Source organism: Mesoplodon bidens (genome assembly GCF_964165515.1).
Source record: "Mesoplodon bidens genome assembly, chromosome: 1".
NCBI classification, from domain to species: Eukaryota; Metazoa; Chordata; class Mammalia; order Artiodactyla; family Ziphiidae; genus Mesoplodon; species Mesoplodon bidens.
Genome location: NC_138176.1, coordinates 118,330,552 through 118,401,214, shown reverse-complemented (window position 1 = coordinate 118,401,214; position 70,663 = coordinate 118,330,552). Strand labels below are relative to the sequence as shown.

The 70,663-nt window shown below is 45.6% G+C and overlaps 3 protein-coding genes and 1 pseudogene across 12 annotated transcripts in view; 3 read left to right on the top strand and 1 right to left on the bottom strand.

Annotated features, from left to right (window-relative positions):
- Positions 1 to 5,462, top strand: part of LOC308627198 (myelin protein zero-like protein 2) — a 6,760-nt pseudogene extending 1,298 nt beyond the window's left edge. The window contains exon 3 of the transcript in view: positions 4,967 to 5,462. The product of the transcript in view is annotated as a myelin protein zero-like protein 2 (transcript). The remainder of the gene's footprint in view (positions 1 to 4,966) is intronic.
- A 9,847-nt stretch (positions 5,463 to 15,309) lies between these two features.
- Positions 15,310 to 16,759, top strand: LOC308620156 (phosphatidylethanolamine-binding protein 1-like; the record flags this gene model as incomplete). Its single annotated transcript, XM_081239502.1, has 2 exons — positions 15,310 to 15,330; positions 16,078 to 16,759. The coding sequence occupies 2 exons, from the start codon at positions 15,310 to 15,312 to the stop codon at positions 16,666 to 16,668; spliced, it is 612 nt and encodes a 203-aa protein (XP_081095628.1). The 3' UTR covers positions 16,669 to 16,759.
- Positions 16,760 to 23,054: 6,295 nt separating this feature from the next.
- HNRNPF (heterogeneous nuclear ribonucleoprotein F) lies at positions 23,055 to 44,205 on the top strand. Of its 9 annotated transcripts, none has more exons than XM_081233572.1 (4): positions 23,068 to 23,137; positions 23,462 to 23,529; positions 38,181 to 38,240; positions 42,284 to 44,205. In XM_081233572.1, exon 4 carries the CDS (start codon positions 42,335 to 42,337, stop codon positions 43,580 to 43,582), a length of 1,248 nt encoding a protein of 415 aa, XP_081089698.1. In that variant the 5' UTR covers positions 23,068 to 23,137; positions 23,462 to 23,529; positions 38,181 to 38,240; positions 42,284 to 42,334; the 3' UTR covers positions 43,583 to 44,205. The 9 variants fall into 9 exon arrangements, with proteins under 9 accessions (XP_081089699.1, XP_081089698.1, XP_081089703.1 ...); XM_081233570.1 differs by lacking the exons at positions 23,068 to 23,137; positions 23,462 to 23,529 and adding exons at positions 35,177 to 35,281; positions 36,107 to 36,244; XM_081233569.1 differs by lacking the exons at positions 23,068 to 23,137; positions 23,462 to 23,529 and adding exons at positions 35,177 to 35,281; positions 36,101 to 36,244.
- A 9,248-nt stretch (positions 44,206 to 53,453) lies between these two features.
- Positions 53,454 to 55,824, bottom strand: FXYD4 (FXYD domain containing ion transport regulator 4; the record flags this gene model as incomplete). Its single annotated transcript, XM_081235284.1, has 7 exons — positions 53,454 to 53,565; positions 53,755 to 53,792; positions 54,055 to 54,091; positions 54,198 to 54,272; positions 54,965 to 54,988; positions 55,111 to 55,143; positions 55,785 to 55,824. The coding sequence occupies 7 exons, from the start codon at positions 55,822 to 55,824 to the stop codon at positions 53,546 to 53,548; spliced, it is 267 nt and encodes an 88-aa protein (XP_081091410.1). The 3' UTR covers positions 53,454 to 53,545.
- Positions 55,825 to 70,663: the final 14,839 nt, after the last annotated feature.

Sequence of the window (70,663 nt, the reverse complement as noted above, 5' to 3'; positions counted from 1 at the left end):
ATACATAAACGATGTCATGGAATTTTGATGTCAGATGAGGTCTCTGACGAGATGGAAGGTGAAGAAAATAAGACTAATCGTGCCTAAACAGATGGACACTGCAACCACAAAAAGATGACCAAATATCCCTTCCCTAGCTAACATGAGTGACTATTGCTTCACTAATGATCCACTTTTCTTGCTTTCCAGATAAAAACTATTAAGCGAATCACTGAATTGCCCCGCTTTCTGACAGCACCAGAGCAGACCCCTGTTTCCTTGGGCCTGCCCCCAAACCACCTAACACAAGCCCAAGCACTATAATACGCCCTCTTTAACACCCCTTTCCTGAGATGCATGGTTGCCCATAGTGTCAGGTCTCCCTCACTATAGCAGTTAACCCTTCATTGTTTGACCATAACTATGTTTCGGTAGTCTTTGGTGGGCATCACCAGTATGAATAAACTTACATTTATGAATTATACATAACCATACAAAACTTTAGAGCCTATACTCTAACGAGAAATCAAAACAAACATTAATGTGAATGATAAAATGGGGCAAGGTCTTGGTATGTGAAAGGCTTGTATGCTAAATGCCATGTGGGATTGTGGTTTGGATTCTAGAACAGTAGAAGGACATAAACGGTAAAATCAGACTAAAGTCTATAGTTTAATTAAGAGTATTATACCAATGTGAATTTCTTAGTCTTGACAAATGTGCCATGGTTATATAGACATTAAATACAGGAAAAAAAGTAAAGGGTATACAGGAGCTCCCTGTACTATCTTGGCAACTTATCTGGAGGCTTAAAATTATTCCAAAACAAAAATTTTATTTAAAAAAAGCTTATGCCCAGGGACTTCCCTGGTGGTCCAGTGGTTAAGAATCTGCCTTCCAGGGCTTTCCTGGTGGCGCAGTGGTTGAGAGTCCGCCTGCCGATGCAGGGGACGCGGGTTCGTGCCCCGGTCCGGGGGGATCCCACATGCCGCAGAGCGGCTGGGTCCGTGAGCCATGGCCACTGAGCCTGCGCGTCCGGAGCCTGTGCTCCGCAACGGGAGAGGCCACAACAGTGAGAGGCCCGCGTACCGCAAAAAAAAAAAAAAAGAGAATCCGCCTTCCAATACAGGGGACACAGGTTTGATCCCTGGTTGGGGAACTAAGATCTCACAAGCTGTGAGGCAGCTAAGCCTGTGCGCTCTGGAGCCTTCACGCCACAAGAGCCCACGTGCCGCAACTAAGACCTGATGCAGCCAAATAAATTTTTAAAAAAACATTAAAAAAAAAAGCTTATGCCCAATTTACCCTTTAGGGAGAAGGCTTATTTTTGCTTTGAACTGGGGTGATGGTTATTGTATCTAGAGTGACCCCAGTATGAGCAACAGAAATGAGAAGAGGTGTAGTCAAGAGCAACAGCTCTAGTCACAACAGCTCTTCTGCCTCAATTCCAGCTTCTGGATCTTCCCTACCTGACATTTCAGGGTTCCTTCCTGGGGCCCTATAGCCCCCCCCTTCCCCTCCCCTCAATCCCTCTGGGATTGTAGCCACAGTCACTGAAAGTGACCACACCTAGTCTAGGTCCTGCTCCACTATCTTGTCATCACATAGACAAAAGTAAGATTCCTGACTGCTTTCAGAGTGGAAATAAGCTGTAAGTGGGTAAGAATCACAAAGATACAGGAGGAGAAGTGTCAAGGAAGCACTGTCAAGTCGAAGGAGAAGAAATTAAAATGCCTCTTTCGACTCTGCAAACACATGGACACATCTTCTGAGCTTTCTGTGGTGTGGTGTTGTCACACAGCCCCCAGCCATGACGCAGGCACAGGAGTTAATTGATACTGTAATGGAAGGCATCAGGCTATGATACACCAACAAAACAGAGAAAATAGGATACTCAAGCCTGGACCCCAGATAGTCACTGAGGGACTAAGTATAATAGCCCAGCTTTTCACAGTAACAGTGGATAGAAATTTTCATTCAGGTAATCCTCCTGTAGTAAAAGAAAGATGCATATAGATAACAAGGGCAGAAGAGAGGTTGAAAAGGGCTTGCTTGGGGACTTCCCTGGTGGCGCAGTGGTTAAGAATCCGCCTACCAATGCAGGGAACACAGGTTGGAACCCTGGTGCGGGCGGAGCAACTAAGCCTGTGCGACACGACTACTGAGCCTGCGCTCTAGAACCTGCAAGCCACAACTACTGAGCCCGTGTGCCACAACTACTGAAGCCCATGCACCACAAGAAGAGAAGCCACTGCAATGAGAAGCCGGCGCAGAGCAACAAAGAGTAGCCCCCACTCGCCGCAACTAAGGAAAGCCTGTGCGCAGCAACGAAAACCCAGCACAGCCATAAATAAATAAATAAATAAATAAATAAATAAATTTTTTTAAAAAAGAAAAAAAGGTCTTGCTTGACTTACAACAATTTGGACTGCAGAAGGAGCTTGTCTTCCAGAATCTGATGCCTTTTATTATGTGGTATGAGTGGTAGTAGCTACCTCTATAGCAGTGCTGTCCAATAGAAATATAATGTGAGCTGCAAATGTAATTTAAATTTTTTCTAGTAGCCACATTTACAAAAGTAAAAGCACAGGTAATATTAATTTTAATAGTATTATTTGGATCAACATATCCAAAATAACATCTCGTATGTAGTCAATATATAACATTATCAATAAGCCAGTTTATGTTCTTTTTTTCTTCTTTGAAGCCTGGTGTGTGTTTTCCACTTACAGCACATCTCCATATATTCTTTTAAGTCAGGAAGTTTAATTTTTATTAGGAATACTTAATGTATGTTTAGATTTCATAAAATTTACAGTTGAAAAAGCAGATTCCTATATCCATGTTGGTCCAAACATACTTAAAAGTTTTTCCATAACTGAATTATGAGTTTTAAATTTACATTAAGGCAAGGATGTGGAGAAATTGGAACTCTGTGTGCTGCTGATAGGAATGTAAAATGGTGCAGCTGCTGTGGAAAACAGTATGATAACTCCTCAAAAATTTAAAAAGAATTACCATATGATCCAGCAGTTCTGTTTTCTGGATATGTAACCGAAAGAATTGAAGACACGGTCTCTAGAGATACTTGTACACCAATGTTCATAGCAGCATTATTTACAATAGTCAAAAGTTGGAAGCAACCCAAGTGTCCATTGCCAGATGAATGAATAAACAAAATGTGGTGTAGACAGACAAGGGAACATTATTCAGCCTTTTTACAAAGGGAGGAAATTCTGGAACATGAATTTGAGGACCTTATGCTACGTGAAATAAGCCAGTCACAAAAAGAAAAGTATTGTATGATTCCACTTACATGAAGTATCAAAAGTAGTCAGATTCATAGAGCCAGAAATTAGAATGGTGATGCTGCCAGACACGGGGGAGGCAGGAAATGGGAAGTTGTTAATAAGCAGAGAGTTTCAGGTTTTCAAGATAAAAATGAACTATGGAGATTGGTTGCACAATACCGAATGTACTTACTACTGAACTTAGAAATGGTTAAGATGGTAAATGTTATGTTGTGTACTTGACAAAGTAAAAAGTCAGGTCCTCAGTCATACTAGCCACATTTCCAGTGTTCAACAAGCCTAAGTGGCTAAATGGCCCCCTTATCACACAGTGCAGCTTTAGATGAAGGGAAAAGAGAACCAGAAATCCTACTATCTTCAGCTACCACTCTGAAAGGGCTGCCCTGGGGCTCTGTCTCTGCTCTAAGCCACTGCCTTTCTTCACTCCACCTGGAGGGTTAGAACCTGTTATTTAAGTCTTAGGTGTGGTACTCAACACTAATCATTTCAGAAAAAGAGCTTCCGTTTCCTTGAGGCAGTTTCACTTGTATACCAAAGGAAGTGTAGCCTTCTGAGGTGCTAGCCATCCACTGTAACTCTGTGGGTGTAGTATTTCTCAGAAGGAAGGCACCAGAGACATCCTTAACTCCATTTGTCACCCCTGTGAATTTTTATCCCACAGTGGATTATTTCACACTGAATTTACTGTGATCCAATGTCTGAAATTTAAAAGCAGCTTTTATAAAGTCTCATTTGTGAAGAGCACAGACATTCAAAGTCTTAGGGTGAAGGAGTAACAGGAAGCATTATCAAGGTTTGCTCATGACTTTCCCTCTAGGGCCTAAGTGTACTGTGGTTTTCAGTACAATTTAGGGCTGCTCACAGGTGCTTGATAATATACTTTAGGCAAGGATTGACTGGAACTGTATTGTTTTTGTAGTAATCTTTGTACTTGATTACTATGTGATTTAATCAAATTTTCTATTCTCAGAGTCTTTAATTACATGTGACTCCTGAGAATTTTTATTCGTTTTTTTTTTCCTTGGCTGCGCCACACAGCTTGTGGGATCTTAGTTCCCAGACCAGGGATTGAACCCGGGCCCTCGGCAGTGAAAGCATGGAGTCCTAACCACTGGACTGCCAGGGAACTCCCGAGAATTTTTATTCTTAAGAATAAAAATCCCTGGGCTTCCCTGGTGGCGCAGTAGTTGAGAGTCCGCCTGCCGATGCAGGGGACAGGGGTTTGTGCCCTGGTCCGGGAGGATCTCACATGCCGCGGAGAGGCTGGGCCCGTGAGCCATGGCCACTGAGCCTGCGCGTCTGGAGCCTGTGCTCCGCAACGGGAGAGGCCACAACAGTGAGAGGCCCGCGTACCGCAAAAAAAAAAAAAAAAAAGAATAAAAATCCCCGAGCTTGGGCTTCCCTGGTGGCGCAGTGGTTGAGAGTCTGCCTACCGATGCAGGGGGACACGGGTTCATGCCCCGGTCCGGGAAGATCCCACATGCCGCGGAGCGGCTGGGCCCGTGAGCCATGGCCGCTGAGCCTGTGCTCCGCAACGGGAGAGACCACGACGGTGAGAGGCCCGTGTGCCGCAAAAAAAAAAAAAAAAAAAAAAAAAAAAAAAATCCCAGAGCTTTATGGTACACTCTCTAAACGCAAGAACAGAACAATTTAATTCTCTTTAACTTCTGTGCACTTTCTCCAGCTTTGCCCCTATGGTTGATGCACTAACAGTGACCTGGAGGTGGGGATGTCTGAGCAGTTTGTTTTCGACTACCATGTGGATCCCTTCAAACCCATGAGTGGGCGTTTCAAGGACCAGGTGGTCTGGGATGGGAACCCCGAGCCGGTATGATGTCTCCGTCATCCTCTGGAAGCTGCAGTTTGATGACAGTGGGACATAAACCTGCCGGGTGAAGAACCCATCTGATGTTGATGTGCTGATAGGGGAGATCTGGCTCAGCATCGTGCACACTGTACGTGTCTCTGAGATCCACTTCCTTGCTCTGGCCATCGGCTCAGCTTGTGCACTGATGGTCAGAATAGTAATTGTGATGGTCCTCTTCCAGCATTTCTGGAAAAAGTGGTGGGCTGAAAGAGCTTGTAGAGTGGTGGAGATAAAATCAAAAGAAAAAGAAAAGCTCAACCAAGAAAAATAGTCTCCTTTTGGAAGACACAGACCAACATTCTTAGATGGAAGCTGAAGAGTTCCAAGAGCCAGAACCCTAAAATAAGATGAAGTTAATGGAAGCTTTTCTTTGGCTTTTCCAGTTGTAACCTGTCTTCCAACCAGCTCTGCAGTATAAAAACACCTAGACAAGCAATGTTCCTCTGGCGCCAGCATAGGGCCCTTCTTGAGCAGATATCACCAGACTCACACACAGCCCTGTTACTAAGGTTTTATTTAATTTCCAAGTGCAAATATTTTTCAAATGCTCATTAGCTTTTGTATACTAAGAAGCTGCCTTTTTGCCCTTAAACACTCCTTGTGGATTATGACTTGTATACACATATATTGGCATCAAATGGGATAAAAGCCAACTTGTCTTTCATAATCCTTAGAGCAGCATTCTTGCCGCTAAAGTTAACATGTTTACTCTTTCCTTCTCACACTCTCATTTAAAAGGTGAGCTAATTCTCCCCACACCAAAAAAAAAAAGTGTATTGGGAAATTAAAACAATACGAAAAATGATATTTATTTTGTATTCTATAGCTTATAAGAAAACTTGAGCATTAACGTGGGGTTTTTTGTTAACATCTTTATTGGAGTATAATTGCTTTACAATGGTGTGTTACTTTCTGCTGTATAACAAAGTGAATCAGCTATACATATACATACATCCCCATATCCCCTCCCTCTTGCGTCTCCCTCCCATCCTCCCTATCCCACCCCTCTAGGTGGTCACAAAGCACCGAGCTGATCTCCCTGTGCTATGCAGCTGCTTCCCACTAGCTAACTATTTTACATTTGGTAGTGTATATATGTCAATGCTACTCTCTCACTTGGTCCCAGTTGACCCTTCCCCCTCCCCATGTCCTCAAGTCCATTCTCTACGTCTGCGTTAAAGTGGGGTTTTTTTAAACTTTTTTTTTGGGGGGTGGCACTCCATGTGGCATGCGGGATCTTAATTCCCTGACCCGGAATTGAACCATGCCCCCTGCAGTGGAAGCTCGGGGTCCTAACCACTGGACCGCCAGGGAACTCCCTAAAGTGTTTTATTTGTAAAAACTTCCCAAGAGTAGTCTGAAGAATGCTTGCTTCTTCTTTTCATTGTGTAATTTACAATAATAGAGCAAGCATCTTTTCAATGCCTTGGTGAACTGTCATACTCCTTTATAAATTTGGATCAGCTTGCAACATTGTATCCTTTCCACTTTTTAAAATATTTATTTATTTATTATTTTTGTCTATGTTGGGTCTTTGTTGCTGTTCACAACAACAATTCGTTGCGGTGCGCGGGCTCCTCATTGCGGTGGCTTCTCTTATTGCAGAGCACGGGGTCTAAGTGAGCAGGCTCAGTAGTTGTGGCTCGTGGGCTCTAGAGCGCAGGCTCAGTAGTTGCGGTGCATGGGCTTAGTTGCTCCGAGGCATGTGGGATCTTCCTGGACCAGGGCTCGAACCCCTGTCCCCTGCATTGGCAGGCAGATTCTTAGCCTCTGTGCCACCAGGGAAGCCCGGGGATTTTTATTCTTACGAATAAAAATTCTCGGGAGTTCCCTGGCAGTCCAGTGGTTAGGACTCCATGCTTTCACTGCCGAGGGCCTGGGTTCAATCCCTGGGCTTCCTTTCCACTTTTTAAAAAATTTATTTTATTCAAGTACATTTGATTTACAATGTTGTGTATCCTTTCCACTTTTTATGTCATGAAATATCTCCAAGAATCCCTTAATGTGAAGTTTTTTTGCCAGCATCACAACCTCTAGGACACCTTCATCCTTTTCATTACACTTTCCTCATTTCTGTTGATCAGTTCCCCTTCAACAAGTTCTTCTGGCTGCAGATCTAGTCTCCTGAACAGCGGCAGTGTCAACATTCCCCCATTTAGCTAGTTCTTCTGTAACTCCATTTATACTCTATTCCAGTTTCACTCCCAGCATTATCACTTTTCATTTATTTGCTGCATTCTCATCTTTGTTGGTCAGGTCTCTCTCTTTTTTAAAAATTATACTATTCTCTTTATTTTTCTGTATTTTTGAAATTTTCCATAATAAAACAAGTTTTTTTAAATGAGTTTTGTTTTGATATTATTGTATTATAAAACATCAAAAATATCCTTTTTTAAAATCAATTTATTTTATTTATTTATTTTTGGCTGTGTTGGGTCTTCGTTGCTGTGCACAGACTTTCTCTAGTTGCAGTGAGCAGGGGCTACTCTTCGTTGTGGTGCGCGGGCTTCTCATTGTTGTGGCTTCTCGTTGCAGAGCACGGGCTCTAGATGTGTGGGCTTCAGTAGTTGTGGCATGTGGGCTCAGTAGTTGTGGCTTATGGACTCTAGAGCGCAGAGGTCAGTAGTTGTGGCACACAGACTTAGTTGCTCCGCGGCATGTGGGATCTTCTCAGACCAGTGCTCGAACCCATGTCCCTTACACTGGCAGGCAGATTCTTAACCACTGCGCCACCAGGGAAGCCCCTTTCCTTTTTTAAAAATATTTATTTTGGGGGCTTCCCTGGTGGCGCAGTGGTTGAGAGTCTGCCTGCCGATGCAGGGGACGCGGGTTCGTGCCCCGGTCCGGGAGGATCCCATGTGTCGCGGAGCGGCTGGGCCCATGAGCCATGGCCACTGATCCTGTGCATCCAAAGCCTGTGCTCTGCAACAGGAGAGGTTACAACAGCGAGAGACCCGCGTACTGAAAAAATATTTATTTATTTATTTATTTTTGTTACGCTGGGTCTTAGTTGCAGCAGGCAGCCTCCTTAGTTGCGGCATGTGGGCTCCTTAGAATTGTGGCATGCAAACTCTTAGTTACAGCATGCATGTAGGATCTAGTTCCCTGACCAGGAATCGAACCTGGATCCCCTGCATTGGGAGTGCAGAGTCTTAACCACTGCACACCAGGGAAGTTCCCCCCCAAAAATCTCCTTTTTTTTAATGAAGACTTCCAGGCAGAAGAATATAATCTTCTGATAGACCATTAACTGGTACATTAAGTTAAATCTTACACAGTAACTTAGAAACTGATAAAAATATTTTTTTAATATTGTGCAAATTACTGAATATTTCTATATCAATAAAAGACCACTAAAAGTTGGGATTTGAAGCCAAAAGCAAATCAAAGGACCATGGATTGTCAGTGAAATTTGTTGTAGCCAATATGCTTGTTCCCTAATTTTATGTACAGGCATACCTCGTTTTACTGCACTTCACTTTATTGTGCTTTGTAGATATAGAGTTTTTTTGTTTTTTGTTTTTTTTTTTGCAAATTGAAGGTTTATGGCAACTCTGCATTGAGCAAGTCTATTGGCCCCATTTTTCTGACAGCATGTGCTCATTTTTTGTCTCTATGTCACATTTTGGTAATTCTCACAATGTTTCAAACCTTCCACCAGCAAAACGATTATGACTCACTGAAGGCTCAGATGACGGTTAACATTCTTTTACAATAAAGTGTTTTTTAATTAAGGTATGTACATTGGTTTTTAGACATAATGCTATTGTACACCGAACATACTACAGTAGTGTAAACATAACTTTTATATGCACTGGGAAATCAAAATTTATGTAACATGTTTTATTGCAATAGTCACATTCTTACGGTGGTCTAGAACCAAACCCAAAATATATCTAAGGTATGCCTATGGGGCTTCTACTTCTCCAGAAGAATTTATCCATGCACAGTAGGTGATGTTTGCGATCACACAAATGCTGGGTAATTAAGATTTAAGCGATTATCCAAAACTACTCTGGCCAATGAGTCAAGTAATTGTTGTTGGGCTGCTATTGCCTTATTGGTAGAATCATCAAGTTTTCCCAATTCCAGATAGACTTCTTTTTTCTTTCTTTCTTTCTTTCTTTCTTTTTTTTTTTTTTTTTTTGACTACGCTGTGTAGCATGTGGGATCTTAGTTCCCTTAACCACTGAACTGCCAGGGAAGTTCCTCCAGAGAGATTTCTAATCATTTGTTCATTGGCATGAATAAGTGCCCTTCCACTGAAAGCAAATCTAGAGTCATGTATACCTTCTGGGAATTCCCATTTAAGTTGGCAATGAAGGTTTAATGGAGAAGATGAATGACAGGACCAATGGGAGACTTCAGATTTATTATGAATGTCCAAGGGGACAGTTAGAAATACTAGTAACTAACATTGGCCTCCAATCTGCCAACTGTCTAAACATTCATAAGCCCATCAGGAAGCCCGTTGGTTACAAAGACAAGATCAGGTGGTGCGTGTAAGACTACTGCTAGGGTTTGATTATTAATAGTGCCATTAATTGGGATTATTCTATTGGCCCTTTCAGTGGGTCAGTGGTGTTTGGCGAACAATTAGGGAGAAACCATCATGTTCTGTGGACTTTGTTCTCAAAGGCCATACAGAAGGGAGTTGTTTTGCCATGGCAAGCAGACCTAACCTAGTGTTGAGAACTGTACAGGTGGAATAGGTATGGTTAGCTGCATTGAGAGTTATGACACGGAAGAAGTCAAAGCAAAATACAGGAAAATCTGGTTGTAGAAGTTCTGACTTGATGAAAAATATCCAAAGGGGTGTGGCTATAGTTAGCTGTCACAGTGGAGATGAAGACTAAAGGGTCATGGCTGTCATGGACAGATTGGGTTTTCTGATGACAGATCCAACGATCAGAAGGGTCCAGATTCCTTTGGACCATGACCATTTGAGGGCAGCATTTTTTTTTTTTTTGGCCATGCTGTGCAGCATTCAGGATCTTAGTTCCCTGACCAGGAATCGAACCCGAGCCCCCTGCATTGGAAGCTCAGAGCCTTAACCACTGAACCTCCAGGGAAGTCCCGAAAGGGCAGCTTTTTGTGTGTGGAAATATCAACAAGGTGATTTCCTTTAGCTTCTAAAGAGTCAAGCGTAGCATGCCTCAGAACCTTAATAATAGACAAAGCAGCAGGTAAGAATATGGTTTCTAATAATTCCTGAACATAAAGGCTGTTTTTAATTTGATCTCTGCTGGAAGTAAGGAAGCCATGCTGTTTCTATAACGTTCCCAAATCGTGAGCCACGCCAAAGGCGTAGCTACTGTCAGTGTAAATGTTGGCAGTTTTGCCCTTGACTAAGATACAGGCCCATGTGCGTGCACATAGTTTGGCTTATTGGGCCAAAGTAGTCAAAGGCAAAGGTGCCACTTCAGTTACTTAAAGAAGTGTTGACATTGCATATCCAGCACAATAGTGACCATGTTCATCTTTTAAATAAGAACCATCAGTGAACCATGAGAGGTCAACATTATCTAAGGGCATTTCCTATAAGCAGTCACAGGGTGTGTGTGTGTGTGTCATCTGTAAAAGAGGGGAGAAGAGTAGCAGGGTTAAGTTTATTAAAGTAGGAAAAGTGATTTAAAGGGCAGTTAACAGGAGAATTTCATAGGAAGTGAGATGGCTTACTGAAAAATGTTGATTATGATGAGGGTTAAGAGCTTCAACAGCATGTGGCACAAAGATGGTTAAAGAGGATCCCATGACTATTTCTTCAGTCTTTACAAAGAGGGCAGTAGCAGGTACAGCTCTGAGGTGGGGGTTAGGAGGTATCCCCAGGTTCCAGGTTCTAGTTGTTGGCTGTAATACCCTATGGGTCAGTGATGATCCCATACTTCTGGGTGAGTACCCCAAGGGCATTCCCTTCTTTTTTCATACACAAAAAGGAAGAGAAGAAGTTGATAATTGGGGTGTCCAAGGACAGGGGAAGGTATTAAATTTTCCTTTAAGATTTAGAAAGTCCTGTCACCTGAATCTTCCCAGGTGATAAGAGTCAGGTTTAGTAGTTTTTAACAAGGGATATAAAGGTTGGGCTGTAAGGGAAATTTGGGGGAATCCAGCTGAGAAAATACCCTGCCAATCCAAGAAAACATTGCAGTTTGCATTTGATTTGGGGCTTTGGGAAGTTCAAGATTCCATGAAGTCTGTCTGGATCTAGATGCAGTCCTTGTTCTGAGAATAGATGCCCTAAATATCAAACTTGAATTTGAACAAATTGTAATTTTTTCCTTAGAGAGTTTACGTCCCTTTTTGGCTAGGAGTTTCAGCAAACGGGTGTTTTCTTCTTGTGAGGAGGCTTAAGATGGGGGCAAAGAACTAAGTCATCCACACATTCTATTAAAGTGGAGCCTCCAGAGAACTTGATATCATCTAGATCAGCCTTTTTCTTGTTTTTTTGTTTGGCTGTGTTGGGTCTTCATTGCTGTGCTTGGGCTTTCTCTAGTTGCGATGAACGGGGGCTACTCTTCGTTGCGGTAGGCAGGCTTCTCCTTGCAGTGGCTTCTGTTGCTGTGGAACACAGGCTCTAGGTGTGGGGGTTTCAGCAGTTGTGGCTCACGGGCTCTAGAGCGCAGGCTCAGTAGTTGTGGCGCACGGGCTTAGTTGCTCTGTGGCATGCGGGATCTTCCCGGACCAGGGCTCGAACCCGCGTCCCCTGCATTGGCAGGCGGATTCTTAACCACTGCACCACCAGGGACGTCCCAGATCAGCCTTTAAATATTGTGAGGGGACTTCCCTGGTGGTCCAGTGGTTAGGACTCTGTGCTTCCAATGCAGGGGGCACGGGTTCCCTCCCTGGTGGGGGAACTAAGCTGCCTGGTGTGGCAAAAAATAAATAAATAAATGAAGTTTGTGAGAAATAAGAAGGGCTTTCAGTGAAAACCTGGGTCATTCCTATAAAGGTATATTGCTGGCCTTCCCAAGTAAAGACAGAAAGATACTATATTGACTTATCTACTGGGATACTTTAAAAAAGCACTGCAGAAATTAAACCACACCAAAAAATTTGCTCTCAGTAGGGATGGAGGCTAGTGAAGCATGGGGATTGGGGCAACAGGGTGTTGAGGGATGACAACACTGTTTATGGCTCGCAGGTCCTAGACAAGCCTCCGTCCACAACTATTTGGTTTCTTCACAGGTAAAATGCGAGTGTTGCACTGACTAGTGCGGGGGTAATGAGGCCCTGGGCCTTATGTTATTGGCTTAATGTCTTGAAGGGCCTCTTTATTTGGGGGTATTGATTAATCCTGTGGAGAAGTTTTGAGGGACCTATTTGGATCTTAATAGGAGGTGCATGTGGGTACTGCGAATATCAGTTGAGGATTTTGCCCATAAGGAGAGTGGTAGCTGACCGAATAGGGACAAATGATTAGTGTTCTTGGAATTAGCTCCAGTGTCAGAGATGGAGAAAAAAAAAAGCTGTTGAAGGGCCATTTGATTCACCTAATTGGCTATTTTGGTTGCTGCTCTCAAATTCTAGAATTGTTTCTCCCTTTTGGGAGAAAGAACTTCCAGCATATTATTTTTCTAAGACATCTTGGGTCAATAAATAGAGGTGGAGGAACAAAGGAAAAAACAGTGAGTACCTCTTAGAGGGCCTAAGCAAAAGGGGATAGTTTTAGAGATAAAAACCTATTGAGGTTTATTAGAGACCCCCACTATTTGAAGCATTTTAGTACTCTGAGGCAGGGGCTTTTTAATGGTAGTGGGGCTGAGCATCAAGAGTGTAGCTCTGATGCAAAAAGGACAGAAAGAGATTTGTCCCCAATCTAAAGAGTAGTTTCTTCGAGTCAATTAAGAGAAAGAACTGGGGAAATCCCTTGTAGTTCCTCAGCGTCCTTGGGGATGAGGAGGACATTGGTAAAGCTGGTTAGAGGATTGAAGGTGCTTGGAGTACTGAAACTTGTAGCAGTAATTTTTCCAGTGTCCTAGCTTTTAGAAATTATGATGGAGACCAGAAGGGTTTTGGTTTTGTTTAGAGGCCTCTAATTCTGGAATTGAAGATTAAGGATTTTAGTAGTCTTCCTTTAAGTTGAATCATCTAGGGTTTGGGTGAGTTGGGTTTCTAAACTAACTAAATCTATAGTGGACATAATTTCCCATTATATCCTGGTCCTTTTAACTAGAAGAGAAAGATCTCAGTTCAGCCTGTTAATGGACATAGATTTAAAGGTAACTCAAGTAGACTCAGCATCCAAAGGAAGACCAGAATTTTCTTTAAAGATGGTTTGGAGCTGGCTGTAATAATCATGCATGAGCTCATTGGGCTTGTGGATACAAGCTTGAATCTTATTCTGATCAACTGGTTTTGGGAAAGTCCTAAGAATTGCCAAATGGTGTCACTCGGTGATTCCATGAGCCTGATAATAAGGCAACAGGGGTTTCTTTGTCCCCAGGTTGTAATTCTAAAGATTTCTCAGGATCATCTCAATTGGCAGTTTTCATTCAGTGTGGGCCTGGCCTTTACTGACAAGGATATGAATTAGTTGATATAAGTCAGAGAAGCCCAGTTGATAAGTTTGAATGACTATATTAAATTCCTCAGCAAATCTCTGGGGATCCTCAGTTATTTCGGGAAAATCTTTGACTATGGCTCATAGTTCAGCTTTAGTACAGTGAACATAAGAAATTAGAGACAGCATTTTTTTAATTAAAGCATTTTAAAATTAATTTTTATTGGAGTATGGTTGCTTTACAATGTTGTGTTAGTAGAGGCTTAGCATTTGGATCCTCAGAGGGTCTGATTTAAGAGGCGCAGATTTTAATAGGTTCAGGAAAGGAGGAGACATGGAGAGGTTCAGAGAAAAAGGAAAGTTCAGTGAGGGGATTAGAATGAGGAAGTGAAGTGTATAGAGGAGTTAGGGACAGTACAGAAGGGAAAGAGGAAGCTGGCTCCAGAGACAAAGAGGATGGGGGAAGGGAGAAAAGAGGCCTCAGAAGATTTTTATGGTCCTCTTTCAATTGTTTTTTCACCGTGGTTAATTTAGAAATGGTATTTTGTAAAGAGGCAATTTTAGAATCTTGGATACATTTGGAAGCCTCCAGGTACCAATTAAAATATGCATCCTATTCAAGCCACAGTCTTCTAATTTCATTCTGAGAAAAAACAGTTTGGGGAGGTCGGAAGTTTCTCTTAATGGCCATTGGAGTGCTAAATTATCTGTGGTTAAGTTGATCCATTTAGTTAAGAATGTGCATGAGGAGGGACCACAGTTTTGTTTTTGTTTTTTAATTAAATTATTTTATTTATTTATTTTTGGCTGTGTTGGGTCTTGGTTGCTGCGCGGGGGCTTTCCTCTAGTTGTAGAGAGTGGAGGCTACTCTTCGTTGTGGTGCGCAGTCTTCTCATTGCGGTGCCTTCTCGCTGGAGCACAGGCTCTAGGTGCACGGGCTTCAGTAGTTGTGGCTCGCGGGCTCAGTGGTTGTGGCTTGCGGGCTCTAGAGCGCAGGCTCAGTAGTTGTGGCGCACCGGCTTAGTTGCTCCACGGCATGTGGGATCTTCCCGGACCAGGGCTCGAACCTGTGTCCCCTGCATTGGCAGGTGGATTCTTAACCACTGCACCACCAGGGAAGTCCCCCTGGTTTCTTTATAGCACCCGATGTGGCCTGCCTCTTGGGATACCCTGACAAGAGCAAGAGTTTAGGTAGTTTTAATGATTCCTGATATGAGGCTGTCTGTGATGCAGGAAAGTTTTGGTTTCTCTTTCACTATACAGAAGAGGAATAAGTCCTATCCTTTCCTTCTCTCTCTCTCTCTGTTTTTCCTCTGTCTCTCTCATTACCACCCACACATCAAACCACTTTAGTCAACTGATTAATTTACAAACCCCAATCCCCCTTTTTCATCTGTTGTAGGTCAGAAACTTTCAAAGTCAACGTTATTGAGCACTCCTATTATGAGGATAAAGATCTCAAATTTGTTCCATTTTTCCAGGATAAAACTTGGGGTTTATCTTTTCATAAATAAAGTGGTCAAAATGAAAATGTTAGGACACATTGCTGCTTAATAAATCCCAAGTGATAGAAAAGCGAACTTCCGACAAAAACATAGGTAATGAAAATGCTTAGCATTTAGCGAGCTCTCAGAAGGAGGATTGCAACCCACATGGCCTGGGCCCACACTTCTGTCCTATCCTAACATCTTTTCCACATGGAGTGAGGCTCAAGAATCACTGGCCAATGGACTTCCCTGGTGGCACAGTGGTTAAGAATCCACCTGCCAATGCAGGGGACACAGATTCGAGCCCTGGTCTGGGAAGATCCCACATGCCGCGGAGCAACTAAGCCCATGCACCACAACAGCTGAGCCTGTGCTCTAGAGCTCACAAGCCACAACTACTGAGCCCAGGTGCCACAACTACTGAAGCCTGCGCACACCTAGAGCCCGTGCTCCGCAACAAAGAGGAGCCACTGCAATGAGAGGTCCGCGTACTGCCACAAAGAGTAGCCCCCACTAGCCACAACTAGAGAAAGCCCACATGCAGCAACGAAGACCCAACGCAAGATCAGCTCGGTGCTTTGTGACCACCTAGAGGGGTGGGATCGGGGGTGGCTGGGAGGGAGATGCAAGACGGAGGAGATATGGAGATATATGTATACGTATAGTTGATTCACTTTGTTATACAGCAGAAACTAACACACCATTGTAAAGCAATTATACTCCAATAAAGATGTTAAAAAAAAAAGATAAGCTGAAATATCAAGACCAAAAAAAAAAGTTTGTACCAGCATTCACTTGTACTAAATATCATTGTGCTTAATAATGAGTAAATATTTTCTGTTATGAATTTTAAAAAAAGACCCAGAGTTGCCTTGGTACAGCTTGCAGACCGCTGGGAGTCTGGGCTGCTATCCTGCGTGAGTCCTCCCGCAGCTTTCCCTGCTGTCCGACCCACCGGCATTGCCGGTGGACCTCAGCAAGTGGTCCGGGCCTTTGAGCCTGCAGGAAGTGGACGAGAGGCCGCAGCACCCACTGCAGGTCAAATATGGCGGGGCGGAGGTTGACGAGCTGGGCAAAGTGCTGACACCCACCCAGGTTAAGAACCGGCCCACCAGCATTGCATGGGATGGCCTTGATCCAGGTAAGCTGTATACCTTGGTCTTGACAGACCCGGATGCTCCCAACAGGAAGGACCCCAAATACAGGGAATGGCACCATTTCCTGGTGGTCAACATGAAGGGCAACGACATCAGCAGTGGCACGGTCCTCTCCGATTATGTGGGCTCTGTGCCTCCCAAGGGCACAGGCCTTCACCGCTACATCTGGCTGGTTTACGAGCAGGACAGGCCACTGAAGTGTGACGAACCCATTCTCAGCAACCGATCTGGAGACCACCGTGGCAAATTCAAGGTGGCAAAGTTCCGCAAAAAGTACAAGCTCGGGGCTCTGGTGGCCGGCACGTGTTACCAGGCCGAATGTGATGACTATGTGCCCAAGCTCTACGAGCAGCTGTCTGGGGAGTAGAGGAAAGCCAGGAGACGGACACGGTCCCAGAGTTCCCAAGCAGTGTTTCAGTTTAGTGATGCATGTAGGTTTCTCCCCTTCCCCCTGCCTGAGCCCTGAGCACTCAGATTTAGGTTTAGGGTGACTTTTCCTTCTGCCTGTCCTCTGTAATTCTAGGGGGTTTATGTTTTGATCAAACTTGAACTCCGTTTTGGTGGGGGATATTTTGGTACTAGGATGGGGTCATCAAAATGTTAATATAAGAATAACAACCCAGACGTTAAAGAAGAATAAGATTCTGGTAAAAAGACCAGGTCTGCAGTATTAGAACAGAGCATCAAAGAATCTTTAAGAGAGGTTGAAAAAAAGAAAAGGTTGATTGCCTCTGCCTTTGTGAGCCCGAGCCCAGGATTGTCTGTGACGGCATCTTCTGGCATGTGTTTTCACGGCCCTGTCTCTCACGAAGACAACCAGGGGTCAGCACGTCCGCTAGCCCACCATGTGATACATCTCAGGCTGGTTATTGGGTGTCAGTGTCCTGCTCTGGCTCCTTTAAAGAGCAATACTGAAAAAAGCAATAAGGAGAGAGTTGCTGTTAAAGCTTGGCCATCTAGATGAGCTGCAGGGCTGAGTGAGAGGTCATCAGAAATCCAAAAGTCTGTGCCTGTTAAACTGATCACTCTTCGGTGTAAGAAAAGCCGGTCTGGAGTTGCTGAATGTTGTGTTAATTCTGCTATTTGCTTATAGTTGAATAAAAATAAAAACATTGCGTAGTTAAAAAAAAAAAAAGACTCAACGCAGCCATAAATAAATAAATAAATAAATTTATTAAAAAAAAAAAAAAGAATCACTTGCCATCCCTGGCCTCCTTGCCCATTGGCCCTTGGGGAGCACAAACTCTGCTGTGAAGAATCAGAGGCAGGAGGGACTGCTCCCCAGAAGGTGCTAGTATTCAGGGGCACTGGGGGACAGATGCGTGGAATTTAGTGACAGGCTCCCTCCCACCTACACAGCCATGATGGTTTTGAACTAGAAGGCACAGTGGGAAGGAACTGTTTTAACCATATTACCTTGGATGAGGCATGGCTCCGTCAGATGCAGATCAAGAGAAAAAAAACGGAAAGAGTTTTACAGTGTTTTGTACTCACAGCTCTCCAGGGAGAACACAGCATGCCACCCATGGCCACTCAAGGGAAGTACCAGGCCAGTCGCACAGCAGAGCAAGGGGGAACTAAGCAAGCATCTTTACTGTGGTTTTGCTGGAAGGAAAGAGAGCAAACAGGTGTAGCACTGGCTAATTTGAATAATTTCAAAAGGTTCTGGGGCACAGGGGCTGTCCCTGGTTGTCTGATATCTAGTCCTGGAGCAATTAGGGTAAGCATATGAAGGCCCCAGAGTGTGAGAGCCCAATAAGGGTGGTGTTTGGTGGTATGGACTTAATGGGCTGTTCAAGAAGAGGAACTGATCAGCTTCTAGCTAGGGCCTCAAAACTGGATCAAGATAGCACACACCTACCCACACAAACTATACTACAGGAAGCAATATTCTTTAAAAAAAATATGTAAATGGACTACACATTTTGTTTCTTCTCTGCCCCCAAGACTTCATTACTCCACACTGACTGTATGTACTTATTATCTTCAAAATTTTTTTCAAATTTTGAAATATTTCATCATTCAAAAATTGTATTATAGAACTTCCCTAGTGGCGCAGTGGTTAAGAATCTGCCTGCCAATGCAGGAGACACCAGTTCGATCCCTGGTCTGGGAAGATCTCACATATCGCAGAGCAACTAAGCTCGCATGCCACAACTACTGAGCCTGCATGCTGCAACTACTGAAGTCCACATGCCTAGAGCCCGTGCTCTGCGCCAAAAGAGAAGCCACCGCAATGAGAAGCCCACGCACCGCAACGAAGGTAGCCCCCGCTCGCCGCAACTAGAGAAAGCCTGCATGCAGCAAGAAAGACCCAACACAGCCAAAAATTTTTTTAAAAAAATTGTATTATAGGGCCTCCCTGGTGGCGCAGTGGTTGAGAGTCCGCCTGCCGATGCAGGGGATACGGGTTCGTGCCCCGGTCCGGGAGGATCCCATATGCCGCGGAGCGGCTGGGCCCGTGAGCCATGGCCGCTGAGCCTGCGCATCCGGAGCCTGTGCTCCGCAACGGGAGAGGCCACAACAGTGAGAGGCCCGCATACCGCAAAAAAAAAAAAAAAAAAAAATTGTATTATAGTAATTGCTTTTTTTTTGGCTGCACCGCGGGGCATGTGGGATCTTAGTTCCCCCACCAGGGATTAAACTTGTGCCCCACTGCAGTGGAAGTGCAGAGTCTTAACCACTGGACCACCAGGGAATTCAAGTCATTGCTTTTTTTTTTTTAATTAGTTTCTGCTTTATAACAAAGTGAATCAGTCATACATATACATCTGTTCCCACATCCCTTCCCTCATGCATCTCCCTCCCTCCAAGTCATTGCTTTTTAAAGAGTTGAAGAGTTGAAAAGCATCTCAGACACTGGTTTATCTGTAATTTTTGGTCCAAAAACAATGAAAGGAAGTAGTCAATATATCAAATGGCACTACCTCTTAGATTTTTACAATATCTGTAATTTCCTGTATGTTTTAAATATTCCATAATTTCTATAAAATGGAGGTTAATGAGAGAGAAGGAGAAAAGCTGCAAGCTGCCCTGCACCCAGCACATCTTTTTTTCCCCTAGGTTTATTGAGATATAATTGACACATAATAGCACATCTTGATGCAAATGAAGTTTTCTGCCTCTCCTGAGGCCCCCGCAGAAGTGAAGGAGCCTAACTGTACATATTTTTGGTTGGGAAAGCCCATTATCAAGCTAAAGGGGAACAACTCAGCATGGTGAAAGAGCTAGACATAGCTTAAGTCAGGCCTTGTTGCTGGCCAGGCCTGCTGTGGAAATGGTCAAAGTAAGGGCAGCCACACAACACTGCCCAGTACCACCCAGTCCCCCTGCAGTCTTTGGTGAGGCAAAGAAACCAATTCAAGCAAGTAACCATCAAACTCATTAGGTGCCATAACCCCTCTTTTACTGTTTAACACAAAGTGCTGTTTGAAAGAACTGAAAAGTATCTTAGAAGAACAGCAAATAACCCAGGGGTCCAGACTTCTGTGGTGGTGACTTTTTTTTTTTAACATCTTTATTGGAGTATAATTGCTTTACAATGTTGTGTTAGTTTCTGCTGTATAACAAAGTGAATCAGCTATACATATACATATATCCCCATATCTCCTCCCTCTTGCATCTCCCTCCCACCCTCCCTATCCCACCCCTCTAGGTGGTCACAAAGCATCGAGCTGATCTCCTTGTGCTATGCAGCTGCTTCCAACTACCTATCTACTTTACATTTGGTAGTGTATATATGTCCATGCCACTCTCTCACTTCATTCCAGCTTACCCTTCCCCCTCCCCATGTCCTCAAGTCCATTCTCTACATCTGTGTCTTTATTCCTGTCCTGCCCCTAGGTTCATCAGAAACTTTTTTTTTTTTTAGATTCCATTTGTATGTGTTAGCATACAGTATTTGTTTTTCTCTTTCTGACTTACTTCACTCTGTATGACAGACTCTAGGTCCATCCACCTCACTACAAATAACTCAATCTCGTTTCTTTTTATGGCTAATATTCCATTGTATATATGTGCCACATCTTCTTTATCCATTCATCTGTCAGTGGACACTTAGGTTGCTTCCATGTCCTGGATATTGTGACTTATTTCTTGAATAAGCATTGGTGCTGCTTCAAAGGTACATTTTTCTATATTGGTCAAGAAAATTAATCACACAAGGCTGTGACCGCTGAGCCTGCTGGCGTCTCACCTAGGTTATCTTATCCTTCATCTCTGGCTACTACAGCACCAAAGGAGAATCATTACATTTGGACTGGACCTATATTGTGGCTGGGCAGTTCAATTGTTTTCTCACTTCATTCTTTCCTTCTTTCAGATGGGAAAGGGAGGCAGAGAAGGGGCTTGGGAGCCAGCCTGAAAGACCTATCTCTCACTGCACTTGAGAGTGCAGCAAAGAGTGCAAGACCCTGGAAATAGAGTGCTTTAGCCCAATGGCCAGACCTGCTATCCACAAGCTGAGTGACCTTAGGAAAGTTACCTTAACAACTCTATACCTCAGTATCCTTCTACTAAGTGGTGATGATAATAGTAACGTCTACTGGTGGGTTGCTATGAGGCTTAAATGAGATTAAGTACTCCTAATAGTGCAAAGCACAGTGAAGGTGCAATACATATTCACTATTGTTACTGCCACTGCTATTTGACAGATAACGTGATTTTGAGTAAGAGCCTCCTCTGAACCTTGGTGACCCTGCCTATCCAGGCGCACTCCTGGGAAAGAAGGGGAGGAGGGTATCAAAGCTTAAAGGGCAAATTGTTCTTTCAAGGGATACCAGTTGTAAAATTCTAGACAATACAAACCTCTGTACCATTTGTTGTGGACGAGTGGTTTCCAGAGATAAGCTTATTTTTTAAAAGTTAAAATACTTATTAAAAGGCATTAAATCTGTGATAATAATCTATATTAACAACAGGGAATAAGCAGGCAGGTCAATCTGTAAGAGGATACAACTTGGGGTGATTTTCATTTGTGCTGAATTCAATTGTTTTTACTTCACTTTATTTTTAAAATATTTATTTATTTATTTGGCTGCATCAGGTCTTAGTTGAGGCACGCGGGACCTTCGTTCCTGCATATGCAGCATGTGGGATTTAGCTCCCTGACCAGGAATTGAACCCGGGCCTCCTGCATTGGGAGGGCAGAGTCTTAGCCATTGGACCACCAGGGAAGTCCCTCAACTGTTTTTAAACCAGATGGTAGAGGTGCACCTCGGTGCAGGTACTCTTAAGAATGGAACAAATGTGTCTTTTTCGATTTCAGAGCTTAGGTGAGACACTTTTGCAGACACAGAGGTGAAAAGAAAAGGTGGAGGCCTCTAAAGTCCCACAGCTGAGGAGGTAGTCCAAGTGGACGAGGTGTGCGCAAGCATCCTCCAGTTGGTGAGGTGAGATGGCTATCTGTGGAAAAGGTCTGGGACCTGTGGCACCAGTCTGAGCTATCCCAACCCTTACTGTGGACGAGGGCCAACATGTGACTATGCTGGTGCTCACCTGCAAAAGATACTGTAGTGGACTCCCAAGGAGCAGGGGAAGGCTCATCATCAGGCCAAAGCCTTATTCTTTCATTTAAGAAGGCTTCAAAGATTATTGCATCATTTATGAATGCTGGAGAACTGTCAGACTTGCTGAGGGGATCAAAAAGCCCCCATGCCACAACAGTGAGAGGCCCACGTACCGAGAAAGAAAAAAAAAAAAGCCCCCATGGCTCAGAGGCCCTCTTAGTGGACTGCATGAATATGTCTTCTTGGACCTGGTTTCAGTCCCTAAATTCTGAAGTCTTTTTTTTTGGGGGGGTATAATTTGAATATTTGCCTCAGATTAGCTACTTGCATTTTCTCTCCAGAAACAGACTTTTCTACAGCCTGAGTTGTGATGGAGTCATTGGGTTTCTTATGAATACCTATTTGATTTTTGTAGGACCTGTTCTCTGAAATTATGCCTCATCAGTTTTCTAGTACATTTTCACCTCCTCCTTTTACTCTTCCATTTTTTTTTTCCTGGAATCAGCTTCTTTTCACAAACTGCTCCTTCCTTTACTATAGTTGCCCATTCATAATCTGGCCCTATTCCAAGCACCCCCTTAACTTAACTGGTGATTTAAAAAATAATCTTCTGCTTCACCAGTGTTGAGTGCATTTATATCTTCCTCTTTATGGAGACTCCAAAAATAAAATGGTAAGAATTATTAATCCCAGAACACATTAAAGAATCTGTTCCACTGCCTCAGGCAGGGTAGCCATTTCAGCTACCATTCAGCCAGTCGGCTCAGGGGCTCTGACTGAACACTGTGCATTGCCTCGGCGTCTTGAGGGTCACCTTCAGACACCTTGGGGCTTCTCACCCTAAGTGATAGTCACGTAAGCAACCTCAGTCAACCTGCTAATCCCTTCCTAAACCCTGCCCTCGGAGCCGCCTTCATCGGTCTCCGATGTTCTCGGTTCCCTCTTTCTTCACTCTCATCCGGAAATGACTCTCATTTCCTTCTGTCACCCTGGTCTTCAACCCAGGCGTCCATTGGGCTCACTGTTCGGGGCACTCTCCCAGTCAGTATCTTTAGAGGTTCAGCCGTGCTCCACAATTCCTCCCCTCCCCCGACCAGGGCTCGCCCACGTCCCACCCCTCCCCTTCCCGCAGCGCTTCCGGTCCTCAGGCCCTGGCCCCGCCCTACTCCTGGCCGGCCAATCCCTGGCTCCGCTCCGGGAGCGTCACAATGAGCCCTCGCGGCCCCACCCACAGACGACCGCCTCAGAGACCCCGCCCAGCCGTGGTCTTTGCGTCTTTCCGGCTCCGTCTTAGAAGTGGAAGTAGGCCGCGTCTTCCTGAAGAAAAAGGTAGGGTTTTGCAGGGAAACCGGGCCGCGGTTACGCTGGCAGCCGGGAGCGGGCCGGGGGCACGGGTTCCTGGGGCTGCTGTTCCCGGGTGCTAGGGCGCAGGGCCGAGGGAGGGCAGGGCACTCCGAGAGCCGAAGGTCTTCCGGAAGCGCCGCGTGCGCACGACGGACGGGAGTTGTGGCCTCGGGCCCGCCGCGCGCCTGACCCAGCCTCTCCGGGGGGCCCTCCCGGGGCGCGCTGCCAGGGGTTTCCATAGTGATGGTAAACAAGCCTTAACTGCCTCAGCTACAACTGCCAAGTCCCCCGCGTTCCACCCTCCTCTAGGTGCTCAGAGGGACGACCGAGGTGCCGGATGTGAAGAAAAGCGGGGGCGTGGAGACTTGGACCCCGAGGTGAGGGGTGGGACGGGCGGCGTGTCCGAGGCCCGCATACCGGGGAGCGGCCGGGAAATGGGGCCCCTAGTATGGAGGACCGAGGGGTTGAGATTTGGGGGTCAGGGGAGGCAGGATCGGAGGTGAAGGCCCGCACACCCGGGACCAATTAGGAACTGGGCCTACTGGGGGTTGGGGACTGCGGGGCTAAGCTTTGGGTTTTGGGGAGGTGGGTCTGAGGTCAAGGGCCTTACGTTCCGGGACTGGACCGCGGGGCTGAGATTTGGGGTCGGGGAGGCAGAGTCCGAAGCGACGAAGGGAAGAAGAGCCTCGTGCGGACTCCTGAGGGAGCAGAGCCGAGCGCCCCTGCCAGGAGTAGGGTGAGAAAACCAGGCGACCGTGCGAGGGGGTTCATTTTAAAAATGAAAGCGGTACTTTCACGTGGCTGAACGCGTCCGCGAGTTGCACAAGACTGGTTGGGTACCTGACTCCTCCCCCCTCCCACGTTCCCGCTCGCCGAGCCTTCACTTTGGAGCTTTGCGGCCTTTTCTTTCTCTGCGTGCGGCGTGAGTGCCCTGAGCCCTTGTCTGCATTTGTCTCCTACTCTCAGAGGTATCGTGTCTGTATTTTGGCTGAAACTCTTTGGTTCTCGTTGTCCTTGCCTGATGACCACACTTCTGCTAAGCGAACTTAATTTGGCCGTTTCTTTTTCCTTGTCCCGTGCTGCTTTTATCTTTGAACGTACTTTTGCTGATTCTTGACTGCGCCCAAGAAACTTCTGGACGCTGCCGGCGCTCGCGCCGCGCCTTCGCCGCCCTGTTCCCGCGTGGCTCACGGAAGGCGGTGCCGGGCGGCCTGGGGGAGGCTGCGCGAGTCTCGGGGACGCGACCGGCCCTGGGCCCCTGTCTTTTACGGAATCGCTTGGGGGTTGCAGCCCCTCCCCGTTAATCTGTACCTTAAAGGGTCTCCCGGAGGACCCCCACAGGTTCCCGCCAGACAACCCCAGGCCCAGGCGAGCCCCCCCGATCCCTTCCCCGGCCACCGGCGAGCCCCGCGCGTCCCGCGGGACGCCCTTCGCGGCAGTTTTTTTCCCCCGAGGCCCTGACGAGCCATCATGCTTCACAAGTGTTCTCGAGGCTCCAGGGGGCCCACGAGCGGCCGCTTCCCGGAACCGCCTGGGTCGCTCGGCGGTGGAGGTGGGGGAGGGGCCCCGGGCGGCAGACGTTAGGGGCGGGCCTCGGCTAGTCGGTCCCTCGTGGAACCCGGAGAGTGGAAGGCTGCAAATAATCTTTTAGTGAAGGACATCATCGAAACTATCGATCTTAATATAATTCTCACTCTTATTTTTAGTCACGTTTTTAAAAGTTAACTATTTGTTTCTGAATTTCTAGTAAGAATGAAAATATCTCGAGTTCTCCGGTTAGACAAAAATGTCAGGGTCTATCAGTGAAAAGTGATGTTTTCAGTGCTAATTTTTAGACAAGATTTCTTCATTTTCAAGTGAGTAAATTTCTGCTCTTAATGAACATTGAGAGAGACTGCTTTATAACTAGTGTTAAGCAGGTCCAGCCTTTCCCTTGGGGATCTCATCTTCCTATATGCATTTCTGTAAATTAATTAGGTTTATGATTTCCATATTATGGTCTCCTTTTTATTTTTAGTTTTGTCTTTTAGTAACATTCTTTTTGTAGTATTTGCTTTTTGTTTTAACTGGCAGGTGGCTGGTTTTCACTTGAGTATTGTTACAAGGTTCCTTTAAACATAAAATAACTCGAATAAAAATGTGAATTGATTTAAGGGAAAGGATGGATTAGGAGGAGAGTTAGTCCTTGAATATGGCCCAAACTGAGGGAGAGTGGAGACACGTGGTGCGTGCCCTTTGGAGTAGGTGCCTGAAGGGGGTACAGAAATGGGAGGGGGCCTCCTTCCACAGAGGTGACTTTCCCACCAACCTGCCCTCTCCAGTCTGAGCTCTGGCTCTCAGGCTCTTTGTAGAAACACATTAATTGACCCTTACTGGATCCACACACAGAGCTAGGTGTTTGACCACATTTTCTAATCACGTGCTCATGACCAGTGTACAAGGAGGTATTACTGTATTCCCATCGTGCAGATGTGTCCTAGGGACACAGTTGGGACTGGAACTCAGATCTATCTGACAGGGACAGTCCTCTCTGCCAGGGCCCCTGCCCTAATTAGTTGCCCTGAGCAAAGATTCTTGTGGAAGACAAAAAACTGCGCAAAGGGAGAAACAGGTTCATCTAAGACCAGCCTGGCTTATTTTAACTGTTTGTATTTCTAAGGACTTTTAAAATATAATCACAATACCATTATCACATCTAAAGAAATAATAATTCCTTGATATCATCAAATACCCAGTGTTCAAATGTACCCGATTGTGTAATAAATATTTTTATATAGCTGGTTGGTTTGATTTGGGATCCAAACAAGGTCATTATATGTTTAGTAGATACATGTCTCAAGTTATGTTTTAAGACAGAGCAGCACTGTCCAACAGAAATATAATGCAAGCCACATAATTTTACATTTTCTGATAAAAAGAAACAGTTCACTTTAATAATTTAGTTTAACATGTTATATATCTAAAATAGACCCAAAATAATCACTTCATGTAATAAATTATTGTAATTAATTTATTATTTTTTTAAATTTTTGGCTGCGTTGGGTCTTCGTTGCTGTGCTCAGGCTTTCTCTAGTTGCGGTGAGTGGGGGCTACTCTTCGTTGTGGTGCTCGGGCTTCTCATCGTGGTGGCTTCTCTTGTTGAGGAGCGCGGGCTCAGTAGTTGTGGCGCACAGGCTTAGTTGCTCTGCGGCATGTGGAATCTTCCTGGACCAGGGCTCGAACCCGTGTCCCCTGCATTGGCAGGCAGATTCTTAACCACTGTGCCCGCCACGAGGGAAGTCCCCCAGTAAATTTTTTTTTCCCCCGTAAATTTTTAAATTCTATTTTTCATGCTTTTTTTTTGAACTAAGCTTTCAAAATGCAGTGTGTGCTTATTTTATAGCACATCTCAATTTGTACCAGCCACATGTCAAGTATGACAAGAGGCTACCTTATTAGACAGTGACGATCTAAAGGTTCTCTATTCTTAAAAGTTTTTTCTTTGAACAAATCAGGTTGTGTGTCACGTAGGTTTCCTTCCCCACACTCTGGGTTTTTCTGACTGCATTCCCATGGTGGTGTTTGAATCTCTGTCCTCTGCATTTCCTGTAAAATGGTAGTTATCCTCTACAGGCTGTCCTGATTCCGTTGAGATTTTATTTTGAAATACTGCATGGGAGGTGCTGTGTACTCCTGCCAGAGGCACATATTGGTTGGTGTTCCTTCTTTGTGATGTTAGCAGCTGTTGATGTTCGTTCTCTAAATGCATTATTTTGTTGATTGTTTCCAGATCAGTGATATTTTAATTCAATATTCCTTCTCAGTTATTAGCAGGTGTACTTCTGTAGAGAGGAAATTTTCTTTGTTAATCATTTGATTACTCTAAGATGTACTTTATAGAAGGCAGGTTAAGTTTTTGATTCCTTTTTTATATTTAGTATCCATATCCAGCATAATGGATTGAATCCTTAGACACTAATTTTTCTGGTATCGTTATGAAGTCATGGATTTTAACATATAGGATGTGCTTTAATCCACTGTAGCTTTTATTCTCTTTGATGCTCCAATTCAATTTTTGGCCAGTGGGAGCCTTTCAGATTGGTTCCTTTCTTGACACAGTTTCAGTGGTCTTTGGCTTCCTTGGTTTAAGGCCTAATACTTCATTAGGTGGATCCGTCAAGGTTTATTCATCTAGATCTCTAGTGATGGGCAATTGGGTTGTGCTTCAATGGATAGCCTCTGCAGGCGTCTTTTCACTTTCTTGGTCATAGGGGTTGAACCATTTAATATTTCCACAAACAGTCTCTGAGAGTGTCTGCTGATCTACAGCCTCTCCAAGCGGGTTTGTTGTCAAACTTTTGTATTTTTGCCAGTGTGATAGGTATTTTAAATGTTGTTTCATTTAAAATTCTAATTTATCTTACATGGTGATGTTGAGCATCTTTTCGTGTTTAAAGGCATTTCTTTTTCTGTCAAGTGTCCATACCTCTAGCCCATTTTCTTTTTTGGATTGTTGGACTTTTTGTTTCTCTCTTTAGAAGCTCTCTGTGTACCTTAAGGGTATTAACACTTAGGAAATAAATTGCAAATGTCTTTCCCATTTTATCATGGGTATTTTGCTTAGCTTATGGTATTTTTAGCCATGCATAAGAGGTTTGGGGTGTTTTGTTTGTGTGTGTGTATTTGTGTATTTTTCGATATTATGGGGTTTGAGTCATGGTCAGGAAAGTTTTCCCTACTGCCAGTGTAAAGACAATTCATGTCTATTTTTCTTCTGTTATTTAGGGTATCTCTTAGAAACATGAAAAATTTTTAGTTAACCCATATTTTACCTTCATCAATATGTTAATGTGACAGTATCAGTGATTGACTTTGAAATGATGAATTACAGTTGCATTCCTGGAATAAATCCAACTTGGTCATGTTGTATTAAATAGCTTTGTGTATTGCTGGATTTGGTTGGCTAATGTTTATTTAGGAATTTTTCATGTGAGTTCATGAATGAAATTAGCCTGTGAAACTTGATAAACTAATTCTAAAACTCTTGGAAAATCAATTCCAAGTTTATTGTAGATCAAAATGTTAGAAAACATAGATGGAAACAACAGAGCTTTAAGTTAAAAAAAATCCATATGGCCTTGGGCTAGGAAAAAGGTCTCAAACAGGACACAAAAAGCGATAATCATTTAAGGGGAAAAAATGACAAGAATGAAGAAAATTCTAAACTATTATGTTTCCCTTACAGTATGCCTTTTACAAAAATCCTCATATAGTATAAATATTTTACAAATTCCTACCACACTCTCTCCTTTTAAGTTTATCTACATGCAAAGATGGTCCATCATTGACATCTCCATTCTTCATCTTCCCCTAATTGAGGTCTCTTCTGCTTTACATGAATATTTGGTTAGAATAGTGCTGTCCACAGTAAGCCTAGAAGACCGGCCACAGCCCGCAGTTTAAAATTATAATTACTTTGCTTTAAGAAAATCAGCTTCATGGTGCTGGTTTTAAATCTTTTTTAAGTTTGTTTGTTTTTCATTTTAACCATCTTCTTTTATAGATTCTTTTTCAGAAGTTTAAAATTTTGTACATATGTACATGTACATATCTGTTTGGGTTCATTTCTATAGTATTTTGTAAGTATTAAAATAAACATTTGATCACCCGGTAAAGAAAAAAGAATAGTGCTGTCCAATAGAATTATGATGTGAATGATTTTTAAAATTTTTTAATAATTGATGTAATTCACATACCATACAGTTCACCTTTTTAAAGGGTACAGTTCAGAGGTGCTTTTTTTTGTGAAAAAGTTGTAAAAACCATCCCCACTATCTAATTTCAGTATGTTTTCTTTCTTTAATTAAATTGAAGTATAGTTGATTTACAATATATATTAGTTTCAGGTGTACAGCACCGTGACTCAGTTATACGTATGTGTATTCTTTCTCAGATTCTTTTCCCTTAGAGGATATTACAAAATATTGAGTATAGTTCCCTTTGCTATACAGTAGGTCCCTGTTGGTTATCTATTTTATATACAGGAGTGTGTATATGTTAATTTCAACTTGCTAATTTACACACACACACACACCCTTTGGTAACCATAAGTTTGTTTTCTATGTCTGTGAGTCTCTTTCTGCTTTGTAAATAAGTTGTTTTTGTTTTGTTTTTAGATTCCACATATATCATATTTGTCTTTCTTGTCTGGCTTACTTCACTTAGTGAGATGATCTCTAGGTCTATCCATGTGGCTGCAGGTGGCCCAGTACCTTTCCTTATGTTGAAACACCCTTAAGCATTCTTAAGCATTCCTAGGATAAATCCCACTTGGTCACGGTGTATAATCCTTTTTACAGGTTGCTGGATTCAGTTTGTTAGTATTTTGTTGGGATTTTGTGTCTATACTCCTAAGCGGTTATCTTGCGATGTCTGTCTGGTTTTGATGTCTACAAGTGTATTAGTTTACTAGGGATACCATAACAAAGTCCTACAGACTAGGTTACTTAAACAATTTATTGTCTCATAGTTCTGGAGGCCAGAAGTCCTACATCAAGGTGTCAGCAGGTTTGGTTCCCTCTAAGAAGCTTAAGGAAAGGGATATGTTCCAGACCTCTCTCTGTGGTTTATAGATGGCTGTCTTCCCTCTGCTTATCTGTGTCCAAATTTCCCCTTCTTCATGTTGGAATACAGCCCATCTTAATTATGTCATTTTTAACTTAATTACCTCTGTAAAGACTATATCACCTCTGTAAAGACTATATCCAAACCTGGTCACATTCTGAGGTACTAGGGGTTAGGACTTTAACATGTGAATTTTGGGGACACAATGTTCAGCCCATAACGGGGTAATTAATACTGGCCTTGTATATAGAATGCGTTGGAAAATATTTTAATAAAGTATATTTTAATACATATTTTGATTGGTTCAACACATCCAAAGCATCACTTCAGTAGGTAATCAGTATTTTTATTTATTTATTTATTTATTTTGCGGTATGCGGGCCTCTCACTGTTGTGGCCTCTCCAGTTGTGGAACGCAGGCTCAGCAGCCACGGCTCACGAGCCCAGCTGCTCCGTGGCATGTGGGATCTTCCCGGACCGGGGCACGAACCCGTGTCCCCTCATCGGCAGGTGGACTCTCAACCACTGTGCCACCAGGGAAGCCCCCTGTAATCAATATTTTGAAGTTGAGGTTTTAGGTTCTTGTTTTTGATGTTCGCAATTCATTTTAATTTTTTAAATTTAAATTAAATTATTATTATTATTATTATTATTTTGGCTGCTCTGAGAGGCTTGTGGGATGTTAGTTCCCCCACTAGGGATCGAACCCGTATCCTTGGCCTTGAGAGCACAGAGCCCTAACCACTGGACTTCCAGGGAATTCCCTGCAATTCACTTTATATGTACTAAATTTTATCACTTAGGGCACATCTCAGTTTGTACTTGCCACATTTCAAGTGCTCAGTAGCAGTGTGTGACTATTGGTACCATATTTTTATCCTTTGTACCTAACTTGTTCTCTTTCCAAAGCAGTTTTTCTCTGTACTTTAAATATTTTTTTTACCATCGTATGCCTGGGTTGTGTGTTTTTACAGATCTGTTGGGAACTACACCACTGAGTTTATCTTAAGCCAGGAAAGTTTCCTTCCATTCTTTATCTGTTCTGGCCTCCATTTTGTCTTTTTCTCCTTCTGGAATTCCTATCATTCACATGTTGTTTCTCCTGTCTCATGTTATCTCTTACTCCTCTGAATTTCATCTTTTTCCCCTCATTGTTTCTGGGTTTTTTTCTTTGTTTTGAGCTATTTCTTCCACTTGGTTTTCCAAGCAACTACCCTTTCTTTCAATTCATTACTAACTTTATAAATTCAAAACTCAGTTTTTAGCACTGGAAAGTTTTTTATTCTGTAATCAAGTATCTGAGAGTGCTTGTTATTTTTCCTGTTAAAATATTTACAGTTTTGTACAGTACTACTTGTTCCCAGAAAACTGTCTGCTGTTCTAAGCCGTTGTCCGATTTGTGGTATTCTGGTGCTGGAACCCCTCTCAAGTACATTGTCATGTTCCTTTCCTCCTCTTGGCTCTGTTCTCTAGCCCGCCCCCTGCCCCTGCCCCCACCCCCCACCCCCACCCCGGCCCGCCTCCCTGGAGCAGTGTGCTACCGTCCCCTGAGCAGCAAACATGGAGCACAAGGAGCTACAGCTGCCTCCACTCCTATGGCAGCTGCAGGGGACCTGACAAGATGTCAGCTCTCCACCAAGACCCAAGAGGAAGCTCTAGGCCTACTGAAGGGGCTGTGGGCATTCATTAATACAGATGACGATATATTTCCCTCAGTTGGGGAGAACAGATTTTTATCTTTAACACTGGAGGTTTCTTTTTCTTTTTTCTTAAAAATTAATTATTTTATTTATTTTGGCTGCACTGGGCCTTAGTTGCAGCATGCAGGATTTTTAGTTGCGGCATGCAGACTTAGTTGCGGCATGCATGTGGGATCTAGTTCCCCGACCAGGGATCGAACCCCGGCCCTCTGCACTTGATGCGCAGAGTCCTACCCACTGAACCACCAGGGAAGTCCCTGGAGGTTTCTTTTTATGAACACCCCACCTGATACTTTTTCTGTTGTAACTTTAGATCTTGATTCTTGAGTCACTAATGCAATCAATAATACAGAGCAATGACTGCTTGTTCTATGGTGGCTAATAATTTGTCCCTTGTATTAATTTCAGTACAAGCATTATAGACATAATTTATCTAACATTACACTATTTTTGCTTTTTAGTTAACACACCTTTTGAGAAATGAACACTGAGGAAAACAGTGTATTATTACCCCAGACTTAGCTACAGTAAGCTAAAGAGCCTAATAGCTAAAAGATAATGGAAAACAGCTTTCCTATTGCTTACAAATTATGATATATTTTCTTAGATGGATAAAAATATAGTAATAGCAACGAACATTTAAAATGTCATTTATTTTAATCACCCCACCTGTAGCTTTTTTTAATTGAAATTGATTTACAATGTTGTGTTAGTTTCTGGTGTACAGCAAAGTGATTCATTTATGCATATATGTATTTTTCATATTCCTTTCCATTTATGGTTTATTACAGGATATTGAATATAGTTCCCTGTGTTATACAGTAGGACCTTGTGTATCTATTTTATATATAGTACTTTGTATCTTAAAGCTTCTCTTTTCTTTAATAGCCCTTAGGTAGTTTTATGTGTTGAACTTGGTATGTTGTACAAATTAGGTCAGAGTTCTCACACTTGAGAGGCATGAGCTGCTTGAAAATTTAGGTACAGTTGTGTGTGTGGGGTAGACTTTTTTAAAAAGTTGATCCAGACCTGCATCATATTCTCAGGTGGAGTCCCTGACAGCAAAAAAAAAAAATGTTTAAGAACCACTGAATTGGGACTTTATAAAATTGCTGGGTTGGAAGAGACTTGAGGTTTCTAATGTAGTTTCTAATAGAACAGGAAAACATCCATAACAAATAGGAATCTGGGCTCTACTCATATACTGTCCCATGACTGGGAATTGCTTCTTTCCCAGACCCCATGTGTGCTCCTCAAGTGGAAAACAGACAGCAGCAGAAACGATATCTAAAATTCTTTTTTGAATTTAGTAAGAACTGAGTATAAAGATTAAAAGGATTCACCACAAAATAAAAATATTTTTACAAAGCAACCAACACCAAAACATATCCTGACAAGCGGCTGCATTTTAAAAACGTAAATAATTTGAACAAGTATCTGGGGGAAATAAGTAGGTAATGTACAAAGGAAAAATAGAATAATATGGTCTTCTAATTTCTACTTTTAAACCGTAGCTTTTTACCAGGGGGAGAAAGTTTAACATTTCCACCCCTGTTCATGCTTCTGATCTGTTTAAATGTCACTTCCTCAGAACCCCAATGTGTTAATCCCTGTTTTCTTAATTTGAGTTTTCAGAATTTGTCATACGTTTGTTTGTTTCTTTATTGATTTCCTAGTCCGCTGTTCTGTGGACTTAGCACAGTACCTGCATCTTGTAAGTGCACAATATTTCTGGGTTAATGAATGACTTGAAATTGGGTACATTTTATCTACTGCACATCACTCAAATCCTTTCACATGCTTCAGTTTCCACCACAATGTCTTTGTTGCAGGGTACGTACCGTACCATCAGTTCTTCCTAAACTTGTCTCACTTCTTCCCATCCCATCTCCATGCATCTGTTCCCATCATTCATTTTCCAGAGAGCAGCTAGACTGTTCTGTTGAAAAGCAAAACTCTATACTACATTCCATTTTGAAATAGTTAAGTATCTTCCCTTAGAGTAAATAAAGTCCAAAATACCGAATCAGGCCTTCAGGGCTTTGGAGGATCTTACTCTGCTTCCCCCTTTTGTGGATCTCCCCGCTGGCTGCAGGTGTTTTGAGGTGCTTTCTGTCTCAGCATTACACTTTCCCCTGTGTCTTCTGTACATGTTGTTCCTTCACCCGGCAGGAACCCTATCATGACTGATCAATTATTAACACTCGACTAGCCAGTTAGCCAGTGTCACCAACCAGTTAAGCCAAGAAAGAACATGTAACGCTACTTAACTGCAACAAATACATGCAAATAAAATAAGTGAGAAAATGGATGCCAGTCGTTTAAATTACCAAGAATGTATTTTGAAGAGGATTTTAAGAAGTGAAATAAGTGCTTGTGAAGCAGTCAAGATACTCATTTCCATAGATACTCTTTCCAAAAACAAGTCAATTTTGTGGCTTAATTTTTCTTCAGAATATTGTTTTATTTCTTTTGAATGTATGCGTTTTTAGTGTCTTTCTCACTTTCTGTGGGATGGCTGGATTTTGAATTAGATAATTTTGAAGCAGATCCCAGCCATCACACCATTTCACCTACAAACAAGTATTTAAAATATCTCTAAAAATTAATTCCTTTATTTTTAAACATAACTGCAATTCTATCATATCTGACATAAGTAAAATCAGTGTTCAAGTATCTCCTAAATTGTCTCAAATGTTGACCAACTTGTTTGAATCAAGATCCAGATATGTCCCATGCATTGTGAATCCTTGATAATTCTCTTAACTTTCTTTTATTCAATAAGTGCTCCCTTGGAGATATTTTGTTGAATGCCTGGCTATTGTCATTGTCGAGTTACCCAGTCTGGCTTTGTAGGCTGCATTATCATATTCTCACCTAGAACCATTCCTTTTCCCTGTAAATTCTGTAGTTTGTTCGTTATTTCTAGTAAATAGATTAAGACTTTTTCCTCTTAGATAATTTTATTACTAAAAGTATTAAACATACACAAAAGTAGAGACAAAAGTATGCAACGCCATGTACCCATCCCCCAGCTTCAGTAATTACTAAATCATGGCCCATGTTGTTTCATCCGTACTCCGACTCGCTGCAGATTATTTAGAAACAGATTCTAGGCATCAGATGTATATCTAATGACTTAAAAAAAATCACAGCATAGCTACAACTAAAATTTTATCATTTCTTAATGTAAAGTCAGTCACTGCTAAGATTACTGCAATTGCCTTATAATTGTTTTCCAGTTCATTTGAATTAGGAGTCAAAAGTTAATAAAACGTAACTGCTTGTTAGGTTATGAAGTTTAGGAATTGCGTGTTTTAAAATTAATCTTTTTGAAATTGTGCAAAAATATTTACATGATTAGGCTCAAATCTACAAAACAAGGTACTGTATACACAAAGACGTTCTACCTTTTGTTCATTAGTTTCCATTCTGAATCCTTTCCTGCCTTCAGAGATGACTTTTTTTTTTAATTTAAATTTTATGGTTTCTCCTTCCACATGCGTGGTGCCGGTCACCCCTCCCCTCCGCCCGTACTCTGGACTTTTCTCCACCCTGGCACCTCTCCTGAGAGCACACTCAGAACGGTCTTCCTCGTTGCTTTCCTTCCCTCCTCCTCCCACTTCCTGCCTTGGCCGACCGCGCGGGCCGCACCTGCAGGACGCGTTTCCATTGGTGACATCTTGGCGGGCCCGTCGGTGGCACTTCCTCCTTTACACCCCGTGACCCACGTCCGGCTCGCCGCCCTCCCAGTCACGCGGCCTCTGCCTCTGGGACGCAGCCCCGCGCGCCGGCCTTCCGGACTCCAGGCCCCGGACCCGTCGTGGTGAGCCGCCGCGAGCGGACGACCCCCGCCCGCACTCCCCCCAACCCCCGCGGGTCTCGGGCACTCTTCCCCACCTCCTCCCGCACAGCCGCCCCCCTACCCGCGGAACTCTTTCTTCCCCCTCGCTGCCCCGGGAATTCCCCTCCCCCCCCAACCCTACGGCCTCAGGAAGTCCCCCCGACCCGACCCGGGAGCTCCGCCCCCAGCCCGGGGAGGCGACCGCCGACCTCGGGTCCCGCGAACTCTTCCTCCCCGCCCCTAGAAGCCCCTCTGACTCGGGAGCTCCGCCTCCCCTTCCCCCCCGCGGTTCCAGGAAGCCCGGCCGGAGAACTCTTCCCCACCTCGCCGCCAACACTTCCCCCCTCCCTCCCCGGTCTAGAATCTCTTCCTTCTGCCACTCCAGTGAGCCCCCTGCCCCGGGAACTCCCCTCCACCTCCGGGCTCGGGGAGCCTTAGCCTCGTGACCTCCTTCCCCTCCCCCCAACTCTTCGCAGCCCGGGAAGCCTCTCCTCCCTCCCCCCACCCGTAGGTCGCCCCGCCCCGGAAGCTCCCGCTGACCCCGCCCAGGCCCGGGGATGGGGCGCCCTGTTGTCGCGTGTTCCTGTAGGGCTTGGTCGACCCGAGACCGTCGGATCGCCCGGTGGAGGCCGAGCGAACCCCTTCACCTTGTCCCAGTGCCTCCGCCAGGAGCCTGGTGTCCGGGACCCATACAGCGCTTCCCGCCGAAATCGCTCAGACGCGCCCCTGATGGCCCGCGATTTTGAGAGCGCACTTTCAAGCCTCGTTTGAAGCGTTTCCCCACAGCCAGTTGAGTTTCAGTTTCAGGTTAATAACAAAAGGAGATGCACCTGGCCTTTCCCCGGAATCCTCTGCGTTTTTAAGCGTCGGGTGGAATTGGGGGTCCTTTGGCTGTGAACCGCGCTTGCTTCATGAAGATAGAAATCGGTCCTGCTCCTTTCAGCGGTAAGTCTTAGGGCCAAAGAGTCAACCGCGTAATCGTGAGGCGGGGTCTCACGCGGACCGTGGTTTAAGAGGTAGAACTTTCTGAGTGATTAAGACAGCCAGAACAGTCTGAGTGCTGCCAGCTGTGGGTTAAAATTCATTTACAAATGAGGACGAAATGCTCTTCAGGCCTCACTGGAACACAAAGGGGGTGAAGCCGGGGACCCGCCGAGTTCCCGTCTCTGAAGAGAGACGGTGCGGGTGCAGTTTAAAGCGCCCTGTGTGCTCTCTCGAGAAACCTAATCAGCCGTGCGTTCAGGCGCGCCCTGTTTATCTTGATTGGTCCACCTGGATCCGAACTAAATCCTGCCTAACCTGTATAGTAGAGTGAGGAAGAGCACGTTCTGGAGACCGTCCCAGGAGTCCTGGGAGCCTGTTAGAAATGCTGAGTCTCGACCCCGGCCGAGATCTTTTGTTTTAGGATCTGAATTTTAACAAGATCCTCGGGTGGTCCGTGTGCGCACTTACGTCATAGTCCAGTTGCGGACGTGTGTGCGGGTGTGTGCGCGCGCGCGCGCAAGATCCTTGGTTGTCCCTCCGTTCGGTACGTTCAGTTCAGTCGGTCTCCAGTTGCAGCACTCGAGAGCAGTATTTTGTTCGCCGCCGCCGTCGCCAGCAGCGATTGCAGGGTGCTGCCGGGGAGCGGGGTGGGCGACCAGTGTTCCCCCTCAGCGCTTCAACTGTGTGTGCGCTGCGGTTCAGTCTCGTGAGAATCGGCTTCCTTGCTTCTGGCCGCCCCCGAGTGTGCGTGCCCGAGGAGGCGCCTCAGCCGTTGGTGTGCGGACCACACTGGAGTGAGCCAGGAGCAGGGATAAACCTAGGCAGAAGGGGTTCGGCCCATTAGGATGACTGGGTTCTATCTACCCTTTAGATGTCACTCTTTTCTGGGGGCAGAGGAGAGGGACGGTTGATGAAGCCTCTTGAAAACCCTCTTCTAGAGAATTTGAAACTATTACTTCTTAAGTTGTAGTACTTTACATTTATATAGGTCTTTCCCCAAAAATAGTATCTCGTGTAATAATTACAGGACGCTAATAAGGCAAGGCAGATAATACCTCTAAGACAACAGGCTCAGAAATTAACTTGACTTTCTCAGTTCTACGTTTCTAAAACTAAGAATGTGCTTTAATTCTCAAACTAATTCTCTGGACATATGTATTTTGGGGACAGCTTTGTCCTGTGGCTGTGGTTGATGGTACTGATGTTTTTCCTATTGAAAAGCATATTTCAACATTTCCTCCCCTCACTCTTTCTCAGTTAAAAGATTAATGTTAGACCAAATACATTAGGTCTCAAGAAGTGAAGCTATCACATAAAACTGGGAAAGAAAGTCTTGAGTATCTCCAGCCAGTCCTCCAGGAATGCTTGTAAATTGTAAATACTGTTGGAACAGTGTCCAGCAAACCACCTTTCTCTGGAGCCCATCCCTGTGAAAATCTGGCCACGCCTCTGGCCTCCCGTGCGGGTCGGCGCCGCAGCTCCTCGCCGCCCGCGGCTTCCCGGAACTGCGCTGACATTGCTCCCGCTCCATCCAGATAGTGCCCCTCCCGCCCTCGCCTCGGTATTTAAATTGCCTTAGCGCGCTCAGGTATTCGTGTATAGAACTCGCGTTTTGAGTACATCTCTCAGGGCGAAGTGGGAGGGTTCCAGCCTGGTACTCTCGGCGTTACCCTAGGGAAGAGGTAAAGCGTTTCAAAGCTGTGGGGGCGGGCGGGCGTGCACTTTCTTGAAGGGAGCCCCGCGGTTTTGTAAACGGCCTCCCACAGCCCGGGCTTTGGCTTTTCCGGAGGAAGGGAGCCCGGAGCCCGGAGCCCAGCCCAGCCGGGGAACCGCTGGCTCTGCTCACTCTGGGAGTGCTGGGGCACTGCGGCAAGACGGCCTTATCGCTTTTTTTTAGGACAGTTCGTTACCTGCCTGGAGTGTCTTCGACTGTGGGCATCCCCCGCTGTTCTTTAAGGTGAGCTATTTTAAGAAAACTAATTTCTCAGTTTATAATTGATTTATTTTATTGACACAGAAAACTTTCTTGAGTGTGAAGATTTCACTAGCTGTAAATCTAATGTTGAGCAGAACTCCAGCTTTTTTAACTTTCTCAAGTGTTAGTTAATGTTCTAAGTACTGTAAGTCTGCAAAGAATCCAAATGTAGAGGATTCTGAGGGCAAAGATGAGGATATTGCATTACATACATTAGAAATATAGATAGGTGTTTTGGAAGAGTTCTCTCCTCACATTGCCTTCAGAGGAGAAGTCACTTTATTTTTGAAACATTATTTTCTGAAACAAAAAACATTTATAATTGTTTTATATTGGGCGTTTTAAGTAGTCCTTACATGAAATGTCTGTGTTCTTTTATGTTTCCTGCTTTTTTTTTTTAATTTTTTCCCCCTGCTTGTCTTTTTTAACCTAACGAGGCTGCCATATTCTAGAGGGTGGTGTTGACCCCACCTGGCCATCAGTTAATCTCTTGCTAATCTTGGGCCTGCTGTGCTGGGGGTGGGACCACAGTGACCTACGGGCACAGATCAGTCTGTCCTTGCTAGGCTCTCTTGCATTTTTGAAGAGTTTTAAACAAATCATGAATTTGTTTTCCTAGAATGCTCTGGGATCACAGAACTGTAAGACTTAATTTGTGGAAGGGGAAGATTTTATGGGAAAGGTGGTATATTTGAGCTGAGACCTTAAGGATTAGTGGGATTTAGCTAGACAGAAGGTTGGGTGGAGTATATTTGGAGAGATAATTACCACATGTGTCACACCCAAGGCAGCAGAGAGCCTGGCACACTCCAGGCACAGAGAATAGGAATAAGAGGATGTATATTTTTTTAATGCAAGTGATGTGAGCGTGTGTTGCAGGTCAGAGCTGCAAGGCCTGAGCGCCCCCTTAGCCCCGTGGTTTGTGTTCCAGGCAGTGGGAAGCCACTGAGGTCTTAGAACAGGAGAGTGACATAAAGTCACTTTAAAAGAGCTACAGATCAGGTTGCAGTAAGGGTTGGAAAAGTTTTAAGGATCAGATGTGAATGTGTCCTGGAAAGGGCTATTGGTACTGGGATTAGAAAGAAAGAGGAGGTAGAAAGAGATATGAGGACAATGCACAAAGAAGATGATGATTTGATAATTCAAATCATAATGCCAAGCAGTGTGCTAGGGACTGAGAAGAGATGTGAGAAACCTTTATTGCTTGTTGGAGTCAAGAGTTACTGAATAGAATTTAGGTATGGGTTAGGAATAGGATTAGGGTGGAGAATGGGATGACCCCCAAAGAAATGATGAGCTCATTGGATTTAAGGGCTTGGGAGTTGTTCAAGGATTACTTTAGTTTCATTCTAGAGCTTCTGGATGACAGGTAAGGCTGACCAGGGTGCTGCTATAGAAGAGTTACAGGAAAAAGGCTGTTCATTTGTGGTACATAGGTGGTACTATGGAGTAGTTTGTGTATACCAGTCTTGGCCTCAGGGAGCCTAAAGCTGGGAACTTGGGTTCCGGAGCCCAGACTTGGCCCTGGACATACAAGGATCAGGTGAGGCTGCCTACAAAGCAGGGGTGGGGGGGCATGAAAAGAAAGAAGGGCCAGTGATTGCATACAATTGAACCTTGAGGGAGGGCTCAGAGAGGCAGAGTGCCTAAGGAATTAACAGGAAAACCAAGAGCAACGGGGAGAAAGGATCTCCAGAGAGAATGGTTAAATCCTGCTGTGGGAACTGAGAAGGTGGAGATAAAAAAATGTTCCTTTCTTGCCGTGGAGGTCCTTGGCAGAGTGAGATCATGCCCTTCTTTTTATGGTGGGGGTGGGTAGAGGCCTTTTGAGGATGAGATTTTCCTGAAAGGGAAAGCAAATCGGCAAGTAGCTGGAGGCAAACTTGGTATCAGGGAAGGTGTATATTACAGGGTTGGTTAGAAATGAGAAAATCTCCTTAATTGATAAGGAAAATAGTATTCTGTGAAGCGTTTGTGAAGATGGGGATTTCTTGGGGCAGGTGGAGTTGACGGAGCAGAGCTGCAGATAACAAGCTCAGCTATGAGAAGAAGCAGCTCCTTGTTTATAAATTCCTAAATCTTGTTCCAGTTTGCTTCACTGTGTCTCTTTTAGCAGGTTGCTTTTCTTTTTCTTATCTTCACCATTCATGCTTTCTAATTTGTTTAAATTGTGGGGTTTTTAGAAATCTGTCTATTTTGCTCTAATAGTGTAAATACCCCATTCCATCTGGGATAGTTTTGGGATTCATCTGAGGTAGGATTCTGCCTTATATTTTTCTACATAATGACCAACGTGCCCAGATTTCTTGAAAAGGGGGCTCTTACCTTTAACAGCTACATCTGTTACACTTGATGTGAAATGACAATTTCATGAAACAATTTCCTTGTACTAGCGCCTGTTTTGAGCATTGTCACTAAGAATGTAGTTTGGGTCCTATCTGTATTTTTATTGTCTCTCTATTATGTGTATATTGCTATCTGATGACTCAACTCCTACTCTTCACAATACAGCCCTTTACATGGATTTGACCTTTACTCTTTTTCAGTTTGGACTCTTGGGTGTCAGATGCCACTTGCACTTCATGACACCCTGTCAGGAAGGGCACCTGTCATGCCTCTTGTACACTGAGGAGTTCATTCCCTTTGTAGTCCTCAATGAAACACAGCAAAGTATGTGTGTTACATTGATCAACATGATGTGTTCTTTTTAAGATTTTTTTCCTTTTTTTTTTTTTGATGTGGACCATTTTTAAAGCCTTTATTGAATTTGTTACAATATTGCTTCTGTTTTACGTTTTTTGGGCCTCGAGACATGTGGGATCTTTGCTCCCTGACCAGGGATCGAACCCTCACCCCCTGCACTGGAAGGCGAAGTCTTAACCACTGGACATCCAGGGAAGTCCCCATAGTGTGTTTTATGATCTTCTCCCCTCCCCACTTTTCTTTTCTTTTCTTTTTTTTTTTTGGCCGCACTGTGCTGCTTACGGGATCTTAGTTCCCCAACCAGGGATTGAACCCGGGCCATGGCAGTGAAAGTGCCAAGTCTTGAACACTGGATCACCAGAGAATTCCCAGTTGATCCTTTTTTAATATATGAAACTGAGAAGCATATAATATGATTTTTACATTTGCATCACACTTAACTGATATTCTGCTGATGCACTAATCTGCTTGTTTGGATATGTCTTAATTTGACCTCACACTTGACTCAGGTTTTGTTTGAGTTGACAATAGGAATAATGATACCTCCTTAGGCTCTGGAAGCCATTGCTCTCTTGTATCCTTGCATCATTGTTGCTGTTAAAAACACTGATTCTGGTTCACCCCAGTGTCACAGGAAATGTTATTCTGTATTGTGATTTAAAATAACCTGTGTTTGTCACGTCGTTTTGCTTCTGTAGTGTCTTGCCACAAACAAGCAGATTGGTTAAATGTAGGGCTTATAGTTGAAGAATCACACAGGAGCTGTTTTAAATGAACCACCAAATTTCATCACAACAGATAACGTGGACTAAATAAAACAAGAAAATGCCCTGCCCAATACTTAGATTCTTCTGTGTTCAAAGTACCAGGTCACACCTACCCTCTCTTGCCTTTTACCTTAGCGATGCAACAATACAGCTTATCTGTTTTCCTGTAGTTGTGACAAGTTCTTAGTATTTCTGAATGTTGCCTCAATTCATTCTCTTGTTTTTCCTTCTAGAACTCATAGTAATTGACCATAAGAATTTGTAGATTTTGTCTTATTGATTGAAGCTTCCAGATCACTATTTTGCTCTTCAAATTTTACTCTCCATTTTCTTTTTTTTAAGACCCCCGAATTTGTTAATTTGTTATTTTCAGTCTATCTGTGAGTAATGTAACTATTTTGGGAGAGACGTAGGATTGAATCTCCGCTCATATATCTTAACATCTTTAATTTCACTCATCTTTCCTCATCTGTAAAATGGAAACTATTTACTGTATATTCTTGTTATACATATTAAATGAAAATTTATGTAAAGTAGTTTTTGCTTTCTTTTCAGCCACAAAAAGCCGCATCCAAGTTTGTTTGACGTCTGCTCTGTCAAGTGTCCATGATGTTGGGCCCCGAGGGAGGTGAAGGCTTTGTAGTCAAGCTCCGTGGCCTGCCCTGGTCCTGCTCTGTTGAGGATGTGCAGAATTTCCTCTCCGACTGCACAATTCATGATGGGGTCGCAGGCGTTCATTTTATCTACACTAGAGAAGGCAGGCAGAGTGGTGAGGCTTTTGTTGAACTTGAATCAGAAGATGATGTAAAGATGGCCCTTAAAAAAGACAGGGAAAGCATGGGACATCGGTACATTGAGGTGTTCAAGTCCCACAGAACCGAGATGGATTGGGTGTTGAAGCATAGTGGTCCAAACAGTGCTGATACCGCCAATGATGGTTTCGTGCGACTTCGAGGACTCCCGTTTGGATGCACCAAGGAAGAAATCATTCAGTTCTTCTCAGGGTTGGAAATCGTGCCAAACGGGATCACATTGCCTGTGGACCCCGAGGGCAAGATTACAGGGGAAGCCTTTGTGCAGTTTGCCTCACAGGAGTTAGCTGAGAAGGCTCTAGGGAAGCACAAGGAGAGAATAGGGCACAGGTATATTGAGGTGTTCAAGAGCAGTCAGGAAGAAGTTAGGTCTTACTCGGATCCCCCTCTGAAGTTCATGTCAGTGCAGCGGCCGGGGCCCTATGACCGGCCTGGCACAGCCAGGAGGTATATCGGCATTGTCAAGCAAGCAGGCCTGGAGAGGATGAGGTCTGGTGCCTACAGTGCAGGCTATGGGGGCTATGAGGAGTACAGTGGCCTCAGCGATGGCTACGGCTTCACCACCGACATGTTTGGAAGAGACCTCAGTTACTGTCTCTCTGGGATGTATGACCAAAGGTATGGAGATGGCGAGTTCACTGTCCAGAGCACCACTGGACACTGCGTCCACATGAGGGGGCTGCCCTACAAAGCCACGGAGAACGACATTTACAACTTCTTCTCTCCACTCAACCCAGTGAGAGTCCATATTGAGATTGGCCCTGATGGAAGAGTGACCGGCGAAGCTGATGTCGAATTTGCCACTCACGAAGAAGCTGTGGCAGCCATGTCCAAAGACAGGGCCAACATGCAGCACAGATACATAGAACTTTTCTTGAATTCCACGACAGGGTCCAGCAACGGGGCATATAGCAGCCAGATGATTCAAGGCATAGGGGTGTCAACCCAGTCCACTTACAGTGGCCTTGAGAGCCAGTCCGTGAGTGGCTGTTATGGGGCGGCTGGCTATGGTGGCCAGAACAGCATGAGTGGATATGACTAGTTTTGTAGTAGCTTTTGAGTTATTTTCAATCAAATTTTCACAGGCAGCCAACAAGCAGTGAAAAGCAGTTATTACTCTAGAGGAAGCTGTGGGACCCATTTTGCACCATGAGTTTGTAAAATCTGGATTAAAAAATTACCTCTTCAGTGTTTTCTCATGCAAACTTTCTTCTAGCATGTTATATTGAGTAAACTAAAACCATTTTCAGCTTTTCTCAACATTTTGGTAGTGTACTTTCTGGAGTGATGTTATCTGAGTTAAAGTAGTTTTAAGTACATTAAATGTGGATCTTTTACACCACATCATCGTGAACACATTGGGGAGGTGTGCTTTTTTGGAAAACTCAAGGTGCTAGATCCCTGATTCAAAGAGGAACATTTCTCATGTTTGTTCATTCTAGTTTATTTTCATTTAAAATCTTTTAGGTTAAGTTTAAGCTTTTTAAAAGTTAGTTTTGAAAATTGAGACACATTACTAATACTGTAGGAATTGGTGAGGCCTTGACTTAAAACTTTCTTTGTACTGTGATTTCCTTTTGGGTGTATTTTGCTAAGTGAAACTTGTTAAAATTTTTTTTGTTGACTAAATTTTTTTCTTAAAATAAAAAGACTTTTTCACAATGACTGGCACAGACTATATACTCACCAAAAAATAGCAAAATGACTGGGTGTTTGAAAATCTCATTTTACTACTGTATTTCAGTGTGAATTTTAAAATTTAGCACTATGATTTCCCTTGTATTCTTAAAATGAGGCTAAATTAAACATTCAGATTTAAAAACATTAAATATATGAGTGGAAATGGTGACTACAAAGTATGAGAATAGAAGTCCCATCTTCCTATGACTTGTGTTCTGTTCATCAGCCATTTGTAATGTCCTGCTGTTCCCTTCCTTTATGCCGGGTGGCACCTGTTCATAGCTAGAGATTTTTAGTTTTGCGTGCTACATACATTGAGTCATTAGTCACAGTTTTTATGTTTTTTTTTTTATATAAGATGTGCTGATTTAAACAGTCTTTCTTCCATACTTAGGATTATTTCTGTAGCACACGCTGCTGGGTGAAACAAGTTCCAATTTCACGTAGCTCTGCACACAGCGATCCATCATTTTAAACTTAACACATACACTAAAACCATCAAGACTTTAAAATGTGAATGAAGTTTATTAAAAAGAGCTTTGATAGCAATTAACTTTCCCAGCTTTATTTTCCCACTTTAATAACTATACAGTGTAGCCCAGTTATTCAAGTTTCACCAGTATTAATAGGATCTTTGTATGGTATCTTCATTTTAAGGCACTGGCCTCCTTCACAGAGAAGCTGCTGTGTTAGCCAAGCCTCTGATGGTTTTATAGGTAGATTGGAGAGTCTTAGGCCTTTCCTGGCTTTTTTGGGCTTCACAACCCCACCCTGCCATTCTTCCCGCCAGTGTTCTACAGACTCAGATGGCTGGAGATAGGGCAGCAGCATAACCCAGTAATGCCAGAGGCAGAACTGGGAAGGTCAACTGGGAAGACTGGATAGCATGAGAATTGGGGGGCAGGTGAGTTGTGCAGAGACCACGCATCAGTTCTAGGCTGTGTTCACAGTCTGCTCATCTCATGAGTGACAGTCCACTGTAGGGAAGCAAAGGCCATGTGGGTTGTGAGAAAGACCCAGAGAATCCCAGGCGGAAGACCTGGGAGTTCATGAAACCTGTGATGGCAAGGGCTAGGATGTGATTAAAAGACCAAGGCTTAATAGGGCAGTGAAGTTTCAAGGAGTGCATTTATTCCCCATAGATCTTTGCTAATTTTGAGGTTCAGATATGGAAGGAGTGGGCTCCAGGAACCTGGGGTGGGAAATTGGGAATGTGCTAGATGCCCTTAAATCCCACAGTGACTCAGTTTTCTGGGCGAGCAGCAGTAGCTACGGTGCCTCTTATTAGAAGAAAGGCTTATCCAGAGGCATCACCTGGGGTATGTGGTTGATCAGATAATATCTGCTCTCAAAGTCTGCTCGAAGAATGAGCTGGCAAACTGCTGGTAAGCCAAATCCAGCCTGCCATATGATTTAGTATATAGTATTACTCATGAGCTAAGAATGTTTTCCAGTTGAATCAATTTGATGGCAGGAAACCCCAATTAATTAGAATCTCTCCCAAAAGAATTCCATTCTTACTAGTAGACCTGTAGTACAAAATACTGCACTTAGTTTTTTAGTTTTAGCAGAAATTTGTGAAAACTTCAAATTTGCCTTGGCCTGCAGAATTTTTACTATTTCTGGCCCCTTATAGGAAATGACTGACTCCTGTTTCAGAAAACTAGTATCTGGACTGAGTGTGGCACAGAAGGAAACTGCAGGGCCTGATTAGTATGTATGAACAGGAGCCGTAGCATACAAGGGTATTTTGAGGATGCTGGGCCAGAGGGTTGAGTATAAAACGATTGATGTGGGGCATCTCTTGTGACTCCGTATATAAATTCTAAGCATTCTTGGAGCCCATCCTAATCTAGAGTTGACCCTTGAAGCTTGGAGACAATGGCCTATAGGAGGGAGAGATGCTGGGTATTGAGAAAGGGCGTTGGGGGACTCAGGTGGGCATGCTAGAGATGAGTATTTAAGGCCAGAAAAAACACCAGCTAAAAGTTCTCCTGGAAGGATCCAAGGACATTCCACTAAATTTGATGAGGTGCACCAGCATTTTGAGACATTAATGGGAGCTCTTGGCCAGGGTTGGCAGTAGGAGAAAAGGGATAAAAAGATTCCAGAAGAGCAGAGATGAGGTGGTGGCAGTCGTCAGATGGTGAGGTAAGCATAATTGTCATGATGGGCAGCAAAACCAGAAAGGCAGGAGCCTTGACTCGGCCAGATCTGTGGTGAAGGCTGTCGGACTTCTGTGTGTCCAGGGGTCATACAGGCAGAGCTCTGAGGTCTGTTTTATTTCCAGAATAGAGCCAGGTCTCAGGCCCAGAGACCAGCAACTGGAGTGGAGGAAGGGCCTGACAGCACTGCAACAAGTATGTAATAAAGATTCTATACATCTTCCCCTCTGCGGCCAAGGGTAGGAAATGACCCAAGTCTCATGCTGTTGGATAGGGGGTCTGAGTTGATACTGATACCAGGGGATCCGAAGTGCCATCATGGTCCTTCTGTTAAGATTGGGAGCATAGGAAGTCCAGGTGACATGGATTCCCAGGCCAAGTTCATTTCATTGTGGGTTAAACAGGTTTGCAGACCCCTTAGGTTATCTCCCTGAGTGAGTGGGAAGGGGTACCCTAGGCAGTTGACAGATATCCCACACTGGGTCCCTGGCTTGTGAAGAGTCATAATGGTAGGAAAGGCCAAGAGGAACCTCTCAGAAGGCATTCCCCATCCAAGACAGTGAACAAAGATTCTGTGATGTGTGTGCAACGTCTGGGGTTAGGGCCATGCTGAAACGCGTAAAAAAAGGCAAGCCTAGCCCTTTTTATTTGCCTGCCTGTTCCCCAGAAAGAGCAGATGGATTCCAGCAGATGATAGCGAACGACCAGGAACTTAACCGCGTAGTTGCCCCAGTCACAGCTCAGTGCTTAATGTGGCGTGTTTGCCCAGAGAGATCAACAAGCCTCTGGAACTTGGGAAGCCCCTGACCTAGCGAATATGTTCTTTTCAAACAGAGTCAAGCAAAAGATTTTTTTTAAATGACCTTATAACATGGACATCAGAACACATTCCCTGTCTTTCTCCAAGTGTGTAGTAACTCCTGTTCTCTTACAATACAGTCTGGAGAGACATTGATCACCTTGCCATGATCCACTATATTGATGACATGCTCATTGGTCTTGGTGAGGAGGAAGCAGTGAGTACTTGGGATGCCTTAGGAAGACACCTACCTGTGTGCTAGGGGGTGGAAGAATTCAGGGCTCTGCCATATCAGGGATGTTTTCAGGGTCCAGTGGTCTTGGGCAGGGATTGGCTAACTAGGGTCCATGGGCCAAATCTGGCCTGCCTGTTTTTGTAAATAATGTTTTGTTGGTACATAGCCATGTGCATTCATTTATTTTGTCTAGCCTGCTCTTGTGCTACACCAGCAGATAGATGAGTGAGTAGTTCATCAGAGACCATATGGCCCACAAAGCCTAGCAGACACTAACTCTCTGAGCCTTCATAGGAAATGTTTGCTGACCTCTGGACCTGGGCAGCACTGGAACATTTCCTCCAATGGAAAGGTCAAGATAACTGCATCACTAAGAAAGAGGCATAACTGTTGGCAGGACCTTTTGGATTTGGAGAAACCTTATTTTACACTTGAAAATAGTGCTCCTACCCAATTACCAGGTGACTAGAAGGCTGCCTGGATTCTGCAAGCTGCCCTGCCATCTGCTACAAAGGACAGAGTAGGCGCCATCATCCAGGTATCTGTGTTCTAAATGGTTTTGTGTGGTGTCTCTGATGTCTCACTACACAGTGGCAGCTCAGCCCCTGAGTGGTAGGAATCAACGCCACGTCCTCTGCAGCAGGGAGCCGTTTACTATTCAAAGCAGCTCCTGGAGCTACTGTGCTCACCCTGCACTGAGTGTTAGCAGTTGCATCAAGTCCTGAGGCTCTTTTACGGTATCTCAGTTTTGGTTTTAGTTTTTGTGTAAAAATTACTGGACATTTTGTTAGACTTGTTTCTAGGTATTTTATTATATTTTAAATGGTGTCTTTTAAATTTCTTTTGCTGAGAGTTTGTTCCTGGGACTAGAAATACAAGGATTAAAAAAAAAAAACAAAACTGGATTTTTATATTGACCTTTGTGGTCTTGCTAAAATCCTTACATAATGTGCTGATTTAAATGTAGATTCTTTGGATTTTCTACATACAAAGTCATGCCATTTGCAAATAATGACATTTTGATTAATTTCTTTCTAATCCTTATGTACTTTTTTCTTTGCCTTGTCGCAAAGAAAGGTAAGTTTATTTTTTATCATTAGGAAATGTGATGCTGAACATTTGGGGTCAGAGGGCATCTTATTGAAAGCTTTCAATAATATTTCTCCATTAAAATACTCACTGGTTTTTGGTTGCATATCCTTTATTTAGGAGATTTCCATTTACTTAAGGTTTAGTATAAATTTATTTTTTAATCGCTAGTAAATGTTGGATTTTATTTAATACTTTTTCCTTCTTGTGTGTCTTTATTCCTTTTATCTATCTTCCAATCACTCATTCTCTTCAGCTAAGTCTAATTGGTTGTTAAACATCCGTTATGTTTAAAAACTGATGAACTTTTAGTTGTAAAATTTTCTTAATTTTTTTTTTTTACATAATATAGAAAAATTAATTTTTTCACAGTTCTGGTGGCAAGAAGCCAAAATTAAGGTGCAGGCAAGGCCGTTCTTCCTCTGAAGTCCCCGAGGAAGAATCCTTGCCTCTTCTAGTCTTGGTGGCTGCCGGCAGTCTTGGTGTTCCTTGGCTTGCAGCTGCATTCTTCCCTCTCTGCCTGGGGTGGCACACGGCCTTCTCCCTGTGTCCAAATTGTCCTCCTTTTAGGGGGACACCTGTCATTGGATTAGGGTCCATCCTAATCCAATATGACCTCTTTTTTAAATGATTATATCTGCAAAGATTCTATTTCCAAATAAGGTCACAGTCTCAAGTACTGGGGATTAGGAATTGAACATACCTTTTTGGAGGACACAATTTAACCAAAACCACATAGGTTTAATTTTCTTCTGAAAGTCTCCATATAGCTCATTCGTTGAACACATTACTCACAGTTTTTAAAGTCTGATCGTTCCAACATCTGCATTTCTGTGTTTATGTTGTCTCTCTGGCTCAAGTTTGTCTTCTATGCATGGATATTTTTGGTAGGGTACCGGATATTGTGTACTTAAGTTGTAGGCATAGGATGACTACAAGACCTATGTGTTGTTATCTGTGAGGGGATTGGTGGAAGGAATGCAACCAGATTTCTTAAAATTACCCTGAGAACATGAGAAGCCTAAAATGACCGATATGCATTCGGTGGGAATCATAAAACAACAATGTGAAAACAAGTAAACCTGTGAGCCCAAACTCAGAAAATTTTGCAGGTGCCAATTTGAATTTACATTATTGTAGGGGTAGGAGACCATATCAAATAAATCAGTAAAATATAAGTAGTATGTGAATTAGGGCCGAGTACAAAGAGAAGCAGCAGTGAACAGTGATGAGAGGTCGCATGTTGGTGGTACAGCTATAGAGTGGCCCTGCCCGGAGGCCTCCTGAAAGGGCCTAAAGGAGGAAGGGAATTGGTGATGCAGGGATGCTGGGGAATTGGGACAATGTCCAGCAGAGGGAGGGAAGCACAGTGCCCTGAGGTAAGGCTGCAGCCCAAGCTGTGCTCATTAATACAACACTGCCTGGGACTACTACTCAGCAAAACAAAGTAATGAACTATTGGTTCATGTAACAATCTGGAGCCCCGGAGAATTATAGAATACTCTGATTGTATAACAGACTTTTATCCTTGATTATTTCTGAGTGCTGGATTAGAATTTGGTTTATCTTCTAAGTGAGCTATCTCTGTAATGTTCCAGTTTTCTGTAATAAGCATGAAAGGTGCTTGCATTTGGAAAAAAAATTAGATTGTTTAAATAAAAAGTGGGGAGGGATACATCGTCCCCAAGAAGGTACAGTCCTTGGGGTCTCTCTCAGATAGTGATAAATACCAGAAAAGGCAGTATAGCCTAGTCGTTCAGAAACGGCTCAGGAGTAAGATGACCTGTAAGAACCTAGGTCCCTTCTTAGGCACAGTGGGCATAATATGAATCCACATCACATAGGCTCCTGGGAAAATCAACGTGTGTGAAGCGTTTGTAACAGTGCCCATAAAGTACTAAGTGTTCAATTAAGTGGAAATTACCCTTTGCTTTCTGTGGTTCTTTCCTGGTCAGCCCCTCATCTAGGAGATGACAAGAGGCGGGAATTGAGACAAAGCCAGCCTCCCTACTCCCCCCCACCCCATCCCGTTCCCCAGGGAAAACAGGCCCAAGGAAGGGGTCTTTGAGGCACAGCAAGTAATTCCACACGGTGAAGCCTGGGCAGAGGCTCCTCCTCCCGTCCTATGACTGACTACCTTTCCCACTCCCTACTCCTGGGAGGGGAGAGAGGAGAGCTTATTTCCCTTGGGAATCAGCAGCCCAACTCCAGGGCCCATGCGCCAGCCTCACAGGCTAACACCGACTCAATCCTGCATGCCTCTCTCCTGCCACCTTCCCATCACAGACCGTGACTTTTCCCAACCATGATTAACCCAGGCTCCCAGATGTCCTCCATGAGCCCCTTGCCCCAGCCTTGGACAGGTAGAATCAGCCTAAACCACCAGGCAGGAGCCTGTACTGTAGAAAGCCAGGCTCACTGACTTGACAATGATGGAGCTGCACACGTTGGGGGTATGGGGGCCGTGGGGCCCTTCGGTTGCTTATGGGACGTGAGGAAACTGGCGTTTGTTCAGGCGAAATTGGACAGGCTGTTTGGCAGGCTGAAAGCAGATCATGACTGTGTGTAACTGGTCTCCACCGCAAAGTGGAGCTGGGAAACCAAAACGTTAAGATGGATGTGGAATATTGCGTCCAGAAACCCCTCCTCCGGGGCTGGGCGCCCGGGTAGGAATTGAGGCTGAATCTCCCGTCAAAGTGATTTAGGTTACCCTGGCAGCATGGGGTTTTCTTACTGATTGGATTTCAAACAGCAGAGCATCTCACCGTTTGTGATGGTAGGAACCCGAGTTTCTAAGAGAAAGCAGTTGTCGGTCACTCAGAAGGGGGCGTTCTGCCAAGATCGCTTCCGCGTCTGCCACTCTAGCCCCACGTAAAGCCACAGACTTTGCTTTCTTAGGCGGAGCTCATTTTTACATTCTCCAATGCAACCTATTCACACCAGCATCCTCCTGTGTCCAAGGAGGAGAGGGACATGCACCCCACTCCCCAGGACGAAAAGGCGGGGTCGGAAGCCGCATTTGGGCGGATGACGCTGCGGCGCGGCCGGGCTGCGCCGTCCCTTGGGCTGCGCGCGCCTGCGCTCCTGCCTTCTTCCTGCTCCCGCCGCGTGCGCGCAGATCCGGGTCCCTCGATTGATTCCCAGCTCAGGATGGGGCAAAATTGTCCCTGCAGTGGCCGCACCTGCTTCCTCGTTGATCTCATCACCTACGTGCCAGTCACACCGACGTTCTTCTGGTCCTCAAAAGGCAAGAAACCAGTGTTCCCTCTACCAGGAAAGATGTTTGCGCAGCTGGCCCCTCCCCCCATTCACCTTTGAGGATTCAGCTCAGATGTCACTTCTTGACCTGACCACATCACCCACTGCTGCCCATGCACCCCAGCCACTGCAGCACGCCTGTTTTACTTTCTTCATAGCATGCATCTGGTTCAGAATGCTGGGATCTTAAAGGCCTAAGAGGCCCCCCGTAGGTCCCTGCCACACTTCCCTCACCTACCTTGGACCGTGAGTGGCTGCAATTTCAGCCAGGTATCCTGAGTCCCACTCAGGTTCTTGGAGTTCCTGCTGTAGCTCTGGGCCAGCCTTGGAACTGTCCCCTCATCTTGCTTATGTGTCCTATTCAAGGGCCCTAAACGGGCCTATGATCCTCATTTTAATTAATTAATTTGTTTATTTATTTAGGCCACACTGGGTCTTAGTTGCAGCACACGAGATCTTTGTTGCGGCATGCGTGTGGGATATAGTTCCCCGACCAGGGATTGAACCCGGGCCCCCTGCATTGGGAGTGCGGAGTCTTACCCACTGGACCACCAGGGAAGTTCCTGTGATCCTCATTTTTAGATCTCAGGGCCTGGGAGGGCTGCAGACCAGGAAGTGGGGTCCTCAGCCTCTAGAATCCCTTGCGCTGGCCTCCTGACTACAGCCAACAAGTCTTGGATCCACTATACTTTCCAGAGGATCTAGTACCACCCTGGGAAATGGGTGGAAGGTTTGGAGCAGGGCACCATTAGAGAGCTGGCTTGAAGCAACACCAAGACAGGTGGCTGCCCCCTCAGCCCAGACCCAGACTGTGAGCCACTTCCTGGCAGGGACAGGGCAGACGTCTGCTGCCCCAGCCTGTCTCCACCCCGGGGTCTCTGCCAGTATGCCTCAGCTCCTCCCACCTTAGGATATGGAGGTTGGCAAGTGGGGTGAGGCTGCAGGATGAACAGGCTGCCCAGGTGGGAGAGCCATTTCCCCAGCCCCACCCCGTGCATGCTGGGGCTTTTCAAGTGAGGTATTCCAGGAATGGACTTTGGACATACTGAGACCCAGATTGGCATGGATGGGTTTTGGTTCTAAAATGCACTATGCAGGGCTTGCTGGGATGTTGCTTATAGTGGGGTCTCACGGGACATTACCTAGAGTGGGGGAAGGGTCCATGGGTTGGTCTGAGAATTTCATAGGGTTTTACTGGGGTGAGTTAGTGAAGAAATTGCTTCATTTCCTGGGCTGTGTGAGCACTCAGTGAGGTGGGGTCTTAGCAGAGGGCAAAAGACTGGGGATCATTCTAGGTTACAGGGTGTCATGGGTATCTGGGTCATCGGGACTTATAAGGTCTCCAACCAAGGTGTGGAAATTGTAAGGTTCTTTGATATAACGTTGAGGCCTCTTGCATCATGCATGGGTGAGGCAGGAGATCAATTATCAGGAGGTCCTCAAAGTGGGGGGCGTGCTGGGAATGGCTTCAGGACAGACATGTGGCCACCCTATGGGACCCCTCCCCCCCACTGCTGAGGGGCCTGGACTTTCCTGAGCAAGATTTCCTTGTCCCTTTCCAGCCTGCCTGTCCCTAACCAGACCCACAGAAGGTCATGAGACCACAGGAGGGAGGAGAAAAGTTTAATTTAGAAATAAGCTCTGGGCAGCCTCCTGAGCATAAGGGAGCCTAAGGGCCCACCCTCGGAGAGAAATACCATCATGAAGGGTAAAGTCCCCCAATGGGGAGGAGACAGTATGGGAGCTGGTGCAGGAAGTGCCGTGAAGCCGGTCCTGTGCTCAGCAGGTACTGGCAGAGCCTGTGGAGAGAATGGAGGTCAGGTCCTCACAAACTGGGTCACTCCACAGACACCCCCCCACACCCACCTCAGGTGACCCCAAGGCAGGCTGGCTCAGGACAGTCTGCCTTACAGCATAACATTTATTAATTCTCAAATTATATGGCTATCCTGCCTGAGTGCCTGGAAGCCTCTCGAAGCCTGTCTCACCTGGAGTGATGAGTGGAACTGCCTTCTCGGGTAAGGAGCTGAGAAAGGAACACGTCAGATTAGCATCCTCAAGCTTTCTGTCCTTTTCCCTCACCAAGATTCCTGGTGCCACTTTACACAATATGAAGGGTCAAAGCTTTCCCTGATTTGGGGCCCTTCAGAGTTGATAATCTGTGAATAACAAATCCCACTGCAAGCCCAGGGACAGCCAGGGGGCTGTCCTCTTTCTCCAAATTGTAGGGCTTTACCACCAAATAGCTCTGTTCTGCTCAAGGTGCACACAACAGGGCCCTGTCTCACCTGTGCTTATGATCTTGCTTGCATTTGCATTTGCCACCTGTGAAGGAAGAGACAGCCAGTGCAAAGAGCCTGGGGAGCCTGAGCCACCACCTTCCCCACCCGCTCCCCACCCCCACCCCGGCCCCACCAGTCCCACTGCTCACTCAGGGCAAACAAGATTCCAGCGATGCACAGGAGCGCCGCACAGATCACCCCGCCCAGCTGCAGGCCTTCCCAGTCTAGGGGAGCATAGAGAGCGAGCTGGCACCAGCCTGGCTCCAGTCTAGTCGTTCAACAGATAGTCATGACCAACTGCTTGTACAGGTGCACTTACATTCCAGGCAACAAGAAAGACAAGCCAGTAAATACATCATGTAATATCTGGTGGGAACAAGTGCTAGGAAGAAAAAACAAGCAGAAGAGCACAGAAAAAGAAAGGGCTTTGAAGAATGATCCAGGAAGGCTTTTCTGAAAGGTGGCATTTGAGCTGAGACCTGGAGCACATGAGGGCTGTGCTGGGGGACAGTGCCAGGCAGAGGGAGAGGAAACCTGCTTGGGGCATTGTCGGGCAGCAAGGAGCTGGTCCTGGGGAAGGCAAGAGAGAGTGAGTTGAAGAAAGGAGATTAGCCAGGTGCCTCTAGCCCCTTTCCCAGGAAGTCTTCCTAAACATCCTGTGGGCACCTTACCTCCCTGCTGGAATGAAGTTCTCCCAAAGACCATGTTATGTGTCGGCCTGTCACTCTTTTAGTCAACGACGACGACGATGCTGGTTCTTTAATCCCCAGTCTTAGCCCCATCCTGCCCCTCCTTCCCCGTTCCCTCAAGCCCCTTTCTGTCTACACTGGGCTCCACATCACCCCTCACCAACCTCTAGCAAAGAGGTCCAGGATAGGCAAGGGTAGGGGTGGGGGGCAAGGATATCAGCTCTTACCATAGTAGAAGGGACTGTCTTTATCTGCAGGAAAGAAAACATTAAATAAATAAATAAATAAGGACCAGAGCCAGGAGGCAGGATGTGGGGTCTTAGAGGGAAAACGTGGAGGCAGGGCCAGCAGGGCAGTTTGGGGCCTTACTCACCAACCAGGTCATTGGCTTCCAGGACGGGCAGGCCTGGGTGAGAGAAGCAGAGGGACTGGCTGTTAATTCATGGCACTGGTCTCAAAATGAATCAGCAGCCAGGACCCCAGCCCAGAGGCGCAAGGACAGCCAGCTCCGTTGGGACTCTGGGGAGGTGGGATGGAGGGACCCTGAGGTCACCGGTTCCTTTCCTCACACCTTCCCCAGCCCCAAACAGACCTGGGATTTTGTCTCCTACTTCCTGGTCTTTGTGCTCCCCCCTTCCAGCCCTCCGTCCCCACCCCCCAGCCCTTCCAGCTATTTCTCAGGCTTCCTGCTATTCTTTCTCACACTCCAAATGGGATGGTGTGTTGGTATCTTTACACCCTCTCCTGAAAAGCTTCCTACACAGGTCCTGGCTAATGCTCTGCCTCCTAAAGAAGTAGGGAACGCTGTTCTCTTCACGCCAACAGATGGTTAGCTCCCAAAGTTCCATTAACCAGGGTAACTTTTGCAATAGCTACTTCCTACCTGTACCATTACTTCCTTTATGTTTCTCTTTAAGTTGACAGTTTAAATAAAAACACGTTCATTCAACATCAGGCCCCCTTTGTGAGAAACTGTCCTGGTTTTCACAGCCTTGGTGGGTGGGTGGGTGGGTGAGTGACAGCAGGGTCACCTCTGGGAGGACTCACCTGCCAGCAGGAGGAGAAGGCCCCGGACCACTCCCTCCATGACACAGCGGCAGGACTAGGCTGCAGGGGAAGGGGGCAGGCTGGGGTCAGACAGCCCCGACTGGCCCCAGGCTCACGGCACTTGGTGACACAAATCTCAAGGCTGCCCTTGCTTATGGGGTAGACTTGGAAAAGTTACTAATTTGTTTCCTTGTCTAGAGTTGATAATGGTAATGCCTTGTGGAGTTAAGTGCTTAGAGCAGTGCCTGCGCGTAGTAAGTGCCATATGAGGTTTTGTTAAAATCTGGTAATCAGATGTCTGACACACCATCGGGAGAGCAGGACTGCTGTTCTAACTCAGGCTTTGGTGCCTGCCTTCCTGACCGCCGGCTCAAAGGGCTACGGTTGTCAGGCCTCAGGCTATCCAAAGGTCTGGGCCTGGGGCACTACCAGGCTGAATTCCAAGATAGCCTCCACCTAGGGCATGCCCAGGACTCCTCTGAGTGAACAGCTGGGCAGGGGAAGGGGAGGCGTTGGGGGCAGGTGCCAGGGACAGGCAAGAGCCTCCCACCGCAGCCCTGGCCAAGCCCTGCTCCAGGTAGCCCCAAATTCCACTCTCAGAGTACAGACTGCTGTTGGCAGGAAACTGCCTGGTGGGTGGGACATGGCTCCTTCTTTCTCCTTAGGGTGGGAACTATCCATATCTTCATTTACTAGTCCCTAGGGTGGCTGTGTCCTTGAGATAAGACCAGCTTTCTACCAGCTTTCTGCCTTTTGTTAGCCTCAGGCAGGCATAGGGATTGTCAGTGTTCCAGACTGCAACCCCAGTTATTACATGCCAGAGAATTCCTCTCTCAGCCACTTAACAGCTGTGTGACTCAGCTGGGTTACTTAACCTCTCTGTGCTTCAGTGCCCTGTAAAAATGAGGATAATTATAATAGCAACCTCACAAGGTTATGACTGAATTACATGAGTTACTATATGTTAAGCCTAAGAATAGCGCATAGCACATAGTAAGTACTGAAACGTGTTACAATAAGTACATGTACAAGTACACGGGTCCTTTTGCCATAGGAAGGAGGGACTATTAACACGCTCCTTGGGAACATGGGGGTCTGTTGGCTCTGAGCAATTGCCAAACCTGGCCCTCCTTTGGCCAATCTGTCTCTCCCTGCCCCTTCCACCACCCTGGAATTCCTGGATCGTGAGGGTCACAACTGCACTTTACATATTCTTTAGCCAAAGACTGGCTCCTGTTTCCTCCAGCCTCCACCCCACCTTCCTTCCATATGACAGTGGGCACAGAGCAGGCAGCCTCCAGTCCTCCAATCCCCCAAACACACACGCGTTACTGAGAATACTCAGGCAGCTACCACCCCTTCCTCAGACTGGTACCCGCTCTGCCCCCACCCCTTTTCCTAGGAGCCCCGAAGTCCTGGTGGAAACATGCTCACCTGAGAGATGAGTGCAGAGAGCTGGTCTGAGGAGGCTCCTGGAGCTGCGTCCAGCCCAGGTGGGTTCCAGCTTTTTAAGCCCAGCAGCCCCGCCCAGGGCAACAATACTCTCGCGCCGAAGGAACTGGTCAGATTCCTTAAGATTCCTGCAGTTCCCTCTCCCCAGTGCACTCTTAAAGGAGACGGCTCACCTGCCACACCCACCGAGCAGAGGGCCCCAGGCCCTCTCAGAGGCTAAGCGAAGGGAGGGGAGGGGGATGGGCCTCAGACCCGTCTCTTGAGGAGAAGGGGGCTTTCAGTTTCCTTAGCTCACCTAGATCCTAAACGAGGGGCCCAGAAATGTGTGGAAGGGGACAGGATATTTCTGGGTACTTGGGCCAGAAGTGCGGGTTCCAGGACTTCTGGGGGGCGGGCGTTCGGGGAACATCGTGTCATCGAGGCGGTGGGGCTGGCCTTGAGGCTCCATTTGCTCGGCCGTCGCATCGCTTTTCCTTGGACTGGGTTTCATGGGAGGAGAGCTGGGGCTGATGGGCACCCCACAGGATTGCCCACCCTCTGACCACGTCCTGACAACCACTTAGCCCTTGGGGACCAGAAGCTGGAGTCAGAAGCCCCCCACCTTGCCCTCGCTTTCCTGCCTGCTGCCTGTGGGCAGGGGTGTGAGATGGGGTGGTGGGGTGAGGGGAGGACCACCAGCCCTGGGATGAGGAGTGGGCCGCCTCCCTCGGCGGACCCCCGCGCCTGCCTTGTGCACCACCGGCCAAGCTCTTCCTGTCCCTCACCCCACCACGTGCCTTCGACCTGTGCCCTTGACGCTGGACGACCACGGGCCCCTCTATTCTGCTGTCCCCCCTCCCTGATTCCTCTCTTTTCACCCTCTTCTCCCACTGCGCAGTGACCAACTGAAGCAGGACTGTTGCCGCCCTTATTCCCAATACTGATAAATAGATTTTGATTGAATTGTTGAGGACAGGAAGCCACCAGCAGCTCCCAGTGCTGGGGGTCAGAGGGCAGGACAGAGCCCTGAAAGACAGGATGGGGAGGATTCAGGTGAGTAGGAAGCCGGAGGGCCTTCCTAGTGCAAACATGTTGCACCTCCTCACGAAAACCTTCCATGGTGCTTCCTATTTTCAAGATTCGGTTCTTGCTCAGAGCTTAAGACCGGGGCTCCCGGACCAGAAAGAGCTGGATGTGAAGCCTAGCTTGCCACTTGCTCACTGGGAGATCTCAGGCAGCTCCTTCATTCTGAGCCTCAGGAGTAACGGGACTTCCCTGGTGGCGCAGTGGCTAAGAATCTGCCTACCAAAGCAGGGGACACAGGTTCGAGCCCTGGTCCAGGAAGATCCCACATGCCGCGGAGCAAGCCCATGCGCCACAACTACTGAGCCTGTGCTCTAGAGCCTGTGAGCCACAACTACTGAGCCTCCATGCCACAGCTACTGAGCCTGCGCGCCTAGAGCCTGTGCTCTGCAGCAAGAGAAGCCACCATGATGAGAAGCCCGCGCACCGCAAAGAAGAGTAGCCCCCCCCGCCCTGCTCTCCGTAACTAGAGAAAGCCTGCACACAGCAACAAAGACCCAGTGCAGCCAAAAATAAATAAATAAATTTATTTATTTTAAAAAAATAAAATGAAGTAATAACAGGACATACCTTTGAGGTTTGGGGTGGAGGGGCTGCAGTGGCACGGGGCCAACCCATGGCCAGCCCTCAATTTGTATGTGTGGAATGAATGCTTTCCAGGCCCTGTGTGAGGAGAGTTTGTGAACCTCGAGAGTCAGAAGAACCATTAATAGCACATACTTTGGAGTCAAATCCAGGCTCTGTTAGTTACTTGCTATGTGCACTTGAGCAACTGACTTACCGTCTTCCTGCCTATTTGCTCATCCATGAAGTGGGAACCATGACTGAGCCGACTTTGAATGTTTGTTGTGATGATGACATTTGATTATGCTGCTCAGTTCACAGGGGCTGTTCGTGTAGCTGGGAATGGCCCTGATATACACCCAGTAAGATCTGCAGCATGAGAGAAAGGGGGGTCATCATTAGAGAGACCCCATGGGGTAACTGTGCTCCAGAGAAGATAATGGTCTTGCTCAAGGTAGCAGAATGGAGACTCAGCTCAAGTTTCCAGACTCCTCCTGTGGGGAATAAGCAGCAAGAAAGCAGGCATTTGAGGAAGAGGACCCTTTAAGTCCCAGGTGCTTTGGAAGGTCTCCAGGAAGTATGAAAAGGACCTCAGATCCACTTCTCCAGAAGGTTCTAGTGCTTTTGCCCCATCCTGAAGCTTCTGCCCTTTTTAGGGATCCTCCACTCCCACCTCTTATCACCATGAGGTATTTCACCTTTAACAGGAAGAAAGAAAACTTCACCTGAGCCAGGTGGTATTGACACTGGTTCAAGGTAGAGGACAGGTTGAGCCCAGGGCAGAACCAGGGAGAGGGAGCCCAGCTACCTGTGTGTAGCTTCTGCAAGCACAACAGTAAGTCACCACCTCATCTCCCCCGTTTGCCAAAGTTCAGTATAGGTGCATCAGGGCTGAGTATCGCATCTGTCCCGTCTAAGAGACCCCAAAGCCCGGCCACACACTCAGCAGCGGGCAACAATGCCTTCCACACTGGAAGTGGCACAAGTCAGGTCCCAAGCTAATGAATTTAGCTTCTTAGATATTAAACCCAGCGCTTATAAATAGTCATGAAACTGGGTATAGAAAACTTTAAAAGCTTTGTGTATTAAGAAGTGTCTTATTTGTTAGGAGTATTTAGGATGAACAACTGTGCTCTCAAGGTGTGATTCCTGAGGGGCTAGACTGGCAGTGAAGGCTGTTTTCAGGAAGTCACTTTCGAGGAGGACTGGCCACTTGCCCTGCTTCTTGGGCATGCATTCCTTATCAGAATTTCTGGAGCCATCCATTTGGGTCTGATTTCTTTTCTTTTTTGGGGGGCTCGCCAGGCGGCCTGCAGGATCTTAGTTCCCCCACCAGGGGGAATGCCCTCGGCATTGGGAGCACGGAGTCTTAACCACTAGACGGGCCAGGGAAGCCCCTGGGTCTGACTTCTTACCTACCAGATGGGAGAGTTGGGTGAGAGGCACTGAGACCTACAGGGAAATCAAAACTCCAATGATGAAAGGCTGGGAGGAGTGGGTGATGGAGAGCCAGCCTGAGTTGGGTGGTGCAGATGAGAACCTAGAGGTATCAAAAAGAGAGAAAGCTGCAAGATCCAGCTCTGAACTCTCTCTTCCCCTTCTGGACTCAGTGCTGCAAATGATACAAAAGACCTTGTGTGGAAGGAGGGAAGTCTGTTGCCAAGAGTGGCCGCCTGAAATCGGCACTCACACGCAGGACTCTCTCTTCTGCTCACGTCAATCACTGCCACAGCCCCTCACACTCCCAAATGGTGCTTTACCCCTTCTCTAAGCACTACCGATTGCTCTGCGAAGAACATAGATGCATCCTCAAAGTCATTAATTTCCCTGAGGAAAGATAATAAAACAGGAATTATCTAAGATTGACCAGAGATAAAGGGAAGAGGATAGCATCATGCCTGGCACATAATGGGAACATGATGTGTTTTCTTCCTAACTTCCAAGATGGACTGAATGTCACAGGCATCAGTAGGAAGCTGAGATTGTCTGTTTTGAAGGGTCTGGTAGAGTAGGGAAAAGACCCCATTCATGAAAGAACAAGGGCAGAGGGAATCTCTGCCCTCTGAGGCTTCTGCCAGTTTCTGAGACTTACTGAACTCCCACCTGGACCACTTCCTGTGCTGTCTCCCTCAGGAGCCCCCTGTTCTTCTTCCCCCTCTCTCTGACGTGTTCTGCAGGTCCCCCTCTGTGTGCTCAGGGTGCTGGGCTCCTTGCCCACAGATCTGGGACTCACTCCCTGTGAGGACCGTGGGGAAGGAGGCAGCCTGACTCTGCTCACCTGCCTGCCAGTGTTAGAGCAGGAGGTGAGTGGGTGTAAGACAGGGTACAAGGAGGGCCATCTGAAGGGTAGCGGCAGTTTGAGAGATGAAGGGCTTTTGCCGGATCTCGGCCTTGGCTGACTCTTGTGCCCTGGGGAGGCGGCGGGAGGGGCCCTTCACGCTGCAAGATCTAAGAGCCTTCTAGACGAGGGGATACAGAAACGGTGTGAGGGAGTGTCTCAAGAATGGGGATATGGAGGTCTCTGGGGCAGCCACTCCCCCTCGGAGTCTAGAGTGAAGGCCCGGATCACTTTGGCTGACTCCGGCCAGAAAAGACCTCATAGGCTTCTAGGAGGCCCCTTCCAAGAAGCCATCCGTACCCACTCTCTCTCCTGCAGGCAGTGTGGGCAGGGCTTTCCCGTCGCGAAGCGGTCCCGCCCCCTCTTCGTGCGGATTGGCTGCTCTGGTTCACCCGAGGACCTGTCAAGCAGCCGCCCTATTACGCCTGCGCAGCTCTTCTTCCCCTCCCCCTCCCCACCGGTATATCCTCTTGTAATGGTTGGGGCTCTGGTTGAGTCACTTCTGGAGCCTTTGTCCACCCATTTATCCATTCGCGCCTCCGTGATGGCCACGATCTTCCGGAGGTCGTGGGCTTCAGGACCTGGGACCTTAGAGGCTGTGAGGGATAGCTGAGGTGAAGGGACAGAGCATCGGGAGGCCAGGAAGGAGGGGGACGAGCGGAGGAGGCGGGCCGCGTGGAGTGAGGCCAGAAAGCCGGCAGTGGACCTTGGAGGGAGGGCTTCAACCCGGGGAAAGACATTGTTAGATTTGTATTTGAGAAAGTCCTTCGAAGAGTGAGGGTGGGAACCTGTGCATAGAGGAGAGAAGCGCAAGGGTTCAGAAAACTGAGATGCCAGGCGACGTCATTTCTCTTCGACCTTTCATTCTGCTTCTCTTAGAGCTCAGAGATGCTTTCCTCCTCCCCCAAGGGTGTCTTAGCTCCCTTGTCCAACTACTGCTCATGTCTCTCAACCAGACTACTCAGCCCTCGATCTTATCATTGAAGTACCTCTTGGGCACACCTCCCAGTCAACAACTTCTGAAATAAACCTTCATGTTGTGTCACCTCCCCTATACCCACCCTTCTCTATTTCAGAGTTCCCTATCTCAGGTCACTCCCGTATCCACCTGGTCACACAGGCCACCACCGAGCACATCATATGGGGATTATCATTGATGTGTGTCACTCCCTCAGACTATGACCCCCTTAGGGGACTAGCTCCCCGAACTCTGGGTGCATCCACAATGGCAGCCTTGGTGAGAGCTTGCTACCTGGCAGGCTGCTTTCCAGGACTGACTTTCCATGTGTTAACTCATGTCATCCTCACAACAACCTTTCCAGGGAGGACTCTCACCCCATTTCAGGATGAGGAAATGAGGCAAAGAGAGATTAAGAGAAGCACCCGGCCTCATAGCTGGAAGCGGTGGCCCCAGAACCAGCTCTTAATCACCACTCTCCATGTTAAATTGTGCATGTGATTTATTTTGAATGGGATTTAAAAACAGCTTTGTTGAGATATGAATTCACGTACCAACCAATTCTCCCACTTAAATTGTACAATTTCAATGTTTTTTAGGGTGTGTACAGGGTGTGTACATATAATATATATATATTATATTATATATATTTCTCTTTGGTGTGCATGCATGTGTGTGAATTTTAAGCTGATGGCTATCTATTTAGACATTTTGTGTCAATAAATGTACATTTTATTTTCACTAAGGTGCCAATTGTGTAAAAGTTTGTATCACTATGCATGTACTATGTGTACCATGCTTTTTTTTTTTTTTTTTTTTTTGGCCCATGCCACGTGGCGTGTGGGATCTGAGTTCCCCGACCAGGGATCAAACCCATGCCCCCTGCTGTGGAAGCTCGGAGTCTTAACCACTGGACGGAGAGGGAAGTCTCCTGTACCATGCTTTTTAAATTTAATACATTATAATTTGATTTTACAACTTTCAAAGTATTTTCATTTTAGTATAATTACTTGATATTTATTTACTGATTCAACATATATTTTGAATTTTACTACTGTTCTGGCACTTCTCCAGGAACTGAAGGTTCCAACCGGGTAATGCAAAGCTCCTGCCTTGAATGGCTGATATTATGATGGGGACAAGTAAGAAAGAGAAATAGATGGTATAATGTTTCAAGTATTGATTGACAAATGTAGTGAAGACACATAAAGTGGCTGAGATGTAGAACGATGGGGTAGAGAGACTGCTTTCTTAGATTGGGAGGTTAGAGTTGGTCAGTGTTAGAAACAGGTTTAAAACATTTGCATGACATAGTGATAAATTTCCCTTTGCCCTTTTCCCCTTGTTAAACTGAACCAATGAAGTCAAATACATCCCCAGGTTTCATATTAGAGCATAATTTATGAAAAGTGTCTCTTATCTAGAACCAGTTGCTCTCGTTCCAAGAAATGTGTCTCCTCTACATCTTTGTATAAGTTAGTTATAATAAGATTAAGTGTCTGATTAGGAGAATTACTTATTTGGCAATAATAGAATAAAAGAATGTTTTTACTGGCACTGAATGTTAGGGTTGAAAACCTGAAAACAGTGGCTGAACAGACGAGAGGCACTATGATTGGAAAGGGTCTTAATTCTGTGTTTGTTAGCATTGAACATAACTATGAATGTCAGTAGTTTCTAGAACCTCGTCTGTTCCATAAATAATGCATTGAATTTGTGGCCGCCTGAAATCTGGATTCAAATGCAATCAAAGCTTGACAAAGTCTTTGTTGTCTCCACTGCAGTAGCTCATCTAAAAGCACTGCAACGTTTTGCAGTTATTTGTTATGCAGCTTTACCAATAAACAAAGGGAGCTAGTGTTCTGTTCTACTCCAATCAGACTACAAAAGAGAATAACAAGTACCTCCAAGCAATGTTTACCAAATTAAAACGAACTCCTGAAGTTGAAGTTTAGTAAACAATGGGAAATAAATCATATTTTAAAAATTGAGTAGCAGTTTTAACTTTTTTCCTGTCATGTAGAACGTCTTGTAGTTTCATGGGTAAAGTCTTGAGAGCTATTACTTGCCTTCAAGTTCTTAATAAACTAGTAAAATATTAATATATTAATTTCTAATGATAAACATTGGAATTTTCCACAGTGAGGGTCTGAAGCCATCCCCCTTCCACCACAGAGCACTTGGAGAACCAGTTTTGCAGCTAGAGCTGGGTGGAGTTTGCTGTATTCTATTTTTTCATCCATGGTGACTAAGACCTTCTAGGCTCCTAGGCTTGGGCAGAGCGGGATGCACCGCATCTCAGTTCCATATCTAAATCGGCACACCTGCCTTGGGAAAGAGGCATTGCTTCTGAAAACTGAAAGAGTGCAAACATGGTGCCCAGCAGCGATGTAATGACCCAGGTGTGGCGCTCAGAGCACATACACACCTGTCCCAGAAGAGGGGCGAGGGCAGATCCCGGAAGCAGGAGCTGAAGCTGGCCCAGAGCCAGAAGAAAAGAACACAAAATTATGAACATAATATGTTTTTTGTTTTTTTGGCGGTACACGGGCCTCTCACTGTTGTGGCCTCTCCCGTTGCAGAGCACAGGCTCCAGATGCGCAGGCTCAGCGGCCATGGCTCACGGGCCTAGCCGCTCCGCGGCATGTGGGATCTTCCCGGACCGGGGTACAAACCCGTGTCCCCTGCATGGGCAGGCGGACTCTCAACCACTGCGCCACCAGGGCAGCCCAAAAATAATATGTTTGTGTGAAAGTTTATATTTCTTTAGAATGACAAAGCAAAATAATTGCAAAATTTTAAAAGCTGACAACAAAATTTCAAGTATAACAAATTTAAAATTAATTGCCTTTTAAAATATTAATCTTAGTGGTAACATTAACTGCATAACCATAGCCACTGCTTCCTATGATAGTGACTTAAATATTTTATTTTATTTTATTTCTTTTGGCCGCACCTGCTCAGCTTGTAGGATCTTAGCTCCCCGACCAGGAATTGAACCCGTGCCCTTGGTAGTGAAAGCTCAGAGTCTTAACCACTGGACCACCAGGGAATTCCCTGGAATATTTAAAATCAGAATATGTAAAATTAGAATCATTTCTATGAGAAAGAATGTAAGATACTGAGTCTTCTAGCATGACTGACCCAGTCTTAAAAAATTTTTTTTACTAATAGTTTAGAAAACTCACTTTCAGCTTCACAATGTATTACTGCTAATGTCCTGTAAAATTCTGGGGTGTTGTCAAATTCGGGAAAACGTCTATTGAGGGTTTTTCACGTAGGAGCAGCAAGATTTCAGAGTGTTTCACGTTTTGCTTCACAGCGCCCAGTCAAATACTCTTTGAATCGACGATGCTCTTTGACCACATTGCTGCCACCAAGCCTCCAGAGGCCTTGGATGGGGCCCTGGTGTGTGTGTGTCGGGGGGAGGTGTGGAGCCTGGATAGAGCATGTGTGTAGCTCTGGCCGTGGCAGGCGCGGGCGGGGGGCCCTGAGGAAGGGACGCGGCTGTGAGGGAACAGATGTCGGGGAGGCCCCCAAGTGTGGGGAGGGGCCGGACCTTGCGGCGGGGGGCTGGGACGTGTGGGTGGGCCGCCAGGGCTTGGGCGGGGCAGGGGTGTGGACTGCGGAGATCGGGATAATGCGGGGCACTGGAGAGGGTCTCAGGTGTGGGTGGAGACCCAGGTGTGGGCGGGCTGGGCTCGTGAGGGAGCTCGGGCGGTGAGGTGGGAGGGGCTCGGGGCTGTGGGTGGGAGCTGGCCTTGGGCGGAGGGCCCGGTCGTGGGGCAGGAAGCCCCTCAGAGCGTGGGGAGTGGCTAGAGTAGGGAGGGGGGACTTTGAGGCGTTGTGACGGCGGGAGATGGCAGGAAATGAGGGAGTCTGGGCGCAGATGGGGAACTCAGCTTGGGGGGCTGGCGGGGAAGGGGCATCTGGCAGTGGATGGAGGCCTGGGCAGGTGAGGCTGGAGCGTGGGACCCTAAGCTTCAGCTTCAGCAGCTTCTGTAGTGCAGAAATGTTCCCACCAGGACTGTTTTTAATAGAAAAACACTAGAAACAATGTTAATCTCCACCGACGGGAGAAAGATAAGTACACATCTTTGTGGGTTAGAACTTTATTCCACAGTGAAGTGAGTGAACTAGTACATATACATACATGGGTTAAGGTGAATACCAGCGAATCAAATGAAGCAAAGTTGTAGAGGAAAAACATTTATATATAGTCCAAGGCTGTACTGTGTAGTAAAACTATAAATGAAACTACTAGAATAGATAACAATTTAAAAGGTAAGCGCCCAATTCAGCCTGGAAGACTTTCTTACCTACCTCTGGAAGGCAAGAAAGGGAGGCTCCACCTGTCCCAGTAACAATGGGTCTGTTAAACTGGGTGCTGCCTGTCCACTTTTTATTGCTTTATATTGTGCAAGAAAACCAGCCAAAGCTCTGCTGTCATAGTTAAGACTCTTCTGGAATGCTGGGTAGGAGGAGGCTCTGAGGGAGCAAAGGGACTCTTAATTTGAGGAAAGTGTTTTATGGGAAAGGTAGCTCTGGTTTCTGAAATGGGAATAGAGGCATTGTTCTGAGGATCTGCAGCCACAGGCTAGGTGGGCTGGGGTTTACGGGGAGGGGTGAAGAGGAAGAGGTAGGGACTAAGTGGTGGAGGGGTAAAGAAGCACAGCTGCAGGGACAGGACATTTGAAAGCCACAGTGGCCCAGTCTCACATCTCAGGTCCTTCAGGGCCTCTCACAACATTTAATTAGATACTCCCAACCTTGTGAATTTAAGTCACTGTGTCCATTTTACAGAGAAACGGAAATTTGGAGGGATTAAGTGAATTCCCCAAGGCCAGTCTGACTCCAAAGTCCTTGATTTTAACTCGGTTCAGTGCCACACTTTGCAATATTAACTCATTGCATCCTCGCAACAGCACTATGAAATTGACCCTATCAATATTCTATTTTATACTTGGGGAAGTGGAGGCAAGGAGAGCCAGATGGTAAGTGGTGAGATCAGAATTAGAATCCAGAAGGTCAGGGTCCATAATCTAGGCCTTGGGGCCATAGACATTGGCAGTGTTTGTGGAAGAAACCTGAATGTGGCCTCAGCGTGAGGCTGGGTGGGGGAGGGTAAGAGGAGAATGCAGGAGAACGGTGGATTGAATTTGGCAGTTGAAGTTTCCTACCTTCCCAAGTCCCTCTGCTGTTAACTCACCCCACATTCTCCAGGAGCTTGCTAAATGCCAGCAGGGAGGTGGTCCTGGAATACAGGAGTGAATTTAGCAGATTGCACAGGGTAGATGAGGCCACGAGCTGGCCACAGTGTGTTAGAACAGGTCCCGTTGTTCATCAGCCAGGCAGGGGTCTTCAGCAAGACAGGAAAGGTCACTGGGCCTCCAAATTCACAGCTCGTTATTAGCCTACTCAGGACAGAGCCAGCTGGGGAGGAAACCCACAGTCAGTTTTGTTTTCTCCAGGCAAGTGCTATAGAAGTTTTTATGCATAGGAAGATATGCCTAATGTATATGAAGGAGAACTGGGAAATACACACACCAGGAGAAAGAGAAGGGCAAAGAGAGAATGGCAGCTCGGTTTTAGAAGCTGTAAAGCTGGACCTACCACAGCAGAAGTAGCAACCCAGGCTGTCCTGGGGAAAACTCTGAAATAAGCTATTCTTACCAGTGAATCCCAGAAAGGATTAAGAATTAGAGTGCCCAGGACCTCCTGAAGAGGGTGTTTGGATGGGGCTGGAGGACTGCCTGGACGTCCATGGGAAGAGCAGGGGTAAGGGCTCTTCCTGTTGGAGATCCTCCCCCCCCCACCCCGCCCTCAGCCTTCTGTGTCTGTGTCTCTGAATCCTTTGGTATTGCTTTCTGGGTCTGTCTGGGACTCTCTCTCTTTCTGTCTCTTTCTCTCATCCCTCCAGGTCTCTGCGTTGTTGACATCTTTATTTCTGTATCTTTGCTATATCCACATGTCTCTCAATGCCTCCCTGCCTTTGCTTCTCTGTGACATTACTGTAGCTCCAGGTGTTTCTGTGTCTCCCTCCAAGCCAGGCCCAGAAACTACCCGCCTCAGCCCACAGCCCCACCAGGCGTGAAGCCAGTGGTTAGTTCATCATTTTACCCACCCCAGGGCCTTTTCGGTGGCCACACCTCTGAGTCAGACAAGAAAGGGTGTGGGATCCCAAGGCGGTTTTCTTTTGTGGGAGACAGGCTGGAGTCCACCCCCAGTAGCCACTAGGTGGCAGTCAAGGACTGTTTCAGCCTTGGTCCTTCCCATCTGCAGCTCTCACTGAGCCGACACCCAGGTTAGCGGGGAGTAGATCTTGGGTACAGCAAATTTACTCTAACCTGAAATTTCCTTTAAAAATAAGGAGTAGGGACTTCCCTGGTGGTCCAGTGGATAAGACTCCACGCTCCCAATGCAGGGGACCTGGGTTCGATCCCTGGTCGGGGAAGCTAGATCCCGCATGCATGCCCAAACTAAGAGTCTGCATGCTGCAACTAAAAATCCCGCATGCTGCAACTAAGACCCGGCATAGCCTACATTAATTAATTAATTTTTAAAAATCAGGAGTAAAGAATTCCCTGGCTGTCCAGTGGTTAGGGCTTCTTTCACTGCTGAGGGCGCTGGTTCAATCCCTGGTTGGGGAACTAAGATTCTGCAAGCCGCACGGTGCAGCCAAAAAAAAAAAAAAAAAAAAAAAAAATCTGAAGTATCCCATTAGTTCTCATGACAATTAAAAGGTTTATAGTTACCAGTGTGCCACATGTTCCTTTGTTGGGCCTCAGTTTCCTCTACTCTAACTTGGGGTTAATGGAATAATCCACCTGGGGTGGTAATTTGAGATCACCTGGTACATACTTAGTGCCCAGTGCCTATGGAATGCCATTGCCATTACATTCTCATATTTCTCATCCATTTTCACCACTGGCTGGTGCTACCCCCTTGGATCAATGTTCCCACTGGTAACCTCGGCACAGGACTGGACAGGACTATCCTTGGCTTGACCTGGCTGGAGATTTTGGTGGGAAAACTTGTCTTCACAATGTACAGGTGCCTTAATAAATACACTTAACTAACCATTAAGTATCTGATTATATATTTATCGAATCACTGTATGTATCTTATCTATCGAGAAATGTAAAAAAGTTATTTTCCTATGTATATAGTGTCCATTTAAACATTGTATTTATCTAACCACTATATATGCAGATGGCTATCTTTACCAATCTACAGAGATAAATGGGTACATATTTGCATATATATACCATTTCTCCACTTAGAATTAATTTAAGCACTATTTTACACTTTTTATTCATTTTTTCAATATTTACATAACCACATAGTTTTTATTAAACCAGTAGACATTTTATATTTGTCTAACCACATAATTTTTATTAAACCCGTCTACATTTCTGTCTCTAGGGAGATAAGATGTGTAATACATTTCTTGCATAGCTGGCGGTCAGAATCCTTCTGTTTCATAAAATGTTTTATACTGCGTGCTTCGTATCACTGACGTGTGCACCTTTCCAATGCTCTTTGTGAGGACCTATTCCACACAGGCTGCTGCTTTGGGCCATTATGAGCAGTTGTCTTCTACAGGACCTGGTGGCCACTATGATCCAAGCAGAGTTTGTGGTCAGAGGGTCCCAGCCTAGGGAAGTATGATGAATCATGATTTTCTCATCTGTAAAATGAACAGGAGACTTAGGATTCTGATCATCATTTGACACATAGGGGTTAGTTCTATAGATGTCTATGTCACTCCAAATTCATCTGTTGAAACCTAATTCTCAGTGTGATGGTATTTGGAGGTGGGCCTTTGGAAGGTGACTAGTTCATGAGGATGAACCCCTCATGATTGTCATTAGAGCCTTTATAAAAGAGACCCCAGAGAGCTCCCTCACCCCTTCCACCATGTGAGGACCAGTGAAAAGACAGCTGTCTGTGAACCAGGAAGCAGGCTCTCACCAGACAATGAATCTGCCAGCCCCTTGGTCTTGGCCTTGCCAGCCTACAAAACTGTGAGAAATAAATTTGGCAGTCCCTAGGGTAAAAATCCTTCTGTTAATGAATCTGTGACTTTAAAAATGATTACTTAAATGAAATTTTTTATTGAAGTATAATATACCCATAGAAAAGTGCACCTAAGTGTCCAGCTTGATGAATCTTTATAAAGTGAGCACACCTAGGTATCCAGCACCCAGGTTAAGAACCAAAATTACCGGTACCCAAAGGCCCCCTCTGTCCCCTTTTATTCAGCCCCAGTAACCACTCTCTCAACTTCTATCCAATAGTTTTGTTTTGCTGGCTTTTGAACTTCATATAAATGGGATCACACAGGATGTAGTGTTTTAGGCATTTGTGAGCTTTTTCCATGCAATCGAGGCCTTTTTATTCTCCTTACTGTTTGGAATTGTATTGGTATATATACTTCAATTTATCCGTTTTCCTGTTGATGAACATTTAGGCAGTTCCCAGATTTGGGTTCTTGAGAATAGT

Bases quoted from the DNA above. Each gene is read 5' to 3' on its own strand.
- HNRNPF (XM_081233573.1), top strand. From the start codon at position 42,335: ATGATGTTGGGCCCCGAGGGAGGTGAAGGCTTTGTAGTCAAGCTCCGT.